The 72,089-nt window shown below is 45.4% G+C and overlaps 1 protein-coding gene and 1 long non-coding RNA gene across 2 annotated transcripts; both read left to right on the top strand.

Annotated features, from left to right (window-relative positions):
• Positions 1-26,821: 26,821 nt before the first annotated feature.
• On the top strand, positions 26,822-35,153 carry LOC140491225 (uncharacterized). Its single transcript, XR_011963235.1, has 3 exons — positions 26,822-26,929; positions 27,099-27,210; positions 34,878-35,153. It is a non-coding gene; the product is annotated as an uncharacterized lncRNA (long non-coding RNA).
• Positions 35,154-42,245: 7,092 nt separating this feature from the next.
• On the top strand, positions 42,246-58,281 carry LOC140491257 (beta-1,3-galactosyl-O-glycosyl-glycoprotein beta-1,6-N-acetylglucosaminyltransferase 3-like). The gene is made up of 2 exons (XM_072589222.1): positions 42,246-42,974; positions 57,373-58,281. The coding sequence occupies exons 1-2, from the start codon at positions 42,357-42,359 to the stop codon at positions 57,907-57,909; spliced, it is 1,155 nt and encodes a 384-aa protein (XP_072445323.1). The 5' UTR covers positions 42,246-42,356; the 3' UTR covers positions 57,910-58,281.
• Positions 58,282-72,089: the final 13,808 nt, after the last annotated feature.

The following is a 72,089-nucleotide window of genomic DNA, read 5'->3' as shown; positions in this document are numbered from 1 at the left end:
CCTTTCCACAGAACCTCCTATCTGTTCCCCCAAACTGTTGCGTTCCCAATGACTAATTCTCTGCTTCTCTTTCCCCTTCCTTTCTGAGCAACAGTGACAGACTCTGTGCCAGAGGCCTGTACCCCATGGCTTACCCCTGGTAAGCCATCCCTCCCAACAGTATCTAAATCAATGTTGTTAATGAGGGGAACAGCCACAGGAGGTCCCTGCACTGTCTGCCGGTGCCCTTTCCGCCCCCTGACTGTAACCCATCTCCCTTTCCCCTGTACCTGAGGTGTGACTCCTCCCTGTAACTCCTCTCAATTACTCCCTCAGCCTCCCGAATGATCCAAAGTTCATCCAGCTCTGTGCCCAGTTCCCTAACACCGTTTCTGAGGAGCTGAAGTTGCCCGGATCTTGCTGCAGAGCCACATGGAGTGCTTCAGTATCTGAGGAGGGAAGAATGCTGCTGAACATTGTGTGAGTATTAGTGAACCCTCGGACTCATGACATTCTGACTGAGGGAAGGTCAGTTATACAGTCACTAAAGATAGTTAGGGCGAGGATACAATCTTGAGGACCTCCTGCTGTGAGGGCCTGGAGCTGACCTCCACCAACCGCACCAATTGCTGTGGGTCTGGAGTCACATGTAGCCCAGACAAGACCAGGACAGCCCTAATCCCTAAAGGGCATTAGAGAACCAGATGGGTTTTAACAAAAATTGACAAGGGTTTTGTGGTCACCATTAGAGTCATAATTCCACATGTTTCTTAAATTGAAGTTCTGATATCTGTCATTGATAGGATTTAACCCAGGTCCATGATAAGAGTTGGGAAGTATCTGAATATGAGCCAGTTCGATGGCTGGCCTCCTGGCTGATTTAGAATCCAACTAGATATTTCTGTCCCAATTATGAAATAAAGGTTGAAGTTTTATTATTTATCATTGAGTGTCATATTAATTTGTCTGTATTTGGTCCCTTGGAAATGGGAACACAGACAGACTGAATGAGGGCTGTCAACTCCATGAACTTGAATCCTATCTGAATGATTGTGAGATCACCCAATCTGGTCCTGATTGAGATAGGTTCGTGACTTCACTTAGTACATTGTTTAAAGGAAATATAGATGAGCAGAGTAAATTGTTTTCCTACGCAAAGGAAAGTATCACGTAGAAAGGCGGAGACATTATTTACATGTGTGTGATGTATATCTTGTCTGTGTGTGAGAGCGTGTGTGTGTGTGAGAGAGAGAGAGAGAGAGAGAGAGAGACGGAGAGAGAGAGAGGGAGAGTCAGAGAGACAGATCTCGAATCATTGAGATGTACAATTCAGATACAGTCCCTTCGGTCCAACTCATCCAGGTATCCTGAGTTAATCACATCCCATTTGCCAGCACTAAACCCTTATTGTTTGTATACCCTTCTGGATGCCTTTTAAATGTTGCAATTGAAACAGCCTCCACCACTTCCTCTGTTAGCTCATTCCATACTTGCACCACACTTTGCATGAACAAGTTGCCCCTTCAGTCTCTTTTAAATTTCTTCCCTGAGCTCAGGTAAAGTCCTTGTATATTTGTCCTATCCATGCCCCTCATGATTTAATAAACTTCGATAAGGTCTCCCCTCAGGCTCCAACACTCAGGGAAAACAGCCCCAGCCTGTTCAGCCTCTGCCTACAGCTCAAATCTTCAAACCATGGCAACATGCTTGTAAATCTTTTCTGAACCCTTTCAAGTTTCACAACATCCTTCCGATAGGAGGAAGGACAGATTTGCACACAGTATTCCAAAAGTGGCCTAACCAATGCCTTGTACAGATGTAACATGACCTCTCAACTATTATAGTCAATGCACTGACCAATAAAGGAAAGTATACCAAACGCCTTCTTCACTATCCAACTTGCCTGTGCCTTGACTTTCAAGGAACTATGAACCTGCACTCCAAGGTCTCTTTGTTCAGCAACAAAACCCATTACCATGAGTGCCTAAGTCCTGCTCTGATTTGTCTTTCCAGAATGGGTTTACACTGAGGTCACATTGATGGCCCTGGCTGGCCTAGAAAGGGTTTCGGAAGACCACCCTCTCTCTGTGGTAGTTCACAGCCTGCTATCGGTCAGATGGGTTTTGTAACAACCCACCTCACAGTGACACCTGGTGTTTCCCATTCCTTGATGGAAAGGGATTGTGTTGGTGGATCTTGTTCAGGCAGCTCGCTCCAAATGGGAGCTCAGATACAACAGGGCAATGGGTGGGTTCAGCAGGTCATTAGGAATGTAGAGACAATGGGGGCTGCAGATAGAGCGTGGTGCTGGAAAAGGCACAGCAGGTCAGGGAGCATCTCAGGAGGAAGGGAGTCAAGGTTTCAGGCAGGACCCTTCTTCAGGACAGGTACAGTGACCAATGTTTCATGGATTCAGGTTTTATTTGTCTGAGGGCTGTGCTGTACCACCGTTGACTGGGAGTGGGATGGGGGGGAATCTCCTGCCCGAAACGACGACTCTCTTGTTTGTGGGATGCTGCCTGACCTGCTATACCTTTTCCAGTGCCATGCTCTATCAGGTCAGGTCATTAGCAGGGATAAGTAATGGTCAGCACGGATGACGTTAACCATCTTGTGTGTTTTCGTCAGTCTGTGGATGTTTGGGGGCATAGTATTTGTGAGGACAGATCACTGGGAGGGATGTTGAGCACAAGGGATCCAACTATGATGTGTATTGTTGAATTATTGATTTGTCAGAAAGACATGTGTAATGTACCATTTGTAAAATGATGCAGCGTGCCGTGGTGCAGTGTCTCATTGGACAAACACTGAGATCTGGAGTATCGTGGCAGCAGCTCGTCAAAAAAGGATAAAACATTTTGTCCAACAGGATGTTTCCCAAGTTGCCCTTAGGTGCTGTTATCCCTTGATGTTCCCCAAACAATAATGGTCTGTATGAAAGTGCCTTCATTTGGGATTATTATTTTGTCTTTGGCTATCAATTTCGGTCAATATTCATTAGGCTGCAACGCCAAGCTGTGGTACAATTCGAGTGATCTCCATGGAGAATGCTGGGTAAACTGTGGGGTTGTCTCGCCCCAGCGTGCACTCCCAATCTGGGAGAGGGAATCTCCATTCACAAGGAGAGAGATGAGAAGAGGAGCTTGGGAGCGTGAGCCTGGATATCAGGCAGCAAGCTTTACTTCAACCCAGATAAAGCGTCTGCTTTCTAAACCAGAGCGTTACCATGGCCAGTGTTGTGGGGATTCAGATTATATTTGGGTGAGGGCTGTGCTGTTCAATCTTGGACAGGGAGAAGGAGTCGTATCAAATGTTGAAGCTTTTCTGATTGAGGTGGATATCCAACCTGGCACATGACGATGGATCCACTGCTGAATACCTTCATGAGAAAGGGACTCAATGCCCTATCATTTGCTCATCCATATCGTAGCGACCATCCCTTCCTGGATACTGTGTGGTGATTCAATGCCCTGTACTGTAGTTCATACAGTGTGGGAAAAGAAGTCTGGGGGCAAACTGAACTGTGGAGACTCCAAAACCAAATACAGAAATTTTGCGATCAATGTCCATGTTTGGTGTGCCCTATTCTTTGTTTCCCTGATCCCAGGTGTCTTTGTGTGGATGCTGTGGGCTTATGGGTAATGCCAGCCAGTCAGAGTAACCTGGTGAAATCAACTGCTGCTGACCCAAAACCACCTTGAGTATATGATGGTGTTTCTGTGAGTAATCTGCTGCTCATGTTCTTCCCTATGTCCTTTAAATGTGCAAATGATTCATTTAGAGAGAGTTTGCTGACGTGGTTCAGATTCTTTAAACGTCATATAACATGGAACAACAATTATCTTTGTGTCATCACTGACAGTCTGGGCTCAGGCACAGAGAATGTTTGAGTAATAACTTCAAGTCTCTTTTTTTCCTTTCTCTTACAGTAAGTCTAGCAGTGGTTACAATCTTAGCTCAGGGCAAATGTGGCCTTTCTCTATGCAGCACTCGCTATCTGGTGGCCATGACTGTGTCAGATCTACTGTTCATCGTTTTTTTTATCTCATCCTTCGCCAATTTCTACGTTATTATTATCCACTGTGTTTCCAGCAAATCGCTCCTGTTTGTGGTGTTCTCTATTTCCTCATCCATTTGACCATTGATTGTTCAGCATGGTTCACCATTGCTATTTCCTTTGATCGATTTGTTGCCATTTGTTTACATGAGATGAAAACTAAGTATTGCACAGGGAAAACTGCAATGAAGGTTCTCGCAACAATCTACAGCTTCTTTTGTTTTAAGAACATTCCCAACTTCTTCATTCATAAACCTGGAAAGATGATCAACAATGTTAGATGGTACTGTTGTGTCACGTACAGTTATCTTTATGACTCTCAGTGGATAAGTTTTAAATATTTTCAGACTATTTTAACACCAATGTTCCCATTCTCTTTTATTCTCTTTATCAACATTCTGACTGTCAGACACATCTTCAAGGACATTAAGGTGCGGAAGGAACTGAGAGGTCAGAGAAAAACACAGAATGATCCAAAGGAAGGGAGCAGGAAGAATTCTGTGATTGTACTCTTTGCGATATCTGCCAGCTTCATACTTCTCTAGTAGTTGCATATTTTATATTTCTTTAATTGGAATATGTTTCTTTTCGTCTCCTTGTCAGAGGCAGATTGGATGAAACTGTTTACCTGCTGCATTCTCTCACACCTCCTCCCTCCCTCCCTCACCCCTCTAATCCCACTGAGGTGACTGGCTGTGCTCCATCCCTGAGGGAGGTATGTCCCGGGTAGAGGGAGATAAGAGCTGACTGGATGTGCTAGGACTTGGGCAGAGAGGGGCTTTGAGTAAGAGACTTGGGGATATGTCGAATGGGTTCTGGCAGCCATTGTCCCTTTCACTGTGTGCACTGAGCAGGGGGTGAGTTTCTGTGGGTTTCTGTCTGTCTCTGTGGGGACAGAGTGTGGGGAATGGTTGAATCTCAAAAACAAGCCCCTGGAGCAGATTCAGTCCTCAGTGGGAGAGAGTGAGTGTGGGAGTGACCATCCAGAGAGCTTAGACCAATCAGAATGGTGAATATCACCTCTTTCCTTATCACCTGTTTGTATCTATCTGAGTTTTCCTCTTTTTCCTCTCTCGATCTCTCTCTTTGCCTCTGTCTCTCTCTTTGCCTCTGTCTGTATCACTCTACATTAATCTTTCCCTCTCAACCTTCTCTCTCACACTATCTCTCTCGCTATCTATCTTACTGATAGCCTCTTCTCTTGTATTTTTCTCTCTTGCCTCTTCTTTCTACCTTTTTCTGTGTTCTTTCTCACTCTCTTGCTCCTTCTTCTCTTTTTTTTCTCTCTTTCTTTCTCTTCCTTTCCTTCCCTATTTCTGTCTTTCAATCTTGAATCTGCACCCCCTTCAATTTTGGATAACCTCCCCCCATCACAAATTTAGCCCCTGTCCCCCTCCATGGCCCCCGTCCCCCTCCATGGCCCCTGTCCCCCTCCATGGCCCCCGCCCCCCTCCATTGCCCCCGTCCCCCTCCATGGCCCCGTCCCCGTCCATGGGCCCCGTCCCCGTCCATGGCCCCCATCCCCCTTCATGGCCCCCGTCCCCCTCCATGGCCCCGTCCCCCTCCATGGTCCCCATCCCCCTTCATGGCCCCCATTCCCCTTCATGGCCCCCATCCCCCTTCATGGCCCCCGTCCCCCTCCATGGCCCCTGTCCCCGTCCATGGCCCCCGTCCCCCTTCATGGCCCCCGTCCCCCTCCATGGCCCCCGTCCCCCTTCATGGCCCCCGTCCCCCTCCATGGCCCCCATCCCCCTCCATGGCCCCCGTCCCCCTCCATGGCCCCCGTCCCCCTTCATGGCCCCCGTCCCCCTCCATGGCCCCCATCCCCCTTCATGGCCCCCGTCCCCCTTCATGGCCCCCGTCCCCCTCCAAGGCCCCTGTCCCCCTCCAAGGCCCCTGTCCCCCTCCATGGTCCCCATCCCCCTCCATGGCCCCTGTCCCCCTCCATGGCCCCGTCCCCCTCCATGGCCCCGTCCCCGTCCATGGCCCCTGTCCCCCTCCATGGCCCCGTCCCCCTCCATGGGCCCCATCCCCCTCCATGGCCCCTGTCCCCCTCCATGGCCCCGTCCCCCTCCATGGCCCCGTCCCCGTCCATGGGCCCCATCCCCCTCCATGGCCCCTGTCCCCCTCCATGGCCCCGTCCCCGTCCATGGGCCCCATCCCCCTCCATGGCCCCCGTCCCCCTCCATGGCCCCCGTCCCCCTCCATGGCCCCTGTCCCCCTCCATGGCCCCTGTCCCCCTCCATGGCCCCATCCCCCTCCATGGCCCCCGTCCCCCTCCATGGCCCCATCCCCCTCCATGGCCCCTGTCCCCCTCCATGGCCCTGTCCCCCTCCATGGCCCCCGTCCCCCTCCATGGCCCCTGTCCCCCTCCATGGCCCCCGTCCCCCTCCATGGCCCCCGTCCCCCTCCATGGCCCCATCCCCCTCCATGGCCCCTGTCCCCCTCCATTGCCCCCGTCCCCCTCCATGGCCCCTGTCCCCCTCCATTGCCCCCGTCCCCCTCCATGGCCCCTGTCCCCCTCCATTGCCCCCGTCCCCCTCCATGGCCCCCGTCCCCCTCCATGGCCCCGTCCCCCTCCATGGCCCCTGTCCCCGTCCATGGCCCCTGTCCCCCTCCAAGGCCCCCGTCCCCCTCCATGGCCCCTGTCCCCCTCCATGGCCCCGTCCCCCTCCATGGCCCCTGTCCCCCTCCATGGCCCCATCCCCCTCCATGGCCCCCGTCCCCCTCCATGGCCCCCGTCCCCCTCCATGGCCCTGTCCCCCTCCATGGCCCCTGTCCCCCTCCATGGCCCCCATCCCCCTTCATGGCCCCCATCCCCCTCCAAGGCCCCATCCCCCTCCATGGCCCTGTCCCCCTCCATGGCCCCCGTCCCCCTCCATGGCCCTGTCCCCCTCCATGGCCCCTGTCCCCGTCCATGGCCCCCGTCCCCCTCCATGGCCCCATCCCCCTCCATGGCCCCTGTCCCCCTCCATGGCCCCTGTCCCCCTCCATGGCCCCCGTCCCCCTCCATGGCCCCATCCCCCTCCATGGCCCCTGTCCCCCTCCATGGCCCCTGTCCCCCTTCATGGCCCCCATCCCCCTCCATGGCCCCATCCCCCTCCATGGCCCCTGTCCCCCTCCATGGCCCCCGTCCCCCTCCATGGCCCCCGTCCCCCTCCATGGCCCTGTCCCCCTCCATGGCCCCGTCCCCCTCCAAGGCCCCTGTCCCCGTCCATGGCCCCCGTCCCCCTCCATGGCCCCATCCCCCTCCATGGCCCCTGTCCCCCTCCATGGCTCCTGTCCCCCTCCATGGCTCCTGTCTAATTGCCCTCCCCTGTGCAGTGTCATCTACTCTAAACTGCCCCTCTGTAGTTTCTCCACTATACACCCACTGCATATAAAAGCCCTTCGGTTTCTCCATCCATCAACAGTACCCTTCCCCTTGCTGCAACCCAGCCCCTGGGCTGGAGGGCAAAGGGCAGAGACTAACGTGTCTTTTGACTGTGTACCATAATGTCATGGAATCATACACTCATGCAGCACGGAGACAGACCCTTCGGACCAACCAGGCCACACCGACCATGTTCCAAAACTAAACTATTCCCACCTGCCTGCGCTTGGCCCATATCCCTCCAAACCTTTCCTATTCATGACCTTATCCAAATGTATTTTAAACACTATAACTGTACTTGCATCCACCACTTCCTCTGGTAGTGCATTCCACACATGAACTACTGAAAACATTGCCCCTCATGTCCTTTTTCAATCTTTCTCCTCTCACCTTAAAAATATACCCCCAGGTTTGAACTCCCCCACCCGAGGGAAATGACACTTGTCATTCACCTTATCTATGCCCCTTATAATTTTTTGAACATCAATAAGATCATCCTTCACCTCCAATGCAACAGCCCATTTTTATATCTCAAACTCTTCATTCCTGGCAACATCTTGGTAAATCTTTACTGAACCCTCTCCACTTTAATAATATCCTTCCTAAACAGAGCAATGAGAATTGCACACACTAATCCAGAAGAGGCCTCATCACTGTCTTGTACAAGTTCAATATAATGTCAGAACTCTGATAATCAGAGTTCTGAGCAATGAAGGCAAGCATGCTAATTACCTTCTTAGCCACCCTGTCTACCTATGATGCAAATTTCAAAGGACTATGTACCTGACCCTGAGATCTCTCTCTGCTCTACAACGCTACCCAGGGCCCTACCGTTAAGTCCTGTCCTGATTTGTATTCCCACAATGCAATACCTCAACTTTATCCAAGTTAAAATCTATCTGCCAATCCTCAACCCTTTCGCCCAATCAATCAATATCTCTTTGCAATCTTGGGTAACCTTCTTCACTGGCCATTTCACCATTTTGGTGTCATCCACAAACTTACTAACCATGCCTCCTATATTGTCATCCAAATCCTTCATATACATGACAGACAGAAGTGGAGCCAGTACCGATCATTGTGAAACACTGCCGTTCACAGGCCTACATCTGAAAAATAATGATCCACCATCACCTGCTGTCTTCTCCTGTCAAGCCAATTATATATCCAAAAGGCAAGCCCACCCTGAATTCCATGTGATCTAACTTTACTAATTAGTCTACCGTGCAGAGCCTCATCAAAAGCTTTACACAAAGCTAAACAAACAGTATCAACCTCTCTGTCCTCATCAATCATTTTGGTTACTTCTCAAAACAAACCCAGTCAAGTGTGTGAGACATGATTTTCCTCACACTAAACCATACTGACCATTTCAAATCAATTCTTTCCTCTCCAACCTCTTTAAATTCTATCTTTCAGAATCATCTCTAAAAACCGAAGTCAGACTCACAGGTCGATTGTTCCCAGGCTTCTCCTCACATCCCTTCTTAAACAATGACATTTTAGCCACACCCCAGTCCTCCAATTCTTCACCCATGTTTGTATATGATTCAAATATTTCTGCTAGGAGCCCTGTAATTTTCTCCCCAACTTCCAAAGCTTCCTGGGAAACACTTGATCAGGTCCTGGAGGTTTATCTGCCTTTATATTTTTTAAGATCTCCAGCACTTCCTCTTCTGGACTGTGAACTGTTTCCAAAACATCAATATTTATTTCCCTGATTACTCTCACCTCCATTTCTTTCTCACAGTAAAAACTGACTCAAAATATTCATTTATATCCCTCCCATCTCTTGAGGTTCAACACAAAGACAACCTCATTGGTCTTTAAGGGATTCTAACCTCTCTCCGTCACTCAATGTATTTACAGAATCTCTTTGGATTATCTTTAACCTTACCTGCCAAGGCTATCTCCTGTCCCCTCTTTGCCTTCCTCATTTCCTTCTAAAGAATGCCCCTACACTCTTTACACTCTTCAAGACATTCAGTTGATTCCAATTGTCTCTCTAATAGATGGTTATTTTTTATTCTTGATTTGAACCTCAACATCTTTATTCATCCATTGTTCCCTAATCTTACCAGCCTTGCCTTTCACTCTAACAGGAACAGAATGTTTCTGAACTCTTGTTATCACACTTTGGATGGCCTCCCACTTGTCAGTCATCCTTTTCCCTGCGATTAGTCTACTCCAATCAACTTTTGAAAGGTCTTGTTTCATATCCTTTCATAACCATTTGCCTTACCCCAATTAAGAGCTTTACCTTTTATCCTTTTCCATAAATATTTAAAAATTACTAGGATAATGATCACTGGTCCAAAAGTGTTCCCTGACTCACACTTCAGTCACTTGCCCTGCCTTATTTCCCAAGAGAAGGTCAAGTTTTGATCTGTCTCTCATTGGAAGATTTATATATTGATAAAAGACTATTTTCTTGCAATTGAACAATTCTTCACCATCAAAACCTTTAACACCATGGCAGTCTGAGACAGCATTTGGAAAATTAAAATCCCATACTATTACAAACTTATTACTCTTCCATATATTTGAGATCTCTCAACATTTTTGCTTCTCAATTGCCCTCTGACTATTAGGGAGCCAATAGTACAATCCCATTAAGGTGATCATCCCTTTCTTATTTCTAATTTCAACCCATATATTTTCACTAATGATCCCTCAGAAATACCTTCTCTAATTACAGGAGTAATATTTTCCTGAATCAAAAATGCCAGCCCTTCTCCCGCCTTGCCTCTTTCTGTCCTTCCTGTACCATCTAAATCCCAGAACACTGAGCTGCCAGTCTTTTCCATTCCTCAGCCATGTTTCTGTAATAGCAATGACATCCCAGGCCCATGTTCCCTGACATGCCCTGAGTTCATCAGCCTTATCCATGAGACCTCTTGTATTGAAATAAATGCAGTTTAAGTGTTCAGTGTCCCTTTGTTCTCTGACTTGTTCTTGTTTGTCTTTTCTCAATAACATGCTGTTTTCTGATTCAGAATCATTGTCATCTTTCTTTCTATTTTCACTGTTGTTTAGAAAGCCCCCTGCCCCACCCCTCTCAAATCTTACAATCTCCTGAAATAGAACGAGCAAATCTCCCCACCAGGATATTGGTCTAGTTCAGGTGAAACCCATCCTTTTAAACAGGTCTTTTCTGTCCCAGAAGAGATCCCAATGCTCCAAGAAAGTGACTCCCTGCACAGTGCAGCACCTCGTCAACCATTGAGTTATCTGCCCTGTCCTTTTATTCCTTCCCTCATTAGAACTTGGCACCAGAAGTAAACCAGAAATTATTACTTTTCATATTCTGTTTATGAACCTTCTCCCTAACCAGTTATACTCACTCTGTAAAGCCTTAACCCTTTCCCTGACTATGTCATTCCTATCGATGTGTACAACAATTTCCAGCTTCTCACTCTCCACTTTGACAATTTGCTTCAAACGTTTTGAGAATCTTTTACCCTGGCACCAGCAAAGCAACGTACTCTCCTAGATTCACACACACTACCGCAGAGTCTCCTGTCTGCGCCCCTCGCAGGAGAGTTCCCCAAAACAATTAATCTTTTCAATCTTGACAAGCCCATTTAACATCAAATTCATTGTTAGTGCCCAAGATCTGTTGACCATGTCTATTTTTCTCATTCAACAATCCCCAAAATGGAATATCTGTCTGAGAGAGGAATAGCCACAGGAGACTTCTAAACCACCTTCATACCCTTCCTGATGGACAGTTATCGATCTGAATGATGCTGCTTTGTAATCACTTCACTATATGTACGAGTCATCACACTCAATATCTCTTACAGGCCATCAGTAACATTAATCCTGCAAAGAAGAAGCTCTGAATAGGTCCTTATATATTAAATGAAACTATTTTTCCTTCTTTATTTAATATGGAGCATGCAAAGAAAAATTAAAAACATAAATATTAAAAAGAAATCGAAAACTTAACTGAAAAAATGAAAAAAAACAATTCCTCCTCAAATAATCCAACATTCAGCTATCACTGTCCGAATACAAAAACCTCTCCTGAGCCGTCCCTATTCGGGCCTCTCCACAAGCTCCATGTATAAACAATCAGTCCTTCTTCATCTACTTTTCTAACTGAATTTTTTTTCCACAAAACTCACCCACCACTGACAACAGATTCACCAGTCTATAGTTCCCTGCCTTTTTCCTACCGCCTTTCTTAAATAATAGCACCATGTTAGGAAGGGATCTTTCCCCTTTCTAATTCCTGGGCCTCTCCATCTCCATTTCCGGCGACAGACTCAACATGGACGTCTACTTCAAACCCAGTGAATCCCACAGCTACCTGGATTACACCTCCTCCCACCCCCACTTCTATAAAAACACCTTCCCTGATTCCCAATTCCTCCGCCTCAGCCGCATCTGCTCCCTGGAGGACCAATTCCGCCATTGAACATCCCAAATGGCCTCCTTCTTTAAGAACCACCGTTTCCCCTCCCACGTGGTCAATGATGCCCTCCAGTGTATCTCCTGCACTTCCCACACCCCAGCCCTTGAACTCCATGTCTCCAAACGCAATAAGGAGAGAACCCCTCGGTCCTCACCTTGTACTCCACCATCCTCAGATACAACACCCTCATCCTCTGCCATTTCTGCCACCGACAAACAGACCCCATCACCAGGGATATATCAAATTTTGTGAAGACTTGTAGCTCAAGTTGAGGTTCTAAATTGGAGTAAGGCCAATTTTGATAGTACTAGACAAGACATTTCAAAAGTTGATTGGGGCAGATGTTCACAGGTAAAGGGAATGGTTGGAAAATGGGAAGCCTTTGAAAAAGAGATCATGAGAGTTCAGGGACAGTATGTTCCTGCTAGGGTGAAGGGCAAAGATTGTAAGTGTAGGGAGTGCTGGATGATCAGGAATAATAATATGCTACCCTATCGATATAACCTTCGCCAGGACCTGCACTCCTCCACGTTTCTGTGACATCACCCTGCCCCGAAACACCACCCTAATCATTGTAACCACCTCCAGACCCTACCCCTCTTCCCTATCTCTGTAATCTCCTCCAGCACCTCCACCCCTCCCTCTCTCTGTATCCTCCAGCCTCTTCACCACAAACTATCTCTGTCATGTCCAGTGCACATGTAGGAGACACGTCACGTGCACAAAGATTGCTCGTCAGTGACAGACTCTTTGTTTCATGTGAAGTTGTCAGGATCTGAGAGGAAGGGTCCATCACACCGACAGCCAGAGGACATTTCCCTGTGTCTTCCCACTGAAACTGGGCTGGAACAGAATTTCTGTAAATCCAATGAATTGGTTGCTTGACTCCAGGTCCATTTGCTGAAACAGGATCCTTTAAAACTGAGAGTAACTGGCAATGCGAGAGTTAATAATGAGAAAACAGACAGAATTCATTCAGAATCTGAGAGTAAATGTGCATCCTGTAAACAGTGAAGGGGGACATGACAGAGTACCTCACTTTCTTACCTCTGTCACCATTTTCTTTTGTTTTGTTTGTTTTTAGATGACAGTTAGTGAGGATCATTTACACCCCAATCTTTTGTTTCTTCTCTTCTCCCATTCTCCCGCCTCGCCTCCACCCAGTTCCTTGCACCATTTTGGTCAATATTGTTACTCTGTCATTTCAGCCTCTCCTGCCCTCCCGCCCATCACAGCCTTTCCCTTCTGCTCTTCTTCCCACTTTCCAGCTGAGACACAAGTAACAATGCAGGTAGGTCCCTCTCACACACACTCACATTATCACTGACAGAGATACAGAGACACAGAAGGGTCATCACTCCCAAAGGCTCAGACAGAGACACTGTTCAGTCCCACTCTGATCTCACCTTCCAGTGATATGTTTTTATTCTAACACTCAAACAGAGCAAGAGATAAAGAAATGATTTATATTTCTCTCCAAACTGGTCTGGAAACAAATCTCAATCTCCAAGTCACATTGACGATAAAATTGAAAAGGACTGTGTTAATCTCTTAAGAGTAACCTCCAGGACCCAATTGAATAACATGTCGAATGGCCATCTGGGGTGTGGATGTAGACTGTAATGTTAACATTAAACTTTATTTTTCTACACAGTAATTCCTTCCTTCTAACTTAGATTTTGCATTACTATGTGTACCTACGTTTTGTGCTGAGGTACCTTTGTACCTGAGATGCACAATGTTTGTACTTGTGTACACGTGACAATAAAGTTTAAGTCTATATCTAAATACCAAACACCTTCTTCACTCCCCTGTCTATCCCTGACTCCACTTTCAAACATCTATGAACCAGCACTTCAAGGTATCTTTGTTCAGATACTGTCCCCAGGCCCTTTACCATTAAGTGCATATGTCCCACTCTGACTTGCCTTTCCATAATGCAGCACTTCACATTTATCTGAATTAAACTCCATCTGCCACTTCTCAGCCCAGTAATCCATCTGATCAAGGTCCCATTGTACTCTGAGGGAATCTTCTCCATTGTCAACTACACCTCCAATTTTGTGTCAAAATTACTAACTATACCTCCAGTGTTCACATTCAAATTGTTTATATAAATGACAAAAGCGGTGGACCCAGCACCAATCAATGTGTCACACCACTGGTCACAGGTCTTCAGTCTGGAAAGCAACCTTCCAGTACCCAAACGGCTAATTCTTCTTACATTCCACATGACCTAATGTGCTTAACCAATATACCATCCAGGTCTTTGTTGAAAACTGAACTGAAGTACATATAGATCATGTTCACCATTCTTTCTTCATCAATCCTCTTCATTACATCTTAAAATAACTCAATTAAGTTAGTGGAAAATGACTTCCCACCATGTGGACCTAATTTATGCTGAACCTTTCCAAATATATGCAAAACGTGTCCTCAGGATCCCCCTTCAACATGTTGCCCAGCACCAATGCCAGGCTCACTGATCTCGAGTTCCCTGGCTTCTCCTTCCCACATTTCTTGAACAATGGCATCACGTTCGCCAACCTCCAGTCTTCTGACACCTTACCTGTGACTATCGATGATACAAATATTTCAGAATGGGGCCCAGTAATCATTTCCCTCACTTCTCACAGAATTCTAGGTTACATCTGCACAGGTCCTGGAGGTTTATCAACCTTTATCTGTTTCAGGTTAAAAATCACATCACACCAGGTTATAGTCCAACAGGTTTATTTGGAAGCACCAGCTTTCGGAGCACTGCTCCTTCATCAGGTGGTTGTGGTTCTAGAGTATAAGATCGTAGGACACAATTTATAGCAAAAGTTTAGTGTGATGTAACTGAAATAAAATATTGAAAAAGACCTGGATTGTTTGTTAAGTCTTTCATCTTTTAGAATGGGCATGTTGTTTCAGTTCTTTCATATGTAAATCCCAGAACTTGCTTAAAGCTACATTCTCAAGTGAGCTTTAACAATCGGTGCCATGTTGGCCCAGGTAATACATTGAAGGTGTGAGGTGCCCTGTGTGTCGCTGTCTGTGCCCCAATGTTCAGACTGATTCGAATCTCAAAAAGAGATTGACAGAATCTTACATGGATTCGTGCAGTGTTTGAGCGAAATAAAATGTAATTCTGAAAGTACAAATTCTTCCCACAAAATTATATGTGTGTGTGCCTAGGTAGGTGTATGTGTCTGTGGTAGGGGTATGTGAGAGAGTGTGTGTATATGTGTGAGTGTGAGTGTAAAGGGGTATAGGTCTGTGAGAGGGCGTGTGTGAGTAAGGGAGTGTACATGTGAGCGTATGAGGAAGGGTCTGCATGAGTGTATGGGTCTGTAGGCATGTGTGTGTCTATATGTATGTGTGTGTGTATGTATGTGTGTGTGTATGTGTATGTGTGTGTATGTGTATGTGTGTGTATGTGTATGTGTGTGTGTGTGTATGTGTGTGTCTGTATGTGTGTGTGTGTGTGTGTGTGTGTGTGTGTATGTGTGTGTGTGTGTATGTGTATGTGTGTGTGTGTGTATGTGTGTGTGTGTGTATGTGTGTGTCTGTATGTATGTGTGTGTGTATGTGTGTGTGTGTGTGTGTAGTGCAGTTGGGTCACCTGTAATGTGACATGAACCCAAGATGCTGGTTGAAGCCAGCCCTGTGGGAACCGAGCTTGGCTATCAGCCTCAGCTCAGCCACTTTGCGTTGTTGCCTGTCCCGAAGTCCGCCTTGGAGCATGGTCATCCAAAGGTCTGGAATGCTGCAGTGTTCTCCAACTGGGAGGGAATACTCCTGTAGGTTGATTGTTGCCCGGTTCAAAAATCGACATTTGATTATCCGTATATTGGATTATCCAGAAAGATCGCAAAAACCCTGCCCGGACGGAATTTCACAATGTCGCCGAGGTCATGTACTTCCTGCAAGAGTCTGTGCCCCACAACCTGAGCTACCTCCGGAGTTTTAGTTTTGCCCTTTTTAGGGACATAAAATGGTGGGCCCTGTGCCGACTGCTGCTGCACACCGTCTACCTCTATTCCCTCATCCACCGCCCGGACACGCCTTGGTGTGCCCCTTTGCCACTTGGTGGTGGGGATCCTCAGTGGAGAGCTCTCTACATGGGGGTCCTCCCCCTTTCTCTCGGGGATCTGGAGTGGAGGGTGCTGCACGCAGCTGTCTCCTACAACCGCATTACGGTGGCTCATGGACTCCCAGCCCAACTGCTTGTTCTGTGGTGCTGTAGAGTCCAGAGACCATGTATATATGGGGTGTGGGCATTTGCACTTCCTTTTTGATTTTCTTAAAAACCTTCTCCTCTGTTTCTGGTTGCACTTCACCCCACGCTTCTGATCTTCGGGCACCCAGTGTGGAGGGGGGAGGGTAGGTCAGAGGACCTCCTCGTGGGTCTGCTCCTGGGCCTGGCCATAAGTAGGTCCAGGCAGTGGGCCGTGGAGGGGGGGCATTAGGGCCGATTGCCTGCTCCTCTTCCTTGGGAATGTTAGAGCTCTGGTGTCACTGGAGAAGGAGCACGCAGTGTCCACCAACACCCTCGAGATTTTCAGGGAGAGGTGGGCACCACAGGGAGTGGAGTGTATTATTTCCCCCTCCAACTCTATTTTGATTTAATCCTTACCCCCCCCTGCACTGTTTGATCATGCAGCATTGCCCTTTGATGAGAAGGGCACTGCTTGTCACGGGTCACTCAGTGTTTCCTTTCTTCCTGATGGTGGAATATAAATAAAGATTGAAGTAATTGTTGTGCTTCACAGGTTCTGACACCTGCACGCAGGGGTGCTGGGGAAAAATAAGCACTCTTGCGATTGGGTGGTAGTGTGGCCGGTGGGGGGGGGGGGGGGGGGGGGGCGGAGAAAGAAAAAGAAATCCTATTGAATTCACCCTCACCCTATTTGCCAAAGCTTTCTCATGTCCCATTTTTCTTTTCCTGATTTCCCTCATGTATACTTCTATTGCCTTTATATTCTTTTAGAGATTCTCTCGATCCCTGCTGTCTATATCTGACATACGCTTGAACAAAACCTTATTCTTGAACAAAACCTCATTTTCTCTCGTCATCTATCATTCCCTACACCTACCAGCCTTGCCCTTCACCCTAACAGGAACATACTGTCTCTGGATTCTCATTATCTCATTGTTGAAGGCTTCCAACTTTCCAGCCGTCCTTTACCTGTGAATACCCACCTCCAATCAACTTTTGAAAGTTCTTGCCTAATGTCATCAAAATTGGCCTTCTTCTAAATTTAGAACTTTAACTTTTAGATCCAGTCTGTCTTTTTCCATCAATATTTTAAAATTGCCTGATTTGGAGGTGCTGGTATTGTACTGGAGTGGACAACATTAAAAATCACACAACATCAGGTTATAGTCCAACAGGTTTATTTGGAAGCACTAGCTTTCGGAGCACCCCTCCTTTATTAGGTATAACCACCTGATGAAGGAATGCTGCTCTAAAAGCTAGTGCCTCCAAATATACCTGCTGGACTATAACCTGGTGTTGTGTGATTTTTAACTTTATTTTAAAACCAATAGAATTATGGTCCCTGGCCCCAAAGTGCCCCCCCACTGATACCTCAGTCACCTGCCCTGCTTTATTTCCCAAGAGTAGGTCAAGTTTTGCTCTTTCTTCAGTAAGTACATCCACATACTGAATCAGAAAAAATTCTTGTACACACTTAACAAATTCCTCTCCAACCAAGTCCTTAACACTATGGCAGTCCCAGTCTAAGCTTTGGAAAGTTAAAATCCCCTACCATTACCACCCTATTATTCTTACAGATAACTGAGATCTCCTTACAAGTTTGCTTCTCTATTTCCCACTGACTTTTGGGAATCCACAGTAAAATCCTAATCAGGTGATTATTCCTGTGAGTACATCCAGGGAAATTATTCCCTCCCTCCCAGCATTGTGGGTCAACCCACAGCAAGTGGACTGCAGTGATTCAAGAAGGCAGCTCACCACCACCTTCTCAAGGGACAAATAGGGATGGGCTATCAGTGCTGGCTAGCTAGCAACACCCATTGTCCCATAAATGATTTAAAAAGAAGCAATTTGGGTGGAACTGAGAAATAAGAAAGGGATACTCACCTTAAGTACAGCCGTAATATTATCCCTAATCAAAAAAAAAACGCCACTCCCTCTCCTCCCTTGCCCCCTTTCAATCATTCCTCTAGCTTCAATTACCCTGAAACATTAGGCTGCCAGTCCTGTCCATCCCTGAGCCACATCTCTGGAATTGCAATGATATCCTAGTCCCATGTTCCTACAATGCCCTGATTTGTAATGCCTTACCTATTAGGCCACTTGCATTGAAATAAATGCAGTTTAATTCCTCAGTCCTACCTCGTTCGCTGCTGTGTTCCTGCCTGCCCTGGTGTAATTGACAAGCTCGTCTTCCCAACGATACCTGTCTCAGACTGATCTCTTTCCCCACTATCTCCCTGGGTATCAATTCCAAACCTCTCCACCCGCAACCCAAGCAGCTTGAGCAAATCTCCCCATCAGTATATCAGTCCCCTTGCAAGTCAGGTGCAACTGTCCCTTCTTATACAGGTCCCTTCTACCCCAGAAGAGATTCCAATGATTCAAAAATGTGAATCCTTTTCCCCTCCACCAGCTCCTCAGCGACACATTCATCTGCTCCACCGTCCTGTTCCTACTCCCACTGGGACACGGCACTGGGAGTCATCCAGATATTACTGCTGTAGGAGTGACCACTGTCTCTGAGGCAAGAAGACTCTGAAGGCCTGGGCAATTCAGCAGGAACAGCAGTTTATTCCAGCGGGAATCGATTACAGCCAGGAGAGGAACTCAAGACCGTCACACAGGACAATCGAGCTCTCTCTGTCAAACACCCGCACAATACCAATCTTACACTTTCTGACATCAAAGTTATGTCAGTCTACAAATTAACTGTTCGTGTGCAGTTGGTCATATCAAGTCCACAAGTCAATCAACTGGGCGATGATTCCATCAGGTCTGTAAATCAGTTGACGAGGCAGTTAATTCCATCAGGTCTTTAAATCAGTTGGGGAGGAAGTTAATTCCATCAGGTCTGTAAATCAGTTGGGGAGGAAGTTAATTCCATCAGGTCTGTAAATTCATTACATCAAATTTACAATCCAATTAACTCGGCATTTTGATTACATCAGGTCATTGTGAGTTACATATCTCCCAGCCAGATTCAAACACACGGGGCCTGTTCGCTGATGTGGTCACTTGTTTATCTTGTAACCTTTGTCCCTGAATACCCTGTGATCTGCTGAGGTTCTGCCCTGCTCACCCATATCAGTTAATCATTACCAATGTCTCCTTGTGCTCGCTGGCGTGTCTTTACTGATGCAGAGAGTCAATCACCTTCAAACATCTGATTCTATGGGTTTGTGAGATATTGTACGATATGTTTCTTTATTTTTATATTAAGGCCCTTTATTTGCCAACCCACTCACAATCGCTCGGTATTTCCTCCTTCCGCATTTCATCAAACTGTGGTCTCCCCACTCCCCAGCGCACTATCTCACCCGAAACTATGAAAAGATGAGAATACTAATCCCCCTCAGAACCATCTACCGGGACTTGAACAGCTTGCAGGACATCAAACAAGTTGTCTCCATCAGCACGGACCTGTTAGATACAGATTGAATGGGGTCCCTGAAGCCTTTAAGAAAGTTACTGTCAAATCGCGCTTCCGTGAAATGGAATGAATGAGGGAATAAACCAGCAATAGGGAGTGAAATCTCAAAACCCAGCCGCGGGAATCCGTTTACTAACCCCTCTGCTTTTATTAAGTACATATATAATTTCTGATTTGGTTAAATCATATAAGCCTGATATTCTTGCCCGTACTCTCTACCCTAAAAGGACTCACACCCTCACGCCCCTCCTACAACTACCCTCCGGGATCGACTTTTTCAGTTCCTGCCTAAATTCCTATTTTCTCCCCTCAGAACCTCGTCCTTTTCCCATCCTGTATCATGGGTTCCAATGTGTACAGCAACATCCTGCTGGTCCCTCTCCCCTTTGGGAATATTCTGCACCCTCTCTGAGATAGTTCTGAATTGTCTGTAGTGAGGGGGTATTTGAATAATTGCCTGGATACAGTTTGGAAGCTCTCTGGACAGATTTCAGATCCCATCATTGACTCACTCTTTATTGGAGGGACAGTGAGGTGCAGCAGCACTATATTTGAATTCAGGCCTTTCCGAAGCTGTTTTCAATGTATTTGGTCGGGCAGTGTGTTGGGAGATGACTCAGTTGGTTACTTTCTTTACTGAATTGAGAAATAATCGGGTGTGTACTCTGATTATTGAGGCAAACGAGAACTAAATTTAGTTCCGCATGATTTTAAAATTGAAAGAAATCAAGAGGTGTTAACTCTTTCTTGTATAACACTTAAAACTGCCCTGCAGTATATTCCTCACAGACTAATCCAGCAACAATTGAACATGGTCACACTCACAGAATCCCACTTTACAGACAATGTCCCAGACAACACAATGACCATCTCAGGGCAGGTCCTGTCCCACTGGCAGGACAGAGCCAGCAGAGGGAACAGCTCCGTGGGATACAGTCAAAAGGGCTGTGCTCTGGAAGTGCTCAGCATTAATGCCAGACCCCATGAAGTCTCATGACATCAGGTTAAACATGGACACAGAAACATTCTGTGTGTTTTAAAAAGTATTAAGGTAAATAAGTCCCTGGGTCCTGATGGGATTGGTCCCAGAATATTGAGGGAGACCAGAATATTGAGGGTGGCACGGTGGCACAGTGGTTAGCACTGCTGCCTCACAGCGCTGGAGACCCGGGTTCAATTCCCGCCTCAGGCGACTGACTGTGTGGAGTTTGCACGTTCTCCCTGTGTCTGCGTGGGTTTCCTCCGGGTGCTCCGGTTTCCTCCCACAGTCCAAAGATGTGCAGGTCAGGTGAATTGGCCATGCTAAATTGCCCGTAGTGTTAGGTAAGGGGTAGATCTAGATCTAGATGTAGGGGTATGGGTGGGTTGCGCTTCGGCGGGTCGGTGTGGACTTGTTGGGCCGAAGGGCCTGTTTCCACACTGTAGGTAATCTAATCTAATCTAACAAATTGCTGCAGCATTGACAGACATCTTTGTATTCTCTCTGGTCACAGGTGAGGTCCCAGAGAACTGGAGAATAGCTGATGTTGTCCCATTGTTTAAGAAGGGTAGCAGGGATAATCCTGGGAATTACAGACCTGTGAGCCTTATGTCAGTGTTAGGGAAATGATTGGAAAAGATTCAGACGGACAAGATCTATATGGATTTAGAAGAAAGTGGATTTATTCGTGACAGACAGCATGGTTTTGTGCGGGAGAGGTCGTGCCTTCCTAACTTGACCATGTTTTATAAGGAGATGATGAAGATGATTGATGAGAGAAAACCAGCTGATGTTGTCTACATGGACTTCAGTAAAACCTTTGACAAGGCCCCTCATGGCAGACTGGTACAAAAGGTGAAGTCACATGGTATTGGGGTGAGCTGGCAAGATGGATTTTCCTATTTAGAACTGACTCAATCATAGGAGAGAGAGGGGAGTGGTGGAGGATGCTTTTCAGAATGGAGGGCTGTAACTAATGGTGTTCCACAGGGATCAGAGCTGGGACCTCTACTGTTCATGGTCTTTATCAATAATTTGGAGGAAAATGTGACGGGTCTAATTAGTACGTTTGTGGAAGATACATAGATTGGGACGATGCAAAGATTGGTGGACTTGTGGATAATGAGGAGGATTGTCAGAGGATACAACAGAACATAGATCAGTTGGAGACATGGACAGAAAAAATGACAGATGGAGTTTAATCTTAACAAATGTGAGGTGATGCATTTTGAAAAGTCAAATACAGCTGGCAATTATATAGTGAATGGCAGAACCCTTCGGAGCATTAACATGCAGAGGGATCTGGGTGTACACATCCACAGATCACTAAAGGTGGCAGTGTCACAGTGTCATAGAGTCATAGAGATATGCAGCATGGAAACAGACCCTTCCATCCAACTCATCCATGCCATCCCAAAACAATCTAGTCCCACCTGCCAGCACCTGGCACATATCCCTCTAAACCCTTCCTATTCACATACCCATCTAGATGCCTTTTCAATGTTGCAATTGTACTGGCCACCACCACTTCCTTTGGCAGCTCATTCCATTTATGTAAAATCCTCTGAATGAAAAAGTTGCCCCCTAGGTCTCTTTTATATCTTTCCCCTCTCACCCTAAACCTATGCCCTCTAGTTCTGTGCTCCCACACCCCAGGGAAAAGACTTTGTTTATTTATCCTATCCATGCCCCTCATGATTTTATAAACCTCCATAAGATCACCCCTCAGCCATCGATGCTCCAGGGAAAGAAGTCCCAGCCTATTCAACCTCTCCCTATAGCTCAAATTCTCCAACCCTGGCAACATCCCTTCAAATCTTTACTAAACCCTTTCAAGTTTCACCACATCTTTCCAATAGGAAGGAGACTGGAATTGCACACAATATTCCAGCAGTGCCTTAACCAATGTCCTGTACTGCCACAACATGACCTCCCAACTCCTGTACTGCCACAACATGACCTCCCAACTCCTATACTCAATACTCTGACCAATAAAGGAAAGCATAACAAATGCCTTCTTCACTAACCTATCTACTTGAGATTACGCTTTCATAGAACTATGAACCTGCACTCCAAGGTCTCTTTGTTCAGCAACACTCCCTAGGACCTTACCATGAATGTGTATGTCCTGCTAAGATTTGTTTGTCCAAAATGCAGCACCTCACATTTATCTAAATTAAACTCCATCTGCCACTCCTCGGGCCATTAGCCTATCTGATCAAGATCCCATTGTAATCTTCACTGTCCACTACACCTCCAATTTTGGTGTCTTCAGCAAACTTACTAACTATACTTCTTATGCTCACATTCAAATCATTTATATAAATGATGAAAGGTAGTGGACCCAGCACCGATCCTTCTGGCACTCCACTGGTCACAGGCCTCCAGTCTGAAAAACAACCCTCCTCCACCATCCTCTGTCTTTTACCTTTGAGCCAGTTCTATATCCAAATGGCTAGTTCTCCCTGCATTCCATGTGATCTAACCTTGCTCACCAATCTCCCATGGGGAACCTTGTCGAACACCTTACTGAAGTACATTAAGATCACATCTACTGCTCTGCCCTCATCAATCCTCTGTTACTTCTTCAAAAATCTCAGTCAAGTTTGTAAGACATGATTTCCCATGCACAAAGCCATATTGACTATTCTTAATCAGTCCTTGCCTTTCCAAATACATATAAATCCTGTCCCTCAGAATTCCCTCCAACAACTTGCCTACCAACGACATCAGGCTCACTGGTCTATAGTTCCCTGACTTGTCCTTACTACCCTTCTTAAACAGTGGCACCACGTTAGCTAACCTCCGGTCTTCCAGCACCTCACCTGTGACTATTGCTGATACAAATATCAGAGGTCCAGCAATCACTTCCCACAGATTTCTCAGGTACACCTGATCAGGTCCCCGGGATTTGTCCACTTTTATGCATTTCAAGACATCCAGCACTTCCTCCTCTGTAATTTTTCAAGATGTCACCATTTATTTCCCTACATTCTATATCTTCCATGTCCTTTTCCATAGTAAATACCAATGCAAAATACTCGTTTAGTATCTGCCCCATCTCCTGCAGTTCCACACAAAGGCCACCTTGCTGATCTTTGAGGGGCCCTATTCTCTCCCCAGTTACCCTTTTGTCCTTCATGTATTTGTAAAAACCCTTTGGATTCTCCTTAACTCTATTTGCCAAAGCTATCTCATGTCCCCTTTTTGCCCTCCTGATTTCTCTCTTATGTATACTCTTCTGAGGATTCACTCAATCTATCCTGTCTATACTTGACATGTGCTTCCTTTCTTGCTGGTGGATAAGGGAGTAAAAAGGCTTATGGCATACTTGCCTTCATTGGAATGGGCATTGAGTATAACAGTAGTCCAAAGATGTGTGGGTTAGGTGAATTGGCCAAGCTAGATTTCCCATAGCGTTAAGGGATGTGGAAGGTAGGCGCATTATTCAGGGGAAATGTGAAATAATAGGGGAGGGGAATGGGTCTGCGTGGGATATCTTCAGAGGGTCGGTGTGGACTTGTTGGGCCAAATGGCCTGTTTCCACACTGTAAGGATTCTATGGTTTCTATGATAGGCACGTTATGCTTCAGCTTTGTAGAACTTTAGTTTGGCTGCACTAGGAACATTGTGTCTAGTTCTGATAACCACACGACTTGAAGGACGTTGATGCTTTAGACAGGGTACAGAAAAGGTTTGCCAGGGTGTTGCCTTAGTATGATTGGTTTTAGCTATGAAGAAAGTTTGGATAGACTGGATTTGTTTACATTGGAATGTAGAAGTTTATAAGATTGTGAATGGCATTGGATGAAGTGGAAATATGAGGCTTTTTCACAGGTTGGGGCGTCAATTACGAGGGGCACAGGTTCAAACCACATGGAGGGAAATTTAAAAGAGATGTGCAAGGCCCGTTTTTCACACAAAGGGTGGTGAGTGCCTGGAATGTCCTGCCAGAGGAGGTGGTGGATTCAGACACATTAGCAGCATTCAAGGGAATACCTGGACAAATACACAAATAGGAAGGGAATAGAGGGATACGGATCCTGGAAATAAAGACAGTTTTAGTGTGGAAAGGTAACATGTGTCAGTGCAGGCTTGGAGGGCCGAAGGGCCTGTTCCTGTGCTGCATTGTTCTTTGTTCTTCTCTGTTCAGTGAGCTCTTCCTGTATTTAAAACACTGCAACAGGGATGCTATGAAACAACTCCAGGTCACTGAGATACAGACCCACCTTGGAGGATACAGTCCCAGATGTGGCTTTCCCAGACTAGTGCACATGGAAGTTTGAATATTGTGTTTTACTTTTAAAAAGACACCTCCGCTGGATACTATTGAGACAAAAATATCAGTGCAATCACATTTTCAGAATTCCAGTGGCTTTCCAGTCAGATCACTACTCCAAATCCCTTGATTAGATTCCAGTCCATAACTCACTCCGGGGTATTGATTATTCTCGATATCAACCTCTTGGAACACACCAAAAAGAAATCACTGGAGAACCGCAGCAGGTGTAGAGGGATAAGAGAGTTAATCCAGGTTAATTGGAGTTTTGAAACAAGGATCCCTTCCTCCCAGGAACTGAGACTTCTCTGAACTGCTTCCAATGCAAGTATATCATTTTCATAAAGGAAACCAAAACTGAGCGCAATACTCGGTGTGTGGTCTAAACAGTGACCGTGCAGTTGGAACAAGACCTCCCTCCTTTTATTCACTACTCCCTCCCTGAGGGGTAACATTTTCATGCAGAGGGGGTGTATGTATGGAATGAGCTGCCAGAGAAAGTGGTCCAGGCAGGTACAATTACAACATTTCAAAGACATTTGGACAGGGACATGAATAGGAAAGATTTAAAGGGATAAACAAAAATATTGAACTGTTTCCTGAACACTGAAAGTAAATGTAATCTTGAACAACTCTATTACAGTCCTTGTCCAGAATTGCATGTGAGACAATCTACTTTATTGAATTTGCCTGTGCCAAGGATGTGTTACTCTATTGGAGCAGTTGCTGTTTATGAGATAAATAACCCATTATCCTGCTACGTTTTCCAATAGTTATTCCAACTCTTCTTTTTTTTTTGACTGTAATTTGATTTTGATTTTATTGTCACATGTACTCAGTACAAAGGTACAGGAATACAGTGAGAAGTGTATAATGCACTATCTTAGGGACAAATACTTCGGCACAGAATCTTCAGAAGAAGGTATTAGATTAGATTAGATTACTGACCGTGTGGAAACAGGCCCTTCGGCCCAACAAGTCCACACCAACCCGTCGAAGCGTATACCACCCAGACCCATACTCCTACATTTACCCCTTCACCTGACACTACGGGCAATTTAGCATGGCCAATTCACTTAACCTGCACATTTTTGGATTGTGGGAGGAAACCGGAGCACCCGGAGGAAACCCACGCAGACACGGGGTGAATGCGCAAACTCCACACAGAGAGTCGCCTGAGGAGGGAATTGAGCCCAGGTCTCTGGCGCTGTGAGGCAGCAGTGCTAACCACTGTGCCACCGTGCCACCCACAAGTATGAAGAAAGAACAATGTTAAAAATTCAATACTTTTTATTTTTCAAGTAAATATACTATAACATAAAACACACGATGTAAGTTTAATAGTTACACGTTGCAGACATTCTTATTTTAAAGTGGAAAATAAAGGAATAAAGATGCAGGTTCAAACATTACAGTCTTTCTTAAGTGCTTAATCTCAGTTGGACCGCACTTCAAAGAATCACCTTGAGATCAGAGGCCCACGCTAAGGCGACAGCTGGCCAAGAGACTGCACATGCTGGGCCGAGAGATCACCACACCAGACCGAGAGATCATCAGGCTGGGCCAAGAGATCACCACACCAGGCTGGGAGATCATCACGCCGGGCTGAGAGATCATCACGCTGGGTTGAGAGATCACCACACCGGGCTGAGAAATCATCACGCTGAACCGAGAGATCATCACGCTGAGCCGAGAGATCACCACACCGGGCTGAGAGATCATCACGCTGAGCCGAGAGATCATCACGCTGGGTTGAGAGATCGCCACACCAGGCTGAGAGATCACCATACCAGGCTGGGAGATCACCATGCCAGGCTGAGAGATCACCATCCCCCAGCTGAGAGTTGACCATGCCGGGCTGAGAGATCACCAAACTGGGCTGAGAGATCATCACGCTGGCTGAGAGATTACCATGGCGGGCTGCGAGATCCCCACACCAGGCCGAGAGATCCCCACAGCCGGCCGAGAGATCACCACGTCAGGCAGAGAGATCAACACACCTGGCCAAGAGACTGCACATGCTCAGCCATTGAGAGAGCGGCACCTTGGCCCACTGAGAGATTGCTCAGCTGGGCCGAGAGACTGTCAGGCTGGGGTTGTGCACAGTCTGAGGCCAGGAGTCCCATGGCTAGGAGAAGAAAGAAGAGAGGAGAAAGATCAAAAACGGAAAAGCGAAGAAGGAAAAGAGAAAAATGAAAAGGAAAGGTGTGTGGACTGGGCTGCCGGGGGAGGTGGTGGAGGCTGGTACAATTGCAACATTTCAGGGGCTTCTGGATGGGTATTTGAGTGGGAGAGGTTTGAAGGGGTGTGGGCCAGGTGCTGGCGAATGGGACTTGATTGATTTCATCTAATCCAATTATTCTCTCTCATTTAGTTTGAAAATCCCCTTTTCAAATGAAGGAATACTCACAGGGCTCCCACCTGCAGCATATGAGACAATGCTGAAGCAAACCAATATTCTGTTCCTCCTTCATTGAGCTTGAATAGTAAGTACTACTTCGATATTCAAGTAATTCTCCTCTTTTGAACAAGGCTGAACTAATCCCACTAATTATCCCTCTAATCTGCAAGGGCACATGGCAATGCTGCAGTTGGGAATTTGCCACACAGAGGTTGACGTTCTTAAGAGACCATAAAGTGCATTAGGCCTGTATTCTATCGGCCAAGAACGCATGGGAAAGCTACGTAAAAATAAATTTTCAGGGAGTTTGTGCAAATGTTTATCAACTGTAAAGTAGTGATGGTAGGAGCCATTTTGGGAAAGCAAATATTAGCAGGAATTATAATGGTAAGGTCCTAGGGAGTGTTGCTGAACAAAGAGACCTTGGAGTGCAGGTTCTTGCACCTTGAACGTAGAGTTGCAGGTAGGATATGACAGTGAAGAAGGCGATTGGTATGCGTTCCTTTATTCATCACAGTATTGAATACAGGAGTTAGTTGCAGCTGTACAGGACATTGGTTAAGCCACTTTTGGAATATTGTGTGCAATTCTGCTCTCCTTCCTTTTAAAAGGATGTTGTGAGACTTGAAAGGGTTCAGAAAAGATTCACAAGAATGTTGCCAGGTTTGGAGGATTTGAGCTGTAGGGAGAGGTGAACAGGCTGGGGTTGTTTTCCCTGGAGCGTCGGAGGCTGTGGGATGACTATATAGAGGTTTATAGAGTCATAAGGGGCATGGAAAGGATAAATAGACAAATGGGGTGGGGGAATCCAGAATTAGACAGCATAGGTTTAGGGTAAGAGGGGAAAGATATAAAAGAGACCTAAGGGGCAACTTTTTCACACAGAGGGTGGTGCATGTATGGATTGAGCTGCTACAGGGTGTGGTGGAGGCTGATACAATTGCAACATTGAAAAAGCATCTGAATGGGTATATGAGTAGGAAAGGTTTGAGGGAAGATGGGCCGGGTGCTGGCAGATGGGGCTAGATTGGGTTGGGATATCTGAATAAGTTGGACCGAAGGGTCTGTTTCTGTGCTGTACATCTCTATGACCTGATGACCCGATGACCCGATGACTTTAAATGGGAGGAGTGGACAAGCTCGATCTCAGGTGTCTTACTCCACCTCTATCTTGGAATTGCCGCTATTTTAAAATCACTATTTTAACTGCAGTGTAAGAATAAAGTGCGCTTTGCTTCAAGCCTATCAATTTGTCCAATTGAATTGCCTCTGGAACACAATGACTTACACTTGCCTTTAGAAAATAAGAAACAACTATTCTCTCGCTAGTTATTCTTACTCTTTTTTACTTAAAGAACCTCTTTGGATGCATCCTAACCTTCTCAGCCAAGGCCATCCCATGCCCCCTTTTTGCTTTCCTGATTTCTTCTTCAGTAAAACTCTGCATCCCCTGTATACATCCAGGGATTCCCTTGGTCCCAGCCATACCTCATTCGTTTTCTGGTCAAAGCCTCAATATCTCTTGTCATTCAGGGTTCCCTATTCCTGTCAACCTTGCTTTTCACCTTCATAGGAACATAGAGACCTTGAACTCCAGCGATCTCACTTTTCAAGGCCTCCCACTTGCTGGAGGTCCCTTTACCTGCAAACAAACTACTCCAATCAACCCCTGTCAGCTCCTGCCTAATTCCATCAAAATTCACCTTTCTCCAATTTAGAACTTGAACCTGTGGACCAGTTCCTCTCCATAACTACTTTAAAATTAATAGGACTGGTCCCAAAGTGTTCCCCTACTATCACCTCCATCACCTGTCCTGCCCTATTTCCCATGAGTAGGTCGAGTTTTGTCCCTTCCTGAGTAGGATCCTCTATATGCTGCTTGAGGAAACTTTCATGAATGTATTTAACAAATTAATTTGCTCGCTTGAACCTATTCCACTCTTTCATAAGTTTATGGCTGATAAGTTTATGTTTTGAGTTCCCATCTACCCAATGTAACCTTAGATTCTTGTTATGCAAGGGAATAAATCTACCTGTGACTTAAAAATATCCATTGTCCTCACCTCTCCCACTTTCTGGGACAGACAATTCCAAACAACTGAACAAAGAATTCTCTTCATCTCTGTCCAAAAAGTGTGATCCCTCACTAATTTTATAAACATGGTCCCTAATTCTGAACTCACCCACAAGAAGAAACATCCATTCCACATTCACTGTGTCAAGATCATTAAGAGCCTTTATACAGTTTGATCAGATCACTCTTAACTCGTCTAAACTCCAGCAGAAACAAACCCAGTCTGAGCACCTAACCCGATTGCACAAGTCACTCATTCAAAGTATTCATCGAGTAAACCTCCTCTGAACTGTCTTTAATGCATTTACGTCCTCTTTCAAAATAAGGGACTGTTGAAATGAATTATACGGTCAGGGTTAAATAGACATTATTATACCATAGTAATAGAAAAACAGCAGGTTTCAATTAATGAACCTTGTACCAAGTGAACCTTATGCATCCTAGAGGTTAGTGTCAGCAAGAGTCTACAAACAGCAGTTAGTGCCATCAAGTCATTCCAGATAGGCCTTGGGGCCAGAAGAAGTTTAGAGGCAGGGAGGTGATGGTCACTGACAAGGGATGGGGCAAAACATTGACAGATTAAATGATCTCTGACTGAGTGAAGTCTAATGAATCTTGGGAAATTCAAAGAATTTGCATTAATGCATCTACAACCGAATTAACAACCTCTTTTAAGACTCTGGGATGAAGACAGAAGGTGATGAGACCTATTATCAGTTTGCTGAGTCCAGCCTCCTTAGTGACTGTAATTACATTGTGTTCATCCCTCCCTCCTACTTCCTGACTTACAGTTGGGTTGACACTGAGGAGCATATGCAGTATTCTCTCGGGAGATGCTTGCTCATGCATGGGTGAATGCGATTGGTTGAAGTGTTTCAATCATGCATCTTCTTTCCATGTCTGCTCAGTTTCACTGGATGTTGAGATTTGGAGGGATAGAGTGGGGGTGGGGGAGAAAGTCTGAGGGTGAGAGGGAGATTGTGACCTGGAGAAGAGAGAGATTGATGTCCAGTCTGATGGTGGTTGGGGCTGGTAGAGGTGGTGCGGAGAATGGTGGTGATGTTCAGATTCAGAGAGGAGGGGAGAGGGTGAGGGAGATTGGGATGATGATGCAGACAATCTGGAACTGTGCATGTGCGCAGTTCTGAGTCAGCATGCAGACACAGTTGGCCTGAAGTTTCAATGTCAGCAAAACAGATACTTACCACTATTACTGAAATGCTTTTTGTATCTTCTATAGTGAAGATAGAAGCAAAGTACTTATTCATTTAATTCGCCATTTCCTTAACATCTATGGATGAAGGATTTATGTCTGAAACATCGATTCTCCTGCTCCTTTGATGCTGTCTGACCTGATGTGCTTTTCCAGCTCTGCACTTTTTGCCACCTATCATCTACCAATAACTCAATATTCTCACTCCCTAGAGGAGTGACACTCACATTGCGCACAGGTTTTGTTTTTAAATACCCATGGAAACTCTTGCTTTGTTGTTTTTAAGATTTTGAGTTGGGTTCTGAGATTCCAATTTCCTCCTTCCAATTAACCTTTTTCTCAACCATACTTTATTTTCTAATCAATCATCTGACCTGCCACCCATCTTTGCAATATCCTCAAGTTGGATGGTTTCTTCAACTTTTCAGTCAACCACAGAAAGCGAGTCCTCCCTTTAAAGTCTCTTCTTTCAGTCAGAATATATTTCTTCTGAATATTCTGAGGTATCCTCTTAAATCTCTGCCATCACTGTGTCTACTGATCTCTCTCTGAGCCAGTTATGCCATTCACTTCAGCTGGCTTAGTTTACAAGCCCGCAGAGTGGACTTTGTTTAAGTTTGAAATACTTACCTCAAAGTCAATCTTCTTCCATTCAAATTGGATCTAAAATTGAATTATATTGTGATGGCTGCTACGTAGGAGAGCCTTTACACTGAGATTGTTTCATAAATCCTGTCACATTACACAGTATCAATAAGATGATAATAACATAACCTTCTGTCTGGTTGCTTCAGAACACGCAGCTCTAAGATACTTTCTCGAAGGTCATCAATAACCTCTCATCCCCGTTACTGCTGCCAACCTGATTTACACAGTCTTTGTGTAGATTCAAGTCAGCAATGATGATTGCCATCTCACTATCACAAGCAGCCAATATCTCTTCATGTCTAACATCAGGGGGCCTATCGATCAGCCCCTTGAGTGGCTGCTTTCCCCTAACTGTCCTCATGCTGTATTTATTTACATCAATGTGCGCTATGGATTTGTTTAAGTTGACGCGAAAGCTGCCCACGTTCAGATACAGAGCTATTATTTTGATTTGTTTTAATACAAACATATTGGACAGGCTCAAGGTCTGTCTTTATGTTGCCCATCAAAAGAAGCCAAAACCTTTTCAACAGGGCAAATGAGAGGGATTTAAATTGCATGCACATTTCCAAAACACAAACTTTCATGTCTGGAAACTGAGCTGTCTGAGTTGATGTTCCTCAGCAAACGAAGATTAAAATATCTGCTCCAAAATGGGGGTGGCAGAGCTGCTTATTGAAGCCAGTGGAGAGAAAGTAGAGTTAACATTTCAAGTCCAATTCTGCAAAAGGGTCAAAATGTTAACTCCACGGGTCTGGCAGCATTGGTACAGAGAATGCAGAGAGAAATATCCAGCAATTTCTATTTGTGCTTCAGATTTCCAACATCCACAGTTCTTTCTTTTATATTATTGAAAATAGTGACTGTCCATTTGATTATCTCCTGTTTGCAATATCTAACTTATCCAGACTGCGTCATAATCCAAACCTTTCGCACCAAATGCCAATGAGCATTCAATGGGCATTCAATACTGTCTCACATGCCACCTGACTTACTGTCTGTCTGGCCTGTTGCATTAGCCCTTGAGTAAGTCAGTTACACAGCACAGGGACAAAGAGAGTCAGTATTTCACAAGTTTACAGGTGGACAACAGACTTATTAACTGTTAGTCTCTGTCTCGTAGTGATTGGCTATTTGAACATTTTATATTGGACAAAATGCTGAGCATTCAGGTCCTTGATAATCAAATAAAATGGAAGGAACTGCAGATCCTGTAAATCAGAAACAAAAACAGAAATTGCTGGAAAAGCTCAGCAGGTCTGGCAGCATCTGTGAAGAGAAATCAGAGTTAACATTTTGAATCCAGTGACCAGAAACCAAACTTTGGTCTCAAGAATTCTGGTTGGAAATCCATTGAATGTGACAATTCTGTCCCCGACCCAGAGTTTTGATCTCTGAAACTCTCCAGAGCAATTTGATAGAATGTGACTATGACAGATTCATCGCACATAATCATGGAATTCTGTCGCTCAGCTGATACAGAGCTGCAATCTTCACAGAAGATTTTTGTCAAATCTATGTGTTTCCTGAATCACATCCTTCCTTCACATTTCAGAGGATGGCTTTGATAAATAAACGAAGATTGGATAATGCAGATTGCTGAGCTGGTACAAGGATGAGCTGGTCATTCTGCCTTGAGTGTATCCGGATCATTGGGAAAAGGAGCTGTATATTCAGGCCTGACTCTATTGTGTCAATGCATTTCAATGGGGTTAATTGTGTCTGTTTGGGGGCAAAAGCTGGATGGTTGAGGTTGAATTGCAGAGTCCAGTTAGTGGGAGTAATTAGAATGTGTGGGTGGTGGTGTTTTCTGATCAGTTCTGGGTTGGAGGATGGTTCTAACAATCAAGGTGTTTGACAGGTCAGATAAGGGGAGGGTAAGGGATGGGGTTGAAATCGGATGATCCATGATGTATGTTTGTAGTTTCAGCTGACAGTGTTCGGAGGGTCTGGAGGTTTGTGGGGCTGGATCTGGAGGTTAGCTTACTCACTCAGTCACTGAGTATTCAGAAGGTAATGTGTGGGCTTGGATAGGAACAGAATGATAGATGGGAAAGATACTCAGTGTGTGTGATGATGCTATCAATAGTTTAGTTACCCAAGAGGTGGTTGAAGCCTAGATTTAGCAATCAGCTGCCAGGAAACTAACGAGGACTTTGCAATGTCTGTGACTGAAACTCAGCACAGAAGGCGGAGGATTGCTTTGAAATGTCTAAATAAACCAAGGTTAGATATCACAGGCTGGGGAGCTGGTACACAGGGGAGCTGGGAGTTAAGCCTTGGGTGTTCTTGATGGTCAGGGAGAGGGGCCGACAGAGGGTCATGGGAATTTGAAACATGCGAGTCATATTATCAGGATTTCCGTATGTATCTTACTTACATATCTAATGTTTCGTGATCCAGGGACCATGATAGTTCCAAAATATCCCATATCACTTCCATCTGTGTTTCAAATGTCAGCACAGAGAAAATATTCACTGTCCTGTGTCCTCAGGAAGATTTTATTGCTCACTGTACAAAGTATTTATTGTTGAAATAAAACAAATTCTAGAAACAGGTGCATTGTTCATTGCAGTTTTATTATGTTCAGAGGGAAGGGCAGACTAAACTCAATGATGAAACATTCTTGCAATCAATTTATTTTGTTTGTTTGCCTTGTTCTAAGCCAATGGAAATGCATTATTTTCAATTGTAGCTTGATTTGTCTTGGTAGCTGGGCTTTAATTGCAAAACCCTCATATTAATTCCCACAATTTACACAGGCTTTAACTGCTTAAACTGTAGCCAATTGAGTAGGATCTGGCCCTGGTACAAAACTTGAACATGAACATCAGTCCTGAGCCACCAGAACGGAACTAGTGGGAGGTTCTGTCATTCAGAGGAGACCTTAAATTGTCAAGAAAACTGAACATTGAACTCAAAATGTTAACTCTGTCTGTTTGTCTGTCTCTCTTTCCACAGACACTGCAAACTTGCTGCATTCCCTCAGCACTTACTCTTTTTCCTTGTTTTAAATTGTCTCCCACCTGCACTCTCAAATATCTTTATTGATTAATGTATCAGCCATGGATTACTTGCGAACAGTGTTCCCTAAGACACAGATATGAACGGCTTTATCTTCAGATCTGACTAAAGGCATAAACTGTGGATGTTGGAAATCAAAACAAACATCGAAAATGCTGGAGAAACTCAGCAAGTCTGACAGCACCCGTGGAAAGAGAAACAGAGTTCTGAGGAACAGTCACACTAGACTCAGTGTTAACTCTGTTTCTCTTGCCACAGATGTTACCAGAGCCTCTGAATTTCTCAGGCATGTTTTGAATTTGGTTCTTTCAGATCTCCAGTTCCATCTGCAGTTCTTTGTTTTCCTTTCTATTTGCAATATATTATAAAATATTTCAAAACACAAAATAAAGTCCCATTTCCTATTCAAAAAACTGCAGTCATTCCAAAAACAAAAAAACTCAGCAGGTCTGGCAGCATCTGTGGAGAGTAATCAGGAGTTAATGTTTTGGGTCCAGTGATCCTTGCTCAGAACAAAATCTGTCAATGAATTTTCTTACAAACTAGCACAATATAACAAATAACCATTAATATTCCAGGAGGCACATTCCACCTTTAACTCATGGTTCCAGAAAGACATACCTAGATAATTATTAATTCCTTTCAAATAATTAGGACAAAACATATTTGTCATTAGTTCAAAATCCCATACATTTTACACACACATATATTTTATATCGAGTCTTTTGTCGCATCTCCCAGTTGAGGCGACCGGCAAATGCATTCAAGCTGTCACTGATGCCTCTTTCTCCAGATTAGACTTGTTTATATCATTCACCCATAACAAGGAGAGCCAAGCAACCTGGACAGTGGGATTCTCTGCCATCACTACCTTCCCTCAGCTAGGGTGCCATAGCCTGTACCCATGTTGCTTTCAGACTGCCCTATCATCAACCTGCAAGAGCTGGAGAGTGGAAAGGTTTTGTCACTTCAACAATGTTTAACTTATATGGAACCATCGATGCCAGAGTTTGAAGGATTGTTTCAGACCGTCTTGGAGCTGCCATGATGTTGATGTAGAAGACAAGTCCCGAGATACTGCCTCCTTCCAAAGACCTTGGGCCACAGAAGAAGAGCTGCAGGGAATTAAATGAAAAATTCTCTAAATTTGGTTCATAACATGTTTCTTTTCTTATTCTTTCCTGGGATGTGGCTTTTTTGGTAAGGCTGCCATTTGTTTTCGATCCATTATTACCTTTGAACTGAGTGTCTTACTTGACTATTTCAGATGTCAGTTAAGAGCCAACGTAATTGCCATGGATCTGGAATTTCACTAATAAACCTGTAATCTGAGAATCGACAATGGTTATATGGTTAATTTTTAAATCCAGATTTTATTGAATTCATATTTCACCATCAGCTATGATAGTATTCAACACCATGATTTCCAGAACAGTGGGTTAGTGCTCAGGATGATCCCATGACAATAATGCCATAAGAAACAGGAACAGGAGTAGGCCCTTAAGCTCTTGATCCTGCTCCACCATTCAATAGGATCGTGACTGATCCAACATTCCTCACTTTCACCTTCCCTGGAAACCTTGATTCCCTGACTGATCAAGAATCTATCCATCTCAGCCTTAAATATACACAAGGACTCTGCCCCCACAGGGGGCACTGTGACAAGGACTTCCAAAGACACAAAGAGAAGAAATTCTTCCTCGTTTCAGTCTTAAACTGACACCCCTTGATTCTGAGACCATGCTTTCTGGTCCTAGACTCCCCCATGACGAGAAACCTCCTCTCAGCATTTTCCCTGTAAAACCCCTTAAGAATCTCATATTTTTCAGTTAGATCTTCTAAGTTCCAGTGAGTAGAGTCCCAACCTGTTTAGCATTTGCTATTTAGACAATGCCTGCTCTCTGGGGATTAGCCTAGTAGACCTTCTCTCAACTGCCTCCAATGAAATTTCCCCAAACAAAGGGACCAAAACTGCCCACATTACTTGAGACTAATAGAAGTTTATAAAAGAATGATGGGTATTGATAGAGTTAATGCTAGTTGCCTTTTCCCAAGGGTGGGCATTTCAAGACTAGGGGGCATATTTTGAAAGTGAGAGGAAAGAGATTTTAAAAAGATGAGGAACTTTCTTTATGCATTGGGTGGTTCGCATGTGGAATGAACTTCCTCAGAAAAGGGAGGATGTGGGTACAATTATAAGGTTTAAAAGACATTTGGATAAGTACATGAGTGGGAAAGGGTTGGAGGGCAATGGGCCAGGAGCGGGCAGGTGGAACTACTTTAGTTTGGGATAATGTTCGGCAAGGCTTTGTTGGACCGGACGGTCTGTTTCCGTGTTGTATGCCTCTATGTGGTCTCACCAGTACCTTTGTCAGTTGCAGTAAGTCTTCCCTCCTCTTACACTCCAATCTCCTTGAAATAAGGGTCTATGAATGTTATCAAGGTGCTAGTGCATCCCTGAGGCAAAATGAAGATACAACACTGCCCATGCTTCCACCAGGGCCATAGTTGAACAATCAGAACTCAACCACTTCAAGATAAGTTGGAAGCTCCAGTGGGGCATTGCAGTATAGATCAGAAATGGTGTACTATGCCTTTCTCAAGTGCAGTTGACAAACAGAGTGTGGACTGTCGGCAGAGGAAATAGGGGATCAGCAGTAATCTTCTGAGAGTGAAGATGAAGATAAAGACAAGGACATTGAACAGGGTGAACATACATGAGAGCAGACATACCTACATTATAGGGTAATGCACTGTCAAAGACAAGAAAACAGAAAGAACTGAATTGCAACACACGTCTAGGATGAATAAACTGGGTTTAGACTTCCTCATGTATATTTGTTTTTGGTTATATCGGAGTAACCATGGTTAGGGCAAAATATATGTGGACCAAGTTACTTTTGTAATCATCCAACATTCTTGTTGTTGAGTAAATGTTTTCTTAATCATATCAATGTATGCTTAGTGAAGGTAAAGGTAACATCCACATAGTCTGAGTAGAAAAAGCGCAGCAGGTCAGGCAGCATCCAAGGAACAGGAGAATCGACATTTCGGGCATCAGCCCTTCTTCAGGGCTGATGCCCAAAACGTCGATTCTCCTGTTCCTTGGATGCTGCCTGACCTGCTGCGCTTTTCCAGCAACACATTTTCAGCTCTGATCAACCAGCATCTGCAGTCCTCACTTTCTCCACATAGTCTGAGTAGACCATGGGTTGTTCTCATTACAGAGAGATGTGTACGCTCAGTTTGTATTGTCTAGTATCTACACATCATAGACCCTTCAAACTGTTCAGGAGATAGCAGCAGTCCATGAGAAAGGGACACTAACATAGCTTGCTGCTAAAGTTTGGTAGTTTTATAGCCTGCAGTCAAAATATGTAATTCAGTGTAATGTCATCTCTCACAAGTAAGTTAAGAGCATTCCTGAGGCATTTTATAAGAATGATCCCAGGAATGAAAGGCTTGTCACATGAGGAGTGGCTGAGGACTCTGGGTGTGGACCCAATGGAGTTCAGAAGAGTGAGGGAGATCTGATTGAAACTTACAGAATACTGAGACCCCGTGGTAGACTGGATATGGAAAGGTGTTTCCACGAGAAGGAGAGACTAGAACCAGAGGACATAGGCTCAGAATGAAAAGGTGATGCTTTAAAGCTGAGAGAAGCTATAGACCGGTAAGCCTGGCATTGGTGGTGGGCAAGTTGTCAGAGGGAATCCTGACGGACAGGATTTACATGTATTCAGAAAGGCAAGGACTGATTAGGAATAGTCAACATGGCTTTGTGTGTGGGAAATCATGTCTCACTAACTTGACTGAGTTTGTTCAGAGAAGTAACAAAGAGGATTGATGAGGGCAGAGTCGTAGACGCAATCTATGTGGACTTCAGTAAGGCGTTCGACAAGGATCCTCATGGTAGACTGGTTAGCAAGGTTAGATCTCATGGAGTACAAGCAGAACAAGCCATTGGATACAGAACTGACTTTGAAGGTAAAAGACAGAGTGCGGTGGCGGTTGCTTTTCAGACTCGAGGCCTGTGACAATGGTGTGCCACAAGGATCGGTGCTGGGTCCACTGCTTTTCATCATTTATATAATGATTTGGATGTGAACATAGGGGATACAGTTAGTAAGTTTGCAGATGACACCAAAACTAGAAGTGTAGTGGATGGCAAAGAAGGTTACCTCAGAGTACAACAGGATCTTGATGAGATGGGCCAATGGGCTGAGGAGTGGTGCGTGTGTGGAATGAGCTGCCAGAGGAAGTGGTGGAGGCTGGTACAATTACAGCATTTAAAGGGCATCTGGATTGGTATATAATGAGGAAAGCTGCAGAGGGATATGGGCCAAGTGCGGGCAATTGAGTCAAGATTAGGTTCGAAGAACTGGTCGGCATGGACGAGTTGGATTGATGGGACTGTTTCTGCATTGTACATCTCTATGACTCTGTAAGCCCCTCCACCCAATAAACTCCTCCCTATCTCTGTAACCTCATCCAGCCCTGACACTTTCCCTAAATCCAGAACCTCCTCCACCCCCTACACCCCACCCTATCTCTGAAACCTCCTCCAGTCCCAACAACCCTCTCTTAGCTGTAACATCAATGCTCATTATCGCTCCATGATGTCAGCCCTCCTGCAATTCCAGCCTCTTGATCATCCCCTAATTCCATCACTCCACCGGCCTTCAGCTGCTTGGTCCCTCCATGTTATCATCTCATAAGACTTTGAGCAATTTGCATTTCCCTTCTCTGATGAATCCTGTCCATTTTTTCCTGGAAACAATGTTATACCTGTTGTGGATTTACTGGAGTAATTCAGGAAGGGTCCCTCAACAGGACCTTGTAAACACAACATCAATATCACCTTGAAGACAAGGCCAGCAATATGACGCAACACTACTCCTTCTGCACTACTCCTACTCCTTCTCCACTTTACCCTTAATCCCAATTTTGAAATTAATCATCCTTCCTTCAGTTTTTCTGGGACAGAATCATGGACCTCTCTCCCATGTGACTTTGCATTTGTGGTCAGGGTTCTTAAAATACAAGGACAGTGGAGTTAAAGAGGAGAGTTCCTTATCATTTATGCCGGAGAGATTAGGGGGATGGGTAACAAGGCTGTCCCAGTCATTGATGCCCACTTCATGTGAATCCATAATCAAGTCTGTCATTGTGATGTTGCCATGGGAATGCACATTACATTCCTGTTCTGAGGGATACACAGAAACAGAGGAAATGAGACTTGGTCGAATCAGTCAAAGAGCCAAGATGTTTCACATCAGTGTCCCAGCGAGATGTGGACAGTTACAAGGGGAGTCAGGGTGAAACAATGCCTGCTGGAGTGTGATGACCTTCATTGTTCAGCCCTCTGAATATTGGAGTTGGGATGGTGTGCTGAGGTTGGACAGGAAGTTGGTAAGGCCAGTTCTGGAAAACTGTGTCCTGTTCTACTCATGCTGCTGTAGGAACGATATTATTAAACTGGAGACGGTTCAGAAAAGATTTATCAGGATGTTGCAGGGTTTGAGATATAAAATTAGACTGGAGAGGCTGGGACATTTTACAAAGAACATTACAGCACAGGAACAGGCCCTTCAACCCTCCAAGCCTGTACTGACACAGTTTGCCTTCCATATTAAAACTGTCTTCACTTACAGGATCCGTATTCCCCTGTTCCCTTCCTATTCATGCCTGCTGCTGGATGCTTCTTGAAAGCCACAATTATGTCTGCTTCCATTGTCTGTTCTGGCAGTGTGTTCCATGAATTCACCACCCTTTCCATGATAAACATGCCTCACATATCTCTTTTAAACACGCCCCTGACCCCTGCACCTTGAACCTGTGTCCCCGAGTAACTGACACTCCACCCTGAGCAAAGGCCTCATACTTTCCACCCTATCCATGCCATTCACAATCTTATAAACTTCTATAAGGTCGCCCCTCAATCTCCTGCATTCTAGTGAAAACAAACCCAGTCTATCCAATCTTTCTTCACAGGTAAAATCCCCCATTCCAGGCAACGTCCTGGTAAACATTTTCTGTCCCCTCTCTGAAGGATCCACATCAGAACTGTACATGTTTTTCACTGCAGCATAGGAAATTGAGGGGTGACCTTGTTGAGGTTTATAAAATCATGACAGATTTTGATATTGATAAGGTGAATGACAAGGGTCTTTTCCCTCGTGTGGGGGAGTTCAGACTCAGGGCCATGTTTGTAAGGTCAGAGGAAAAATATTTAAAGATTGAGGAGCAACTCTTTTTTCCCCAGAGTGGTTTGTGATGGAATGAACTTCCAGGTGAAGTAATATATGTGGACACAGTTACAATGTTTAAAAGATGCCAGCTCTTGATGCCAGTCATTTTTTGTTCTCCATTCTGTGCTACTGAATGCCCAAATTTCTGTGACATGCATTTCCAGAGGACTAACATGGCAAGGGAGTACATGTTAAATAGGAGGACCCTGGCAAGCACAGAAGATTAGACGGATCCTGGTTTGTGTGTCCAGCCATCCATGAAGGCAGTAGGATAGGCAGGTAAGGGAATTAAGAAGGGTCAAAGCCACTGAATACATGAGCAGGGAGGTGTCATGTTGGAGCTTTACAGGATTTTGGTGAGACCACAACTGGAATACTGGGTGCAGTTCTGGTCATCGCATTATAGGAAGGATGTGATTGTACTGGGGGGGGGGGCAAAGGAGATCCACCAGGATGTTGCATTAGATTGAGCATTGCCTAAACCTGCAGGAGTGTTCTGCTGTGTGTGTGTGTGTGGCTATGGTAACCCACCTAGCCTGCACATCCCTGGACATTATGGCCAATTCAGCATGGCCAATCCACCTAACTTGAACATCTTTGAAATCAGAGCACCCGAAGGGTACCCAAGCAGACAACATGCAAAACTCCACACAGCCACCCAAGGCTGGAATCAAACTCTGGTTCCTGGCACTGTGCTCCAGCAATGCTAACCTCTGAGTCACTCTCGACTGGGGAATTTTTTTTTGGATTCAGATCAACTTGCTGTACTCAGATTCACATCTTTATTATGAACGGCCAAATCACCATAATTCCAATTTCGCATCAAAGAGAGAGAGAGAAAGAGATGAGGGGTGGTGAAGTTTGATTTAACTTGATTTACTATTGTCACTTTTTTTCAAATAAATTGATGGGATGGGGGCACCGTTGGCCGGGCCCGTGTTTATTGGCCATCCCTAATAGCCCAGAGGGCAGTTAAGAGTCACAGTACAAACAGGTAACCACTTCCCGTCTCCTGGTTCTCTCTTCATCCAAGGGTTACCCCTCCCACATTGTTGTGGGCTCGATGGCAGGTTCCTTCCTGAAAGAGCATCTCAGCCCAGGCTGGGGCGTGGTTTATTGGGCTTGGCTGGCTCTGTGTCTCTCTGGTAGTAGGTTCTCCGATCCAGACTGCACACCATCGCGATCCTCTCGTTTCCTTCACCCGGGCAACACCGATCCAGGAACGGCCGGAGAGAAGCAGAGACCGGGGAAGGAAACGCCTGTAGCCAGGCAGGCAGACAGCAGCGAGAGGAGCCCGGACTCCGAGAGAGAAACAACGGAACATTGGCTGGGTTTCATCCAGAGGAGGGCGGGAGGAGTTACTGAGAGAGACAGAGAGAGGGAGAGGAGTTACCGAGAGAGAGAGAGAGAGAGTTACCGAGAGAGGGAGGAGAGGAGTTACTGAGGGACAGAGAAAGAGAGAGAGGAGTTACAGAGGGACAGAGAGAGGAGGAACGAGAGAGAGCAGTTACTGAGGGAGAGAGATGAGTTAGTGGAGGAAAGGGATTACAAAGGGAGAGGGGTTAAAGAGGGAGAGGGGTTACAAAGGGATAACGGAGAGAGGGAGAGGTGTTAAAGTGGGAGAGGAATTCCAGAGGGAGAGCAGTTCCGGGGGGAAGAGGGCGTAAAAGTCGGAGTCATTCGCTGAATCTTGGGGAAAAGGGAAGACAAGAGTCTAACAACGAGGGGACTGGCTGGTGCGACCTCTCCAGCAAATTGCAGTCACTCCTTCCCCACGGCCTGGTGGAGGCAGTGCTGCCCAGCACTGAGAGCATCCATTCTGCGTTTGCCTATCGCCTATAGACTGGGGACACTGCCCTCTGGAAAGTGCCATGCCCAAGTTGAGCCAGCGTTGTACCCGTTGGTCGTGCATCAGATCAGCGCTGTGTGTACTCAGTGTGGTCTTGTTGTGCCAATGGCTGCTGGTCCAGAGAGGAGGGGGCCGGCTGACCCTCAGGCTGGTGAAACCAGGCGCCAGTCCAATGCAGGAACACCTCCTGCTGGTCGAAGAGAACTCCACCTGCTGGCAGATCATCCAGGGGGACAGGCAGGAGGTGGAAAGGGCCCTCCTCAACTCCATTAGTGTCTCCCTCAAGCACCAGGCCGTCACTGAGGGAGATTATCTGAACATGACCCGAAATTGCAGATCGTTTGTGAGGGCCCGCAAGTATATCACTGTCCCCCTGAGCCCTGAGGAGGAACACTTCCCCTTGGCTTACTCCATGGTCATCCACCAGAGCATTGAGATGTTCGAGAGGCTTCTACGGAGCATTTACGCCCCACAGAATGTCTACTGTATCCACGTGGACCGCAAATCCCCGAGTCAATTTCATGCGGCCGTTCAGGCCATCGCTTCGTGTTTCCACAATGTCTTTGTCGCAGCCAAGCTGGAGTGGGTCACCTATGCTGGATGGAGCAGAGTTCAGGCAGATCTCAACTGCATGAAGGAGCTGTTGGAGAGCCCTGTCCCCTGGAGGTACTTCATCAATGTGTGTGGCCAAGACTTCCCCCTGAAGACCAACCGGGAGATAGTCCGCAGCCTCAGAGCTCTGAACGGCTCCAACGTGATTGAGTCGGATCCTGCACCAGGGTTCAAAAAGGTAACCGCCTTCCTGTCTGCTCGGCCTCTCTTCATCCAAGTGTTTTCCATCCTCCCTCCCTCTCTCTCTCCCCTCCAGTCCTTTACCTCTCGACTGTACAAAGAGATACAGAGTTGTTAAAAGTGTTCAATTGCATGGAGGGAGGTTCAGAATGTACAAAGGAATATGGAGGAGTTGGAGAGTTGAGCTGCAGAGGAGAAGGGCAATTGACGTTTCAAGTCGGAAACTTTCATCAGAACCAGGGGAGAGAAAGGGGCTGCAGAATAAATGGGGGTGTGGGGCTGGGGAAAGGTGGATGGGATGGTGATTGGTGGATGTAGGGAGGAGGTGGCTGTGATTGGACAGTGGGTGGGGTGGCCAAGATGGGTGGAAAGGAAGATGGTCAGGTGAAAGGGATGGGGTAGAGAGAGAGGGCTGGGCCTGGGATAAGGAGGGATAGTGACGGATTACGCGAGTATACAGGAATGTAGGTAGGTTAAGAGTGTAGGAGAAAGTGAGGACTACAGATGCTGGAGATCAGAGACAAGAGTGTGGCACTGGAAAAGCACAATGGGTCAGGCAGGATCTGATTTGGACATAAGCCCTTCATCAGGAATGAGGCTTGTGGACCAGGGGGCTTAGAGGTAAGTGGGATGGGTGTGGGGCTGGGGGTGGAAGGTAGCTGGGAATGAGATAGATAGATGAAGGTATGCTGGGGGGTGGGGGAGGGGGTGTGTGTGTGGAAGGTAGAGTGGACAGGTGGGAAGCAAGATGGACCGGTCAGGAGGGTGGTGCTGAGTTGGAGGCTTGGGACTGTGATGAATTGGGGTGGGGAAATGAGGAAACTAGTGAAATCGACATTGATCCACCTGGTTGCAGAGTTCCAAGGTGGAATATCCAGGCATTAGCTGGTAAGGGTTTGGTGATGGAGGCGGCCCAGAACCTGTATGCCCTTGGTGGGAGGGGGAGTTAAAGTGTTCAGCCATGGGGCGGTGGGGTTGGTTGGTGGGTGTGAGTGTCCCAGAAATGTTCGCTGAAACAATCCACAAGTCAGAGTTCTGTCTCCCCGGTGTAGAGGAGACCACATTGGGTGCAATGGATGCAGTAGATGACATTGGTGGAGGTACAAGTATATTTCTGTCAGATGTGGAAGGATCCTTTGGAGCCTTGGACGGAGGGGAGGTGGGGGGGGGGGGGGGGGGAGGTGTGGGTGCAGGTTTTGCACTTCTTTCAGAGGCCAGGGAAGGTGCCAGGAGGGGAGGGTGGGTTGGTAGAGGGTGTGAATCTGACAAGGGAACTGCAAAGGGAATGGTCTCTGAAATGCAGGTGGAGTGCAGAGGGAAATATGTCCCTAATGGTGCGGTCTGTTTGTAAGTGGCAGAAGTGGTGGAGGATAATGCAATGTATCCGGCTGTTGGTGGGGCAGAAGGTGAAGACCAAGGGGTTCTGTCCCTGTCACGATGGGAGGAGTGTGGTTCAAGGGTGAAGGTACAGGAAATGGAGCAGATGCACTGGGGGGCATTGTCAACCATGTGGGAGAGGAAATTGTAGTTTTTGAGGTAGGACGCCATCTGGGATGTTCTGTGGTGGAATTGGTCCTCCTGGGAACAGAGGCAGAGAAATTGGGAAATAAGGGATAGTGTTTTTATAGGGGCAGGGTGTGAGAAGGTGTATTTCAGGTAGCTATGGGAGTTGGTGGGTTTGTAGTAGATGTCCACGGTTAGTCGGTTGCCAGAGATGGAGAGGTCCAGGAAGGGGAAGCAGGTGTCAGAGATTGTCCGGGTGAATTTGAGGTCAGGTTGGAAGGTGTTGGTAGAACTAATGAACTTTTCAACTACCTCATGCAAATACGAGGTAGTGCTAATCCAGTCATCAATGTAGTGGAGGAAAACGTGGGGAATGGTACCGCTGGATGAAGAGGCAGGCATAGATGGGGCCCATGTGGGTGCTCATGGCTACCCCTTAAGAGTTAAGAGTGAACAGAAGAATGTAAGTTCAGTTCAGAGCATGTAAAGGATTGTTCTTAGGTTGATATTGAAATAGTCTCACAAACTTGATTGAGTTTTTTGAAGTAACAAAGAGGATTGATCAGGGCAGAGCAGTAGATGTCATCTGTATGGACTTCAGTAAGGTATTCAACAAGTTTCCCCATGAGAGACTGATTAGCAAGATTAGATCTCATGGAATACAGGGAGAACTAGCCATTTGGATACAGAACTGGCTCAAAAGATAGAAGACACAGGGTGGTGGAGGGTTGTTTTTCAGACTGGAGGCCTGTCACCAGTGAAGTGCCACAAGGATCGGTGCTGGGCCCTCTACTTTTTGTCATTTACATAAATGATTCGGATGCGAGCATAAGAGATACAGTTAGTAAGTTTGCAGATGACACCAAAATTGAAGGTGTAGTGGACAGCGAAGAGGGTTAGCTCAGATTACAACAGGATCAGGACTTGATGGGCCAATGGGCTGAGACATGGCAGATGGAGTTTAATTCACATAAATGTGAGGTGCTGCATTTTGGGAAAGCAAAGCTTAGCAGGACTTATACACTTAATGGTAAGGTCCTTGGGAGTGTCGCTGAACAAAGAGACCTTGGAGTGCAAGTTCGTAGCTCCTTGAAGCGGAGTCGCAGGTAGATAGGATAGTGAAGGCAGCGTTTGGTATATGCTCCTTTATTGATCAGAGTATGGAGTACAGAAGTTACGAGGTCATGTTGCGGCTGTACAAGACATTGGATAGGCCCTGTTGTAATATTGCATGCAATTCTGGGTCTCCTTCCTATTGGAGAGATGTTGTGAAACTTGAAAGGATTCCAAAATGATTTACAAGGATGTTGCCAGGGTTGGAGGATTTGAGCTATAGGGAGAGGCTGAACAGGCTGAGGCTGTTTTCCCTGGAGCGTCAGAGGCTGAGGGGTGACCTTAGAGAGGTTTACAAAATTATGGGGGGCATGGATAGGATAAATAGACAAAGTCTTTTCCCTGGGGTCGGGGAGTCCAGAACTAGAGGGCATTCGTTTCGGGTGAGAGGGGAAAGATATAAAAGAGACCTGAGCGGCAACATTTTCATGGAGTGTGGTACGCATATGGAATGAGCTGCCAGAAGATGTGGTGGAGGCTGGTACAACTGCAACAGTTAAGAGGCATTTGGATGGGTATATGAATAGGAAGGCTTTGGAGGGATATGGGCCGGGTGCTGGCAGGTGGGACTAGATTGGGTTGGGATATCTGGTCGGCGTGGACAGGTTGGACCGAAGGGTCTGTTTCCGTGCTGTACATCTCTAGGACTGTAAGTGGGTACTGCAGATGCTGGAGATTACTGTCAAGATTACAGCAGTGTTGTAAAAGCACAGCAGGTCAGGCAGCATCCGAGGAGCAGGAAACCTCTACATCAGGAATAACTTCACAGAGGCCATTATCCAGTCACCAACTCACCCTTTTGTTTACACATGGAGCCCTTGACACGGATCCAACTTCCTCAGAGCCAGCTCAGAGTGAACAGAGCATCTGATCGTCCTGTTTATTTTTTTTTCAGAAGCGGCCTCAGAAGTAGCAGTCGAAGTCGTCCCCAGGTGTAGGTAGGCCCAGGCAGCAGCAGCAGCAGAGGCGCAGGTGAGGTCCAGGCTTCAGTAGCAGGAGCAGGCACAGACCCAGACTGTAGCAGCAGTGGTGGTAGTAGCTGAGCACAGCTTCAAATTAACAGAAGAAATAAGCAGAAAGAAACCACAACAAACTATGAAAAAAAAAATAAACTCCTCAGGAGGAGGACACCAACAGCAGCACATAAGACACACTGAGGCTATTTCAAAGTCAGTCTCCTCTCAAGAGGATTGAAGAGTCCTTCATATGCTGAGCCAGCTCTCTGAGCAGATCCCTTGACATGCCTGTTTATTTTTCTTCCACTACCACCCAACAGCAATCGTGCGTATTTTTCCCTTGTACCCATGTCATGTGTGTAGGTGTCAGATGCAGTGAAAAACAACAAGTGTGTAAATCTTAATTTATGTGGGAAATAGAACCCACTCACTTCATAATTTCAGTCCAAGACAAGATCTGCAGCAGCAGTATCATCTGATATCCTCTTGCAAGAGTGGTGTCTACAAGATAGGCACACAGTACAAAACCTTGATTCAATTCATTTCTCTTTCCCTCCTCCCACTACTCTAAACCCAGCACCCATTCCTCTTGTTTATCTCTTGCCTTATCTGGCCTTGTGCGTAACAGTACAGGTTTTGCTTGGCCATTTCACCACATCCCTCTGTGGTCTATTGTTGGCGTATATCCTCCTTCACTGCCATCTGCTTCCTTGCTTTCTAAAGCAACATTTCCTCTCATTCTTCGTCCACACTGAGCCTTATGGCCTCTTGATTGTGGTTTTTGTTTTTGCAGAAGCGGGAAACAGATGCTTCTCGGTGTTTGTACAAAGCATATCTAGCTTAACCTACACTCCCCTTCCTCTTTCATGATTTAGCTTTGTGATTTCGCAGACATTTGTAATTGCTCCTCACAATTTATATTCCATCACCAGGAAGAAAGGAAACAGACAGTCCTGTTTATTTATATTTTATTAAACAATTCACAGTTTATACAAACAATTACATTTACAGCTATATACAGAGAAACAGCAATTTTACAAGGGAGGGGAATGACAAAGCCAACCCCAAACCCTGACCTTCAACCAGTTTTCAGGGAAATGAGAACAAACCTCAAATCCCAGTTTCAATCATTACAAACAGGAACAATGACATTCACACATATAAGACAGTCCAATTGTGTAAGAAACAGAGCATACAATACAGACCCCCAAAAAAACCAGCAAGCCTTCCCCCCCCCCCCCAAATCCCTCCCACCTTCTGGAAGCTCTAAGGCAGCCTGCCCGGACACACCTTTCGACCACTTGTAGGACAGCCCATCCAGATTACCCCTTCTCAGGACGACAGCGCTCAGAATGGCCTACCCACCTACTGGCTTTAGGGGCAACAGGCATCAGGGTGGCCTACCCACCCTTTGGTTCTCAGGGGTGACAGCTTTCAGGACCACCCATGAATGTCCCAGCTCACAGTAAGGCCTGCAGACCCAGGGACACACAAGACAGTGCAGGTGATAAGCCCAACAAGAAACACAATAGAGTTAATTGTGAAAAAACAGAGTCCAAATATTGAGTCTTCAAAAAAAAAAGAGTTCTCAGGAACAGAGTCCATTCCAGTTTATGACATGTGTTGTCAGAAATAGAGACCACTGCTAAAAACAGGGTCTACAACCAAGGGCAGAGTCCACTCCCAAAGGCAGCAAATGCACACCCCAGAGCACATAGGTGTTCAGTCTCCATGGAGTCCTGGCACATCCTTGGAGAGCCAGGCCCACTCACAGGAACACAGTACATTGTAAAGGTAGTTAACCTCACAGGGGTTTTGGTCCACTCCTGAAGGAAAGGTCTTCTCCCAAACTCCAGGATACAGCAAGTGCTCATCTCCCAGCACACACACAGGTGTTCAACCTTCAGAGGCCCAGTCTCAGGGCTAGGCCTCCCCACAGGAACAGCTCCTCTGATAAAATGTATGTCTTCCACAAGGGCTCAGTCCAAACAGTGAGGACACATACAAAAAACAAAGAAAACTAGAGTCCAAGGGCTAAGCCCTACCACAAAATTAACATTGTCCTTTTCTCAAAAGTGAAGAAAAGAGTAACACACAGACTGTAACCAGCCAGTGAAACAACAATCCCCTAATGAGAACTGAGTTACACCTGAGACACATTATGTGCATCAGGAGTTTAACAATCAGTCCTCACTAAAGGAATATCAGTTAACAAGCTGGCTAAATAATTCAGCTAGTTCAGGAATCAGGTATCCCCCACACAAAAAACAAGCAGAAACCAACAGTAACACACTGTGACCCAGCCAGCACAGAGTCAGTCCCCTAAATCGAGAAGACCTCTGAATCTCCTGTTTATAAATTTTATGAAACAGTTTATAAAAACAGTTAACATTTACAACTGTACACAAGAGGCAGCAATTTTACAAGGGAGAGGAGCATTCCCCTGTTTTTGTTTTATTTTATTAAACAAGTACAAAAAAGAGGTTACAGCACAACAGTTAACATTTACAGCTGTATACAACAGAAATTTTGCAAGGGAGAGGAGCAGCAAATCTCGGCCCCAAACCCTACCGTTCAACCAGTTCACAGGGAATTGAGGACAAACCATAAATCCCAGTTTCAAATATGAAAAGACAGCAACAATGATATTTATGCATAAGACAATCCTGTTACATTAAAAAGTGCAGATAATACAGACCCAGCAAGACCCCGTCTCTCTCACCTTCCGACCACTCTAAGGCAGCCCGCCCCTACGTGCCTTCCGGCTCTCAGTCCGCCCTGACACACCTTTCGACCACCTCTAGGACTGCCCGCCCCAGTACCCACCTGGGTGACAACGCTGAGGACGGCTGCCAACCTTCTAGCTCTCGGTCTGCCCCTACATACCATTGGGCTCTCACCCACCCCGATGCGCCATCTGGCCAGTGGCTATCCTGGCACACTTTTCGGCCACCTCTAGGACAGCCTGTCCCCTTCCCTGGGTCGACAGTGTGCAGGGCAGCCCACAAGCCTTCTGGATCTCAGCCCGTCCCTACGCGCTTTCTGGCTCTCGGCTGCTCTGACACAGCTTTCGACCACCTCGAGGACAGCCCGTCCCGATTACCCCTTTTCAGGATGACAGTGCTCAGAACGGTCTACCCACCATCTAGCTCTCGGGAGACTGTCATAAGGTGGCCTACCAACCTTCAGGTTCACAGGATGGCCTACCCACTCACCCCAGGTGGGTACTGGGGCGGGCAGTCCTAGAGGTGGTCGAAAGGTGTGTCAGGGCGGACTGAGAGCCGGAAGGCACGTAGGGGCGGGCTGCCTTAGAGTGGTCGGAAGGTGAGAGGGACGGGGTCTTGCTGGGTCTGTATTATCTGCACTTTTTAATGTAACAGGATTGTCTTATGCATAAATGTCATTGTTGCTGTCTTTTCATATTTGAGTGGGAGGCTCTCGGGGTGACAGCTTTCAGGACGACCCATGAGCCTCCCAGCTCACGGTAAGACCTGCCAGACCCAGGGACATGCAAGACAGTGCAGGTAATAAACCCAACAAACCAGATGACAGTTAATTACCAACAAACAGAGTCCTTTCTAGTCCAGAGTCCATTAGCACAGACATTTTTCTTCAAAATGTAGTGTCCATTTCCAGGCCTGAGGGGTGGAGAGAGTGCCTTGATGAGACCACATCAGAATCAGTCTGTACATTTTTCTCTCATTTAAAACATAAAATAATTACATTGACAGCAAGTTTCACCTGCCTTTTTCCTGGGAATGAAGGGTTTATCTTATGAAGGAAGGTTGAACAAATTGGCTTTTATACATTTATGTTTGGAAATCTGAGAGATCTTTTTGAAATGTATAAATTTCTCTGAGGGGACATGATAAGGTGGTTGATGGGACATTGCTTTCTCTTGTAGGTTTGACAAGATGTTCTGTACAATAAGATATCGTCAGAGTCCTACAGCACCGAAACATACCCTTTTGTCCAACTCATCCATGCCAAGCAGGTATCCTAATTGGAACTAGTCCCATTATCCTGTGTTTGGTCCATATCCCCCTAAACTTGTCCTATTTATGTGGTCTGTTAAATCTTGTGATTGTACCCACTACAACAATTCTTTTTGGCAACTTGCTCTGTATTTGCACCACCCTCAGGTCTCACCTTAAACCTATGCCCTCTGGGTTTGGACTCCCCTATCCCAGGGCTATTCACTTTTATCGATTTCCCCCACAATTTTATAAACCGCGATATGATCACCCTTCACCCTCCGATACTCCAGTGAGAAAAGTCCTAGCCTATCTAGCCTCTCCTTATAACTAAAACCCTGCAGTCCTGGCAACATCTTTGTAAATCTATTCTGCATCCTTTGCAGTTTAACAACACCCTTCCAACAGCAGGTCGATCACATTATTTACCCAATACTCCAAAAGTGAACTCACCAATGCCTTGCAGAATTATTTTCCCCTGAGACGGCTGTTGCACTGTGTAAATCTCTTCTGTACAAAGTTGTGAAGGCTGAGTTGATGAAGTTATGAAAGGGTGAGCAAGGTGACCTTTTTTTAAAAAAAGATAAGGACCCCGGGGCAACCAATAGAAATGTGGAATTGAAATTGCAACCAGAAGAGCAGTGATCTTCTTGAATGGTGGAGCAGACTTGAAGGGACGAATGGCTGACTTTTGCTATGATATTGGTGGAGACAGGTTATACCTTAGTTCAAATAAAGAGTAGGGAGTTTTCTGACCACTCAGCTAAGGAAAGGGTCCTCCTGATAACATGAACCTTGAAGTTAATCTCCCTCTGCACCAGTCACAGAATTAAAGAATTCTTGCGGAAGGATGCCATTCAGCCCATTGTGTCTGTAATTATTCCACATTTAGTACCAATCTCCTGCATTTCCTCACTCAACTCTGGCAACATCCTTGTAAATCTTTTCTGAACCTTTTCAAGTTTCACAACATCCTTCCTATAGCAGGGAGACCAGAATTGCATGCTGTATTCCAGAAGTTGCCAAACCAATGTCCTGTTCAGCCACAGCATGACCTCCCAACTCCTACACATAATGCACTGACCAATAATGGCAAGCATAGCAAACGACTTCTTCACTACCCTGTTTATCTGCGACTCCATTTTCAAGAAACTATGAATCAGCATTCCAAGATCTCTTGCTTCATCGTCACTCCCCAGACTTTACCATGAAGTGTATTATTCCTGCCCTGATTTGCCTTTCCAAAATGGAGCACCTCACATTTCTCGACATTAAACTCCATCTGGCAGTCCTCGGCCTATTAGCCCATCTGATCAAGATCCCGTTGTACGCGGAGGTTGACTTGAAATATTACTCTGGATGTAGGTTTGCTCGTTGAGCTGGAAGGTTCATTTTCAGATGTTTGTCACCATACTAGGCAACATCTTCAGTGAACCTTCCAACTCAGCGAACAAATCTACATCTAGAACCTCAACCTGAGCTACAAACCTTCTCAAACCTTGCTGATGTATTACTGTCATATATAATCGAGTTACAGTAAAAAATGTTGTCTTATGTGCTTTACAGTCAGATATTGATAGGTTAAGTTGGCAAAAATGTTGGCAAATGGAGTGCAATGTGGGAAAATGTGAAGTTGTTCATCTGGAAGGGAAATCAAAAGAATAGAATATTATTTAAATGGAGAAAGCTTCAGAAAGTTGCAATACAAAGGGACTTGGGGGAACTAGTGAATGAAACATGGAAAGCTCGCACACGGGGGCAGCAGGTAATTGGGAAGACTAATGGAATATTGGATGAAAACAGAAATTTCTGGGGAGACTCAGCAGGTCGGGTAGCATTTGTGGAGAGAAAACAGAGTCAATGTTTTGAGTCTGGTGACCTTTCTTCAGAACTGAAGTGGAATGTTTGCCCTTACTTGAAGGGGGGGGGGGTGGTTGGAGTATAAAAGTCAGGAAGTCTTACTGCAACTGTGCAAGGTGCTTGTGGGAGTACATCCGGAGCACTGCGAGCACTTCTGGTCACCTTATTTAAGAAAACATGTTGTTTCATTGGAGGAAGTTAAGAGAATGTTCAGTGGGATGGCCCCCATTATGGAGGGATTGTCTTAAAAACAAAAGGCTAAACAGGATTCTACTCACTGGAGTTTAGAAGAATGAGAGGTGACCTCATTGAAATGGACAGGATTAAGGGGCTTGACAGGATAAATGCTGAAAGGATGTTTCTCCTCATGGGAGAGTCCAGGACCAGGGGGGGTACTGTCTCAGAATAAAGGGGCACCAGTTTAAGACTGAGATGAGGTGGAATTTCCTCTCTCAGAAGGTTGTGAATCTTTGGAATTCCTTGCCACAGACAGCTGTCCTTGCATATATTTAAGGTTCAGATGGATAGATTCTTGCTCAGTTGGGGAATTAAGCGTTATGGGGATAGGGCAAGAACATGGACTTGAGGAATGTTGAATCAGCCACGATCCTAGTGAAGCTGGCTTGAGGGACCAAATGGCCGACTCCTGTCCCGACTTGTTAATGGTCTTACATTTACTGATGAAACTGTTCAAAGATGTTATCGCACAACTCTGGAGCAAAAGCGACTTAAACCTGGGTCTCCGAGGCTCACACCGCATGGATCCTAGTTTACTTTGTATCATGCACTTGACATTGATGCTGGCAGTTATGGCTGCAATTCGCACCAACCTGCCTTAGATCAAATTAATGAAGCGAAGCCAATGCAGGTTTTCAAAAGGTAAGTCTCTAACATCGCATCATGCATTGATGAAGTAGCTGAGAATTCGAATGCAGAGAATGTTGTCTGAACTGGATTCAATGAAGTGTTTCACTAGACACTAGATAAAAACGGCTGGACAACAAAATTGACAACACAAGCCCTGATTCATGGATCTTGTTTTGGATGGGTGGTTGGGAGATGGGAATGATCCACAGAGCTGGGACATATAAACATCAAGACCCGGAGCAGGAGAAGATGATTTGGCCCTCCATGAGGCCCACCATACTATATGATCATGGCTAATGCTCAATCTCAATGCCATACTACCACTTTCTCCCCATGCCTTTGATGCTTTTGAAACCTAAATATTTGTTAATCGCATTCTTGGATATATTCAATGACTCAAACTCCACAGCTTTCTGTGGTACAGAATTCCATAACTTCACTATCCTGTAAGTTAAGAAATGTTTCCGCATCTCAGCCCTAAATAGACGACTGCTTTTATTCAATATGTCAGTGATATCAATCTTGCAGTATGTGGCAAAATGCCCATATTCGGGACAATGATAAACCTGGAGGATTAGCAAATGGTGAGGATGATGTGAATTGTTCAGAGTCACCACAATGAACAGACAGCATCCAGTCAGAGGTGAATACAGAAGAGTGTAAGGTGATATGTTTTGGGAGAAGGTAATAGAAATGTAATGGCACAATCGTAAAGAGTGCGCAGGATTAGAGGGATCTGGCGATAAACATTCATCAACATTAGAAGATGGGGGAGGCCATAAGAGGGTAGAAAAGCAGAAGGCTTCATAAATAGAGGCATTGATGCCAATAAATGGTTGAGTTATGCTGCATGTCGAATTGGTTTAGCCCCAGTTGGATTGTTGTGGTCATTTCCGGTGACTATAAAATGATGTGAGGACCCTCAGGATAGGGAGGAGATTTCGCAGAATGGTGCCAGGGTTTAAGTTGGATGGCTCAGTTGGAAAGGTCAACGATGCTCCCATTGGAATAAAGGAGATTGGAGTGAGGTTTATTCAATGGGTGAGCACTCGGTAATTAAGACAAGGAAATATACTTCACTGTTTACCGATTGTACAAGTGCAATGGAATGCAGACGTAAGATTTTGGGTTAGAGGCATAGTAGGGAGATCTGAGGAATTGAAATGCAAATTAAGCCTAAACTACATTTGTATGAGATGATGGCAAGTTCCGATGTAAGTTGTATAAAAGAAAATCAGCACCCATACATACAAGGAACAAGAGTAGGCCATTGGCCCTTTTGATCCTGTTCCACCATCCACATTCCTGCATACCATCGATAATCTATCCTCCCCTTGGTAACCAAGGATCCATATCTCCCATGCATGATGCCACAAGGACCGAGGATAAAAGATATCTTTTGATACAATGTAAATAAAGTGTCTTGTGTCTTGCGGAAGGGGTGGCACGGTGGCTCAGTGGTTAGCACTGTTGCCTCACAGCGCCAAAGACCTGGGTTCGATTCCAGCCTTGGGCGACTGTCTGTGTGGAGTTTGCACATTCTCCCCATGTCCGCGTGGGTTTCCTCCAGATGCTCTGGTTTCCTGCCACAATCCACAAAGATGTGCAGGCCAGGTAGATTTGTCGTGCTAAATTGCCCATAGTGTTCGGGTGCATTCGTCAGGGGTAAATATCGGGTAGGGTAATGGGTATGGATGGGTTGCTCTTCACAGGATTGGTGTGGACTTGTTGGGCCAAATGGCCTGTTTCCATACTGTAGAGAATCTAATGTGTGGTGTCCTTCACTCTGAGGGAGGAGCTTTGGATTCAAGTCCTACTCCAGGAGCTGATGGCCATAGGAAGGTGTCTTCATTGCTGTTGTGAGACACTCAAGAGCATGGGCCAAGTGCTGCAAAATGTGATGAGAACAGCTCAGAGCTTGTCTTTTTGACCAGTGCAGACACGATGGGCTGAAGGGCAACTTATTATTTTGATGCTCTAAACCTCAATAACCAGACAGCATGGAGTCATAGCATCATGCAGTATGGAACAGACCCTTCAGTTCAGGTGAAGGGTGGAAGATATAGGGGGGATGTCAGGGGTAGGTTCTTTACCCAGAGAGTGGTGGGGGCATGGGATGCACTGCCTGTGGGAGTGGCAGAGTCAGAATCATTGGTGACCTTTAAGCGGCAATTGGATAAGTACATAGATAGGTGTTTAAGCTAGGACAAGTGTTCAGCACAACATCGTGGGCCGAAGGGCCTGTTATGTGCTGTATTGTTCTATGTTCTATGTTCAACCTGTCTGCGCTGACCAGTCATCCCAATCTGACCTAGTCCCATTTGCCAGCCTTTGGCACATATCTCTCTCACCTATTCCTATTCATGTCCACATCTAGATGCCTTTTAAATATTGTCATTGTACCAGCCGCCTCCACCACCTCTTGGTAGCTCATTCCAGGCACACGTCATCCACTGCGTGAAAGACCCTCAGGTCTTTCCCCTCTCACCTTAAACCTATGCTTCTAGTTTTGGACTCCCCCACCCTTGGGAAAAGACCTTTGGCTATACAGCCGATGTGGAAGGAATCAAAATGGGGCAAGAACAGAAAAGGAGGTCAGCTAAACAATTCTGAGCAGCAACAGAAAAGTGCAGCCAAGCATGTATGCAAGCTAGCTAGCTTACTGAAACTGGCCCCAGCTAAGTGAGAAGGTAGGAAGACCGAAACAACACTCAACAGGTGTTGTAGAAGTTTAAGGTCAATGATCTAATGCTAAACGTCATGTAAATAGATCAGGATCTGATTGATCAGTTGTGTTGCTAAGGCTTGAAATCAAAATGTAATTCGTGAAAAGGGAACGCTGATTTGTGTGTAAAAGTGTGATTGCAACTGCCTGTTTCAGACTCTCCAGGCAAGGGTGGGCTTTGACCCGGCTGGTCGAGTCTTCTTGCATGTATGTGATAAAGGAAGCTGTGTGAAGTGTACTATCATCCGGCTGATCATTTCAACATGGATCCATGCTCCTCCTGATTTTATGAACTTCTGTAAGGATACCCCTCAGCATCCAACACTCCAGGGAAAATAGCCCCAGCCTATTCAACCTCTTACTGTAGCTCAAACCCTCCAATCTCGGCAACATCCTGGTAAATCTCTTCTGCACCCTCTCAAGTTTAACAACATCCTTTCTTTCGAAGGGTGACCAGAATTGTATGCAGTATTTTAAAAGTGGCCTCACCAATGTCTTCTACAGACAATAGATCACACTTGGTAATGGCAAATGCATATCAGAGATAGTCAAAGATACTCCTACTTATAGACAATAGGTGCAGGAGTAGCACCACCATTCATTATGATCATGGCTAATCATCCACAATCAGTATCCTGTTCCTGCCTTATCCCCATAACCCTTGATTCCACTATCTTTCAGAGCTCTATCCATCTCTGTTACAGCTGCAACATTACATCCCAACTCGTATACTCAATGCACGGACCAATGAAAGTAAAGGTATCAAACACCTACTTCACCACCCTGTCTATCTGCAATGCAACTTTCAAAGAACTATATCCCTGCACACCATGTCCTTCTCTCGAAGGCAAAAGCTCTGTGTTCAAGTCCCACTCCAGGAGTTGATGACCACAGGAAAGTGTCTCCATTGCACTGGTGAGGCATGAAAGGCAATGTTCCAAGTGCTGGAAAATGAGACTGGAGTAGCAAGGAGCCTGTTTTGCCAGCACAGATACGATGGGCTGAAGGATCTATTTTTCTGGTGCTCTCAACCTTTATGACCAGAGGGCACAGCTTGAAGTGTATTTTTGGAGCCAGATCCACTGGGAGAGTTTGAGGATGAGTTTTATGTTTGCTCAGCGAATGAGCATTGGGAGATGGTTTGGGAGGCAGGGATTTGGGGAAGTAGGCAGGTGACTGGCACTAGGCAATAGGAGTGAGAAAAGCCTGAGGGGCTGAATGGCCTTGTTCTCCACTGTAAGGTGAGTAACTGAGAGAAGGAGTGTGCATGGATCTTGCCGGAGCTGGGGGCAAGAAGAGTGCAAAGGAGTTGGGGAGGGAAAAAGCCATAGGCAAAGTTGAAAAGCTATCATTTCTGCTTTCTTGTCTCTCTCACTCTCTCTTGTGCCTGCCTTTTAGAAACGTTGGCAATACCACCATGATACCCTCGACCAAGTCGTCTTGACAGCACAACTGAAAGACCAGCCGAACATCAGCACCTCCATCTTCGTGGGCAGCGCCTACTTCATGGCCTCCAGAGAGTTTGTCAGCCATGTGTTTGATAGTGCCGAGATCCAGGCCTTCCTCAAGTGGTCGGAGGACACCTACAGCCCGGACGAGCATGTGTGGGCTACCCTGCACAGAATGCCCAATGTACCCGGCTCCATCCCGTACACCCAAGGAGCCACCAGGACACTTGGCCGGGCAGTAAAGTGGTCCTTTGAGGCTGGTGACGTTGCGAGGGGTGCCCTATACCCTCCCTGCACGGGAAGGTATCGCCACTTGGTTTGTGTGTACGGGGCAGGAGATCTACAGTGGGTGGTCCGTCAGAGATGTTTCTTTGCAAATAAGTTTGACCCCAATATGGACAACACAGCAGTACAGTGCATGGAGGAATATCTCCGAAACAGGACACTTGGTAAAATTGGGGCTGGGTTGGAGGTTGGGACAGAGTAAACCTCAGTAATGGTGGTAGGGGTGGTGGGTGAGACATCGGAAACACTAAGAGACTGGGCACTGTGAAACTGGGCACTGTGAGATTGTATACTATAACACTGGGTGCTGTGGAGGCCAGGCACAGTGAGACTGCATGCTGTAACATGGCCATTGTAACACGAGACAGTGAGAGGCTGGGCACTGTAGTGTTGTGCACTGTCGAGATTGGATACCTTAATACTATCCACTGTAACACTGGGCACTGTGAGACTTAGCACTGTAACATTAGTTACTGTGAGAGTCAAAATGTATGGTGCTGGAAAAGCATGGCAGGTCAGGCAGCATCCGAGGAGCAGGAGAACCGATATTTCAGGTATAAGTCCTTCATCAGGAATGTGGGGGAATAAGGGGGTTGAGATAAATAGAGGGAGGGTGGGGCTTTTGGGGAAGGTAGCTGGGAAGGTGCTCGGTAAATCCATCGGTGTTGGGGGGGCGGGGGGGGGGGTGATTGTGATTGGTCGGTGGGGAAGGTCGAACATATAGTTAGGAAGGAAGATGGACAGGTCAAGAGGAGAGAGCAGATTTAGAGGGTTGGATCTGGGATGAGGTGCGGGAAGAGGAGAGATTTGGAAACTAGTGTCGTTAATGTTGATGCCATGTGGTTGAGGGTCCCAAGGCAGAAGATGAGGTGTTCTTCCTCCAGTTGTCAGATAGCTTGGATTTGGTGGTGCAGGAAGTGTCATTGTGGAGTGGGAGGAGGAGTTGAAGTGGTTGGCTACAGGTCAATGGAGTTATTTGTGCCCAGTCTCACAGGGACACATCCACTAATAATACTCAACAGTGCACGAGTGGACACTGCATTACTGGAACACTGCACGAGTGGGCACTGCATTACTGGAACACTGCACTAGTGGGCACTGCATTACTGGAACACTGCACGAGTGGGCACTGCCTTACTGGAACACTGCACGAGTGGGCACTGCCTTACTGGAACACTGCACGAGTGGGCACTGCATTACTGGAACACTGCACTAGTGGGCACTGTACAGCTGGACACTGCAAGACCAGTGTTGTGACCATCACTTTTTTTTATTTTTCTCATTTTGGTTTGGAACTGTGAGTCCAAATTGAGAATTGAACTTTGAACAGTGGCTAGTTCTTCTTTTTAAAAAAAGTGGAGAGACAAAAGACTGATGTTTGCTGTTAGGATCTGGCCAGGAAAGATAATGCAGGTGAATTACTGCTCTCTGAACACAGCAGACGCTTCAGCACCGAGATGTAGTTCTGCTCAGGGACTGACAGCTGGATGGATAGTGAATGGGTCAGTCAGTAAGAGGAATGCTGCCGGGCAGGTAACCACAGAGAATGGTGAGAAAGAAAGCAAAAACCATGAGTGACCTCGCTCTGACTGGATTTTGGGCTTGGAGGAAGTGCTTCTTTGGAAGTTGCTGGACTGGTCTGGTCTTCTTTTTGGTTTGACTTTGTCTAGTTATTTCCCCAGTTGTTAACTTGTTAAAAGGTCTGAGATGAGAATGTGAGTCTTCGGGAATGAGTATTAGTCTCCACAGGTCTTCAGAATTTGTTCGCATTGACTGGTGACTTTAAGTTCAAACATGGTATACAGTTCTTGTGCCTGTAATACAACCCAGCATCAAAGGATTTCATGATGGCCTCGATTTATCATTGAAACTAAAATTTTAAACAGGTTTATCTCTTAACTGTCTGCTGGTGTGCGAATTGGGGGTGGGGGTGGGGGGGGAGGTTTGCATGGGTTTATGATCATCTGTATTCTGCTAAAGTGACATAAACAGAAATTAACAATTTATTAACTTATAAACTTGATATCCAAGATCTGTTATTTGTAAATTCTGGTAAGGAACAATTGAACGATTTTGAGGGTCATTGAATGTCCAGTGATTGCAAATCCAGTGATTGGGAGGTTGGTTTTGGTTCAGCTTCATTTTCCTGTGTCACTCCGGACACCGCACCTCCGGGCACAATAACTCTGGACATAGTGTCATACAGGGAGTGACAATGTCCAGAGTTATTGTGCTCGGAGGTACGGTGTCTGGACTGACAGTGTCATACAGGGAGTGACAATGTCCAGAGTTATTGTGCTCGGAGGTACGGTGTCTGGACTGACAGTGTCATACAGGGAGTGACAGTCACTCCGGACACCGTACCTCCGGGCACAATAACTTGGGACATTGTCACTCCCTGTATGACACTGTCAGTCCAGACACTCCACTGTCACTCCGGTTACAACACTGTAACTCTGGACACTATCACTAGATACTGTGAGATCAGACTGTGACCCTGGACAGTGTAATGCTGGACATTGCGATGTCAGATGTTTTAACTATAGACACTAACACCGGAAATAGTGACACTGGATATCATTTGGATGCAGATAGAAATGAAAACAGTCAAAAAGAAAACAAATGAGATAGAATCTACTTGTAGAAATGGGAACTAAATGGGACTGAGTGAGAATGATTATGGCTGTTTAATGAACAGAAATCAGAACACTGTAATAATGTCCACATCTAATTGAGGGTCTCGGGGTGGTTTGTATAAAGAATACCAGATATGCGGGAGTGAGTTTCAGACTGGAATCTAATCAAGGGGTTCAGGGTGGTTTCTGTACAAATGACGGAAGCTGACCTATGTGTGTGAATGTCCTGTGTTAGTCTAACATTCAGGGATTGTTTAATGGAGCTTGCTTCATACTTCAAGGACTCAGATATCTCCATTTTATCCATCTCCCACCAAAATTGACAGGGCAATGACAGCAGAAGCTATACAAAGAGAAATGCTGCCACTGTGATGCCACATGTAATGCCATCTGTATACATCCAGGGTAGGAACAATCCTGGGATTGATCCCTCCACTCCATCCTCATCAAACACTCCCAGGACAGAGATAGAATGGTGTTAGGTACAGAGGAAGAACACACCTCAACTACGTGCCCTTCATTGTTCCTTTGGCCATGGGTTTGAAATGCCTTCTCCACACTGTCATAGGACTATAGATCTGTCTCTGAATTTTGTTTCATCATTTAGGCATGTATTCAGCCCAGTGAGCCCTCACAGCTCTCTCTCCCTCATAAGCATAGATATTGTGTCTGTCTCTCCTCTTCTGTCTCCCCATTTCTCTCCTGTGTGTGACTCTCTCTCTCTCGTTGCCTCTCACTTCTCTGCCTCCCTCCCTCATCGCTGCTTTCTGTGGGTTTTCTGTGGGTTCGTGACACCATTGCGATGTTAAGAGAGACTGTACCATGAATGTCACAGTGTTTGGTGTGCCCTGGAGGATGGAGGAGTAGCTGGTGGGCAGTAAACAAGGTCATTTCCAGCTTGGTGAGCTAGTACCACCCCGACCTCAAATTTACCTGGACCGTGTCAGACTCCTCCCTCCCCTTCCTGGACCTCTCCATTTCTATCTCGGGCGACTGACTCAACACAGAAATTTACTACAAACTGACCGATCCCACAGCTACCTAGATTACACCTCCTCCCACCCTGCTCCCTGTAAAAACGCCATCCCATATTCCCAATTCCTTCGCCTCCGCCGCATCTGTTCCCAGGAGGACCAATTCCACTACCGAACAGCCCAAATGGCCTCCTTCTTCAAAGACCGCAATTTCCCCTCCGACGTAGTCGATGATACTCTCCACCACATCTCCTCCACTTCCCGCACCACCGCCCTTGAATCCTGCCCCTCCAATCGCCACCAGGACAGAACCCCACTGGACCTCACCTTCCACCCCACCAACCTCCGGATACATCGTATCATCCTTCATCATTTCCACCATCTCCAAACAGACCCCACCACCAGGGATATATTTCCCTCCCCACCCCTATCAGCGTTCCGGAGAGACCACTCCCTCCGCGACTCCCTTGTCAGGTCCATACCCCCCCACCAACCCAACCTCCACTCCCGGCACCTTCCCCTGCAACCACAAGAAGTGCAAAACTTGCACCCACACCTCCCCCCAAGGCCCCAGTGGATCCTTCCATATCAGTTGCAAATTTACCTGCACCTCCACACACCATTTACTGTATCCGCTGCACCCGATGTGGTCTCCTCTACATTGAGGAGACAGGCCACCTACTTGCAGAACGTTTCAGGGAACACGTCTGGGACACCCGCACCAACCAACCAACCACCCCGTGGCTGAACACTTGAACGCCCCCTCCCACTCCGCCAAGGACATGCAGGTCCTTGGCCTTCCTCCATCACCAGACCCTGGCCACACGACGCCTGGAGGAACAGCGCCTCATCTTCCGCCCAGGAACCCTCCAACCACACGGGATGAATGTAGATTTCTCCAGCTTCCTCATTTCCCCTCCCCGCACCTTATCTCAGTCCCAAACCCCGGATTCAGCACCGCCGTCTTGACCTGCAATCTTCTTCCCGACCTCTCTGCCCCCACCCCCTCTCTGGCCTATCACCCTCACCCTCACCTCCTTCCACCTATCGTATTCCCAGAGCCCCTCCCCCAAATTCCCCCCCACCTTTTATCTCAGCCCGCTTGGCACACTAGCCTCATTCCTGAAGAAGGGCTTATGCCCGAAACATCGATTCTTCTGCTCCTCAGATGCTGCCTGGCCTGCTGCGCTTTTTCAGCACCACACTTTTCAACTCCGGTCTCCAGCATCTGCAGTCCTCACTTTCTCCGAGCTAGTACCAAGTGGGGCTGCCTGTAGGGTCACTGCTAAAGACACAGGCACTTACAATTGATAGCAATGAGTAGCTGAAGGGAACAAATGTAATGTTTCCAGGTTCACTGAAAAGACCTATGGTGGGTGGGAAAGAAAGCTGTGGGGATGACCAAAGATACAGGCAACTTCGCTGAGTGAGGAAGGAATTAGTAGATGGAATATAATGTGCAGCAGATATTTCCAAACTAATTTAGTGACTGATTAAAATTCCCATTCCTTGCCCAGTCCATCCTTCTACACCCAAAGGTGATTTGTCCCTGTGGGACAGCAGTGTAGGTCAAACTGCGGGATATGAAGATGGGAACTGTGAAGTGTTCCCAGTCTGAGCCACAACATGAGGAGCACAAGGATTGAGATGACTATTCTGTCATGGAAGTTGACTGAGTTTTTGAAACAAGGTCCCTGTGATTGACAACACTATAAACCTGGCAGCATCCAGAACCAGAGGAATCACAGATGGAAGTGGGAAGGGACTGGGCAAGGGTAGAAAAAAATCAAGTCAATGTTCTGGGGACATGAGTTTGAATCCTACCGCGGCAGATCGTGGGAATTGAATTCAATTTCAGGCGAAAAGGAAGGAGTCTTCCCCATTACAACATTGTTGTGAAAACCCGTCTGATACACTAATGTGCTTTAGGTAAGGAAATTTGCCATTTGACCTGGTCTGGCTTACATGTGACTCCAGACCCACAGCAATGTGCTTGACCTTTAACTACCCCTCTAGGCAACTGGGGATGGAGAATAATGCCAGCCCAATCAATGATGCTTCCATTTGTGAGCAAACTTAAATAAAGTTCTCCAGCTCTGGTACCCTCCTGGTAATCTTCCTGTGCCAACTCTCCAAGATTGATGAATTCTTTGGCAATGCAGTTCAGTTCAGTTCCCAGTTCAACATTTAGCTCAATTAACAGGGTTTGTATACCTCTAATTTTTAATGTTTGCTTTAATGATTAATTGCATTAGGTACTCAACTTGCAAAGATCATAGAATCCCTACACTGCAGAAAGAGACCATTTGGCCCATTGAGTTTGCATCGACCCTCCACAACCCAGGCCCTGGTCATGACATGGGCTGCTTCAGGCCCAGCCAACTCCATTTTCACCTGTAGCTCCATGATCAGCTTGTCTTTCTCCCTGCCTCACAATTATTCATCCCTTTGTCTGCCAGACTGCTCTTCTCTCTCTTTCTGGGCTCCATCTATTGGAGGAGTGGGACACAAGTAAGTTGTTCTCTCTTACTGGTTCCCTTCATGCGAGTTTCAGGTCTAGTCTGGTTGACAATGTCCAGACAAAGTGACGAATTTGGTCCCTAGTGCTGCAACTGCGAATCTGATGCTCCCCAGTCAGAATCTGTTCTCCGTCCTTGCCATTTGAAGCATGTCTTTGAGGTGGTGTTTAAAGGGGAATCAACATTTAGGAGGGAAGTGATGTAATAATCAGTAAAAACAATCTTGACCATGTCTGTCTTGCGACTAGTTGTTAGGAAGAAGTACTTTACTGTGTTCATTTTGTGTGTTGCCAATTTCAATGTCGAAGCTGAAACCTAATAGCATTCCTGTTTTCGTTCCTCACTCATGTCTGAAACATACATCTTTAACCATACATTATATATCAGTCAGAACTATTTAATGTCTTCTGAAAACACTTCTGGGCCAGACCAGGTAAGATTCCCAAACTCCCTTTGGTGAAGGACATGAGTGAAGCAGATGTGTATTTACAGCAATTGGTGTTTGGTTCTGCAATGAGACTATGAAACTAACTTTCAATTCCAGATGGATTAATTATTTGAGATTAAATTCTGCCAATTGCTGGTATGTGTATCCTGGGTCACTGCATTACAAGTCCAGTGAGGTTCCCCCAGTCCAACTACATCATAATTTACATTATTCCTCAAATATCAACACCTTAGTTTCCTACAGCACTGTCTGTGTGCACAGCAGCTCATTCAATTCTCTCTCCCCCACCATTTACGCCATTTGTTACTGTGTAGCTGCTACAGTTTAATTTCAAAATGTGTGCATTTCAGTTGGAAAATACAAATGATTCTGTAATTTTAACCTTATTAATTGATTGGTTATTAATCATTTATTTCATTCTTAGATTATGGAGTAATCAGTTCATTTCAGATGGAAAGAGGTAGCTCTGATCACTGAGATAATGCATAGGGCAGAGCGAGAGATAGGGAAGAGAGAGAGAAAGAAAAAAATTGAGACAGAGAGAAAGAGAAGGACAGGGAGAAGGAGATAGAAAGACGGAGGCAGACAAAAGGACACAGAGAGAGAGAAGAGGAAAAGTCAGACAGGGACAAACAGAAGTTAAGACATGGACAGACTGAAGTGGTGATACTCATATTCCAGTTAGTCCCAGCTCTCTTGATGGTTTCTCATTTTCCTTCTCTCCCATGAGGTTTGCTTCAGCCTGGGAATGTATCAGTGTGTTGTATATTTGTGAGTAATCTCTGTGTCTGTGTCTCTGTCCAATGGAGTCTCTTTTGTTTTGGGGGTTAATTCCCTCTTTCTCTTTCTCGTGTGTTTAAAATGATCCCCTCTGCTGAACACCCCTTGCCATTGCACAAGCATCAACAGCATTTCCTTCAAGTGAACTTTTTTGGAATTGAAGTAACAGGTTCTTATTCCATCAAAACGTCTGATCCACTGCATTATTCCCTTGATGTAAAACATGTTGTGCCAGCAGCTGCCCTGACATATACAATGTACTGGGGGAATGTTCAGCTCAGTGTTGTTGTTACTGCAAACATTTATAAACTTTCCATTGTTAGCTGGCAACAACAAGTCCCTTCAATATTACCTTACTCCCACCCTGATATACTTTCCAACCATCAATAACCACAAAGCAATCTGGGGTTATTCAGCACCTAAATATGATCTTCAATAAATCACCTCACTTTCACACAGTGATTCAAACAACATGAAAAATGACAGATAAAAACTGAAAGAACGGCAGATGTTGTAAATCAAAACAAAAACAAAAGTTGCTGGAAAAGCTCAGCAGGTCTGGCAGCATTGGTGGAGAGAAATCAGAGGTAATATTTCAATTTAAGTGGCCCTACCTCAGAACTGTCATCCAAACAGGAGCTGAACATACTAAACTGCCCTATGTGAGGTAAGTTCCCTGAATAGCCATCCCCAACCAGCAAAAGGTCTAGTCATGAACAACTAGTCATAAAGTGAACACAGGTGAGCAGTCATTCCCACTCTCCTCCATTCCAATCATCCAGAATGCAAGGAAGATGCAATAAACATTCTAAGAAGCAGATTGGCTAAAATTGCCCAGCAAGATCTTGAACTGACTTGTACTTCAGCAATTAATACGGTTGGAATTTATATATCTGTATAAATCTGCCTCTGTGGTGTGAATCACCATCACTGCTTGGACAGACATCCCATGTGACAATCGGTGCAATGACGTCCCACACCATGAAGCAAAGAGCATCTTGTAAATCACGGTTGACAGATGATTCATATTCTTTTAGCAGTGTGCTGCTGATGGACTATGATCCATTTACAGGTTCCAACTCACAAGTCTCTCAATGTTGAATTTCAGTTCAACTGGAGGGCACAACAGAGAGAAAGCACTGCAGATGCTGGAGATTTAAATTAAAGAGTGTGGTGTTGGAAAAGCACAGCAGGTCAGGCAGCATCCGAGGAGCAGGAGAATAGACATTTTGAGCATAAGCTCTTCATCAGGAATACACAATAGCAGCACTGACTTTCACTCTGTTGGGCCAAATGTTCTTGATCCTGATTGGAGCCTTGGAGCAGCACAAAAATATCAAATATCCTAAATCACATGTCAGTCATCATAAACCAACTTGGCTTTCATCTGTGACAAATCCTTTTGGACCAACCAATTTCCACAGTGGTGAGGCCTCTGGACCAGGTCCAACAACAGATTTCACAAAGTTGATGGCGTACTGCATCAAGGTGTAACACTATGGCCTCACAGTGAATTGGTCTAAAAATATATCCAGACATTTATCTCTAAAATGTCAGTACTAACAAAATAATAATAGCAATAATAAATACTTATGCAAATTAATAGCCTAAAATGAAATAACAATCCCAAGCAAATGTACATGGGAGTATCTTCACATAGACCATTATCATTTGTGGAACACCAGAGGATAACAGCAACAAAGGGCAAGATGGGAAACGTCCTGTTTGACAAAGTTGTTTGATCCTCTCTGGGACAGCTGCTATCACAACACTCCAGATCTCAGTGTTTGTCCTGTTAAACTGTACACCACAGCACTATGCCTCTTTCTACAAATAGCATAACTCATGTCTTTTTGACAAACAAATAATTCAACAATACACATCATAAATGGAACCTTGTGCTTAACACCGCTCCCAGCGACCTGTCCTCAAAAATATCATGTCCCCAAACATCCATTGATTGATGAAAACACACAGATAGTCAATGCCATCCATGCTCACCATCAGTTGTCACTCCATAACGACCTGCTCAACTCACCTTTTGCTAATATTGTAGCTGGGCTCCCATTTGGAGTAAGCTGCCTGAGCAAGATCCACCAACAAAATCTCTTTACATCAAGGAATGGGAAACACCAGATGTCACTGAGAAGTGGGTCATTACAAAACACATCTGAGAAATAGCAGGCTTTAAACTACTACAGGGAAAGACTGTCTTGCTGAACACTTTCTTGACCAGATAGGGTCAGTGCTCAGCTAAATTCCATCAATGTGGCCTCAGTGTATACACATTCTGTATTGCATAGAGAAACCCACAATACTGCACAATACCGAGGAGCCTCCTATCTGACAAACTATTCACTTTAAACTCAGTTAGTGAGCACACAGTCATTTCGCATATCAGGTGTACAGTGGAAATATAGAGATTTATGTAACATAAGTTGTTACAAGATTTACCAGGCATACTAACAATGTGAAGGATGATGTAGCATACTTTCAAGATAATTAGCCTTGGAAAGTACATGTTGTTGTTTGTGAAATAACCTCTCCCTTCCTGCTGCTGGCAATGTCTCAGAATTGGAGAATTATCTCATAATTGAAGAAGAGACAGTTTCAGAGACTATTTTATCTTGTGTGGTATCTCATTATTTTCAAAATCATTGAATGACAACAGGTTTATTTTAATGATATGATATCATTTGAGATTTATGTTTGTACTTTAATACTCCAAAGACTGGATTAATCTGAACCTATTAGGTCTCAAATGCTAATTCCGATTTGTATTCAAACAATAAGACTTGCATGATTTCACCCACTATCAGTCCCATCAATATTGAAATATCTTTCAATATTCCTTTCAGCGATGACCTTCATTTTGCTGAGGCTATTCAGCCAATCAATACCTCATGTTGTAGAACACCTTGAAAGCTGTTTTACTAAATACAGTTATCCCACTGCTTTTCTTGTTCATTCAGTTTTGTAACTCATTTCAGAAATTCTATCTGTCAATGAGCACCCTGGTACAGAACCAAAAGCTGATGCTGACTACAACAACTGCTAGAACTCACACTTGGCAATACTTTCTTAAAATAAATACAAAGAAAAACAGGAACAAATTCAGATCCTTATCCTCAGAATTCTCAAATGACAGAATCACATTGAACAGAAGAGGCCCTTTGGACCATTGTGTTTGTCCCACCAAAATGACACTAAATCTACATCAGTTCCAATTATATAGCACTTGGCCCATAGCCTTGAATGTTATGACATTTCAAGTGCTCTTCCAAGTACTTTCATGAGGTTTCCGATTTCAATTTCAGGCCCCTCGCCAACCACTAGGTGGGAAGAATTTTCCTCATGTCCCCTCTAAACCTCCTGCCTTTCAGCTTAAAATTATAGTATCCTGTTATAGACCCTTTGACTAAGGGGAACAACTGCTTTCTATTCACCCTGTCGATGGTCTTCATAGATACTCCGATCTCTGTTCTTAGTGAAGCAACCCGAGCTTATACAGCCTCCCTCTTCACAGCTAAATTGCTACAGCCTAAGCAACACTCTGCTGAACCTCCTTTGCACTCCCTCCAATGCAAACACATCCTTCCCATGCTGCAGTGACCAGAACTACACACAATAGTCCAACTATGGCCTAAACAAAGTCCAACAGCACTTCCCTGCTCTTATAACCGACGTTTTGACTAGTAAAGGCACATATCCTCTACGCCTTCTTAACTACCCTATCAGCCAGACCTGCCACCTTCGGGTGACCATCCTCCAAGGTGGACTTCGGGACAGGCAGCAGAGGAAAGTGGCCGAGCAGAGGCTAATAGCTAAGTTCGGTACCCATAGGGAGGGCCTCAACCAGGACCGTGGGCTCATGTCACATTACAGGTGATCACCATTGCGCTACACACACACACAGATATTCCTACACACACACACACAGACACACACACACACATTCTCTCACATACACATGGACACAGGTACACACAGACGCGCACACGACACCCACACACACCCTTATAGACACACCCACTCCCACACTCACATGCACCCCCTCGCAGACTTAAGACAATCTGCACTCACTACACACATACACATTCTCACACTCACAACCCCCACCCCAGACAGACAGACACACACACACACAGACAGACAAAGACCCACATGCACACATATATTTTGTGGGGTGAATTTGTACTTGCAGAGTTACATTGCAATTTGCTCAAAAACTGCATACATTGATGTAGAACTCTGAGCTCAAAACTGAATGAATTTATGTAAAACTCTGATCTTACTTTTTAGATTGGAATCAATCTAAACATCAGGTCATAGACAGAGAACACAGGGGGCTAACACTTTCAACATATTGTCTAGCTATCAACATTGTTAACAGCTAACCCGAGAATGCAACTTTAAAAAAAAGGTTTTGTGATTTACACATGAAAGAAGTGAAACTATCACTTTATTCTAACAGATGAAAGGCTTAACAGACAATCAATTTTTCAATGTATAATTTCAGTTACATCACACTGTAAATTTTTGCTATAAATTCTGTGTTACGATTGAGCCCTCCACAATCACCTGATGAAGGAGCAACGCTCCGAAAGCTGGTGTGCTTCCAATTAAACCTGTTGGACTATAACCTGGTGTTGTGTGATTTTTAATTTTATTCTAATTGCAGTAGTAATGTTTTCCTTAATTAAATATGCCATTCCCTCTCCTCTCTTACTATCCCTCCTATAACACCTAAAGCCTGAAATGTTGAGCTGCCTCTCTTGTCAATTCCTCAGCCAAGCTTCTGTAGTAGCTTTGACATCCCAAACCCACATTCCCATACATGCGCTGAGCTTATCAGCCTTACCTGAGAGTTAAATCATTCTCTGACCACTCATGTCTGTCTTTTTGAATTAACTTGTTCTTTTCTGATTCAGAACCATCCTCATATTTCTGTCTATGTACTGTTACTTAGAAGCTCCCACCTCACCACTCAAAATGTTGACAGGATCCGAAACTAGAACTAGCAAGTCTCCCCAGTCGGATATTGGTCCCTTTCCAGTTCAGGTGAAACCCATCCTTTATGAACAGATCTTTTATGTCCCAGAAGAGATCCCAACGATCCAAGAAACTGAATCCCTGCACATTGCACCACCTTTTCAGCCATTGATTTATCAATCCTATCCTTCCCTCAAGCGAAACCCCAAAAACGCAGAAATGCTGTGCCGTCCACAGTTCGGAAATAAGCCCTTCATCAGGAATGTGACTTGTTTTCAATAGATTCCAGTATCTGCAGTAATCTGCTCCTACATTTTCCCCTGTATCAGCTTTTATTTCTCCCTGTCTCACAATTATCCATCCCCTTTATATCTGCGTCTCTTCTCTCTCTCTCTGGGCTCTATCGCCACCTATTGCAGGAGTGAGAGCCACTAACTGCACATTTTTTCCGAGATACTTTCAGTCCTGATGAAGGGTCACTGAATCTGAAACGTTACCTTTGTTTTAACTCCACAGAAGCTGCCAAACCCGCCGAGTTTCTCCAGCAATTTCTCTTTTCATCCACATTCACTTCCAGATGACGTCCCCCCGCGGGACCGCACTTCTATTGGCTATAAGCACGAGATTGACAGATGTTCTGATCAATCAGAGCTGGATGTGAGTAAAGGCCCGCCCTCAGGGCTCACGCGGGGTCTCGAGGCGCGGCCGTTTAACCGACTCTGCGCGAGTTTATTTTTAAATCTTTCCAGTGAAGGTGAGAAAACAGCGATGATACTAATCAGTAAATTGTTAATGTGCGGATACACTGAGGAGGAAAGGTTTTCTATCCAATTACCTGTCCAAATGATGTTGGCACTCGGGGTTAACAGGACACCAGATCAGGATGAGATCCATCCAAGGATCCTGATTGAAGTGAGAGGGGGCACTGGACACAACATTACAGTCTCCTCTGGACTGAGAGGAGGTGTCAGGAGACTGGAGGGTTATCAACATTATGACCTTGTTCTGTGAAGATTTGTAAATTAATCCTGGAATTGACAGCCTTGTCAGTTTAACACTGGTGTTGGGAGAGCTTCTGGAAACAACTATTGTGATAAAACTGATAATCACATGGATAAAGGTGGGTTGGTTTAAAAATGTCAAGGGGAAATTGTGTAAACTATCTTGCTAAAGTTTTCTGATGACTTAACAGAATGGGTCGATGAGGGCAATGTTACTGATGAGATTAACATGGATTTCCAGAAGATAGCATACAACAAATTGTGCGGAAGATTATAAATTATGGTACAAGAGGCACGGGCAACATGGATACAACATTAACTGAGTGATAGGAAAGAGAGAGTCAATGGTCAGTGGATATTTTTTGGCTGGAGGAAGGTTTGGAGTGGAGTTCCCAACGGGTCAATATTGGGACCGGCATATTCCAGTCAGGAGAAAGGATAAGGATAGCAAGGTAAGGGCACCATGGACAAAGAGGGAGGTTGTGAATTTACTCAAAAAGAAAAAAATAGCAAATTGAAGGTTTAGGAAGCTAAAATTGGACAAGGACTGTAAAGAATATAAAGAAAGCAGGAAAGAATTCAAGCAGGGAATTAGTCGAGCAAGAAGGGACCATGAAATTGACAAATAGGTTTAAAGAGAATTCCAAGGCATTCTAGGCATACATTAAAAAATAAAAACAAGAGGATAATGAGGGAGAAGGTAGGACCATTTGAGAATAAAGGAGTAACTTGTGCTTGGAGGCTTGCAAAATCCTAAATGAGTACTTTGTGTCAGTATTGACCCAGAAGAAGGATTTAGAGGATAGTGAGATTAGTGTGGAGCATGCTAATATGCAAGGGCATTTTGAGATCAAGAAAGAAGCGTTATTGGGTTTTTTGAAGACCATTAAGGTTGATAAGTCGCAAGGGCTTGATGCTATCTACACCAGGTTTTTGAGTGAGGCAAGAAAGAAGATTACTGGGACCTTGACCAAGTCATTTGTATCTTCACTAGCCACTGGAGAGGTACTGTAGGACTGGCAAGCATCTAAT

The sequence above is a fragment of the Chiloscyllium punctatum genome, chromosome 19 (genome assembly GCF_047496795.1).
Source record: "Chiloscyllium punctatum isolate Juve2018m chromosome 19, sChiPun1.3, whole genome shotgun sequence".
NCBI lineage: Eukaryota > Metazoa > Chordata > Chondrichthyes > Orectolobiformes > Hemiscylliidae > Chiloscyllium > Chiloscyllium punctatum.
The sequence above is the reverse complement of the archived record's forward strand: the minus strand, read 5'-3'. Positions and strand labels throughout refer to the sequence as shown.

What these genes read in the sequence shown, in the direction of transcription:
- LOC140491257 (XM_072589222.1), top strand. Translation starts at nt 42,357, where the DNA reads ATGCAGGAACACCTCCTGCTGGTCGAAGAGAACTCCACCTGCTGGCAG. An exon ending in CTGCACCAGGGTTCAAAAAG is followed by an intron (nt 42,975 to 57,372) that starts GTAACCGCCTTC and finishes CCTGCCTTTTAG; the next exon opens with AAACGTTGGCAATACCACCA.